Below are 72,089 nucleotides of genomic sequence, written 5' to 3'. Positions count from 1 at the left end.
AAAACAATTTTTTGGCCTAGATGTGCTCAGCTCTATGGCGCCATGATTCCCAAAAGTTTGTGGGCCACTGAGCTAGCTCATGATTTCAAGAGTCCGACGCTGTGCTAGAGTCTACTGCGCATGTGCAATATCCCTGGATAAATGGTAACGGTGCATTTCTTTCTGTGACTTCTTTTGAAATATACCACCATAATTCCGAAGAAAGCACCGGAAAATTGGCACCGGCAGAGCAAGGTGATTTACTTCAGTGCGTGCAGGGTGCGCACTGTTGGCCCCCAATGACTGAGGGGCACATAGGCAGAGCACACCCTGCACCCCACTGTGTAAGTGAAAAGATTAGACCCTGCAATGATTATGACACTTCATGTATTGTGAAATAAGTGGAAAAAAAAACATAGTGCAAAGCTAAGTCAAACTTAAAATAACTATAGCTTGAAAATGTCCTGGAACTTTCTGTTCCTCAATATGGACTACGGCATTGTGCTAAATTTGATCCATGTGTGTTCAAAAAGCAAGTGATACGGCTACTGAATGAAAGACTTATTTGTGTCTGTAACCAGGTCTGTCTCAGTCTGGAATTATGTACTTGGGTCTTACCGTCCCCAGCTTTCCCTCTCCAATCTATGTACTAGTCTAGGCATACGTATTTTGTTTATAATTTTTTGGCTAAGCAAACTGAACTTCACCTAACTCATCATGTGTCCTTATAGTTACTATCACATTAGTGAAGTATGAATAATAATTATCTGCACTCCAGTTATATTAAAAACTCTGTCTTATCAACGCTTTCTGTACTAGGTCGCTGTCTCCACCGTCACTGCTGTGCAGGATTGAACGTGTTACGTCAGTTCATTCATGACAGCAGTGCAAGAAAAAATGGCTGCCCCACTTGTGATTTGCACGAAAGAAGAGCAGCGTGCAGTGATTAGTTTTTTTGTGGTCTCAGGGTGTGTCTGGTGCCGATATTTATTGTAGACTTTGTGCACAGTATGGAGAAAGTGTTTTGCTGTGAAGAAGTGTGTATGAATGGATAGAGAAGTTCAAAGAAGGTCGCACAAGTGTTAGCCATGAAGATGGAGCCGGACACCCATTCCATGTCAACGACTGATGAGAACATTGTGCGTATAGTCCTGATCTTGCTCCATCGGACTATCACCTGTTTGGTCCCCTGAAAGAAGCCCTAAGAGGACGAAGATTCATGAAGAGGTGAAGACAGCGGTGCATTCGTGGCTCGCAGCTTAGCCTAAAACATTTTTTAATGAGGGAACATGAAAGCTTGTTGACAGATGGACAAAGTGTATTGAAAAGCAGGGAGATTATGTCGAAAAATAATGTATTTGTCTTTTCTGAAAGTTGATGAAAATACATTCTACAGCCAGAGGATCTGATTCAGACCCGCTCGCTAGGATGCGTTCACTCGTAGCTGGCCGATTGTTGCTTTCTGCGCATGCATATGCATCGCAATGCGTGTGCGCAAACTAGTCCAAGCGATCGGGAAGCGTTCGCTCGCTGTGCATAGACAGCCAAGCAGAGTGAGTGGCAGGAGAAGCCGTTTGTGTGTGGTGACAGGGGCTGGCCACTAGAAACGGGGGAGTGGAGGTGCGAACGCGTCTTAACGCCGTTTCAGAGGCGTGCATAATTAACAGGCAGCGTCATTGTACATGTCACCTTTTTGTATTTCACACTGAAGTGATCGCAGTGCTTGTGACAGGGTATAGTCAACCTCAAGCGCTGCGATTGCATCCAATGGTTCTCGATGTACCAATGGTTTCATGCACTTCCTGGAGATGACATGCGCAAGTGGGCGTCTTAAGATAGGCTGGTAGGCATCTGCATACACAAAGCGATCGCACTCCAAGACATAGTGGTCGTGTTTATGCCTTGCCGTGCGATCGCCTGCCTTGCTGGGTGTGTGTCGGATTTATATATGCTGTATGTGAGCGAACGCATCTAGCGGGCGGGTCTGAATGAGCTCCAGAGTGCAGATAATTTTTGACTCACCCTCGTATAAGTACATTTTGAAAAGTAGTAAATAAGGATGGCGCCCTCTAGTGTCATATAGTCTCAAAACCACCAGTGCTCTATTAAACAAACATGTGAATAATAGGTAGCCAGAGGGGAAACATATACACACATCCGGGGAACAGATAATATATAGTTTATTAATAAAAAGAAAACTAGTATAGCACAGGCTCAACAAACTAATCAAAAATATTTTCTGAGGTTAACTTTGCCCTTGTAGCATTGCTCATAAATGTAAAAGATATATGGAAAAAAACCACAAGCACTGACAGAGAGCAGCTGGTATAGAGGCTGTCAACCTCTGGAAATAATATCAAATATATAAATAAAGTTACCAGCGCTAAACACTCATAAAAATATAGGATAAAGTGGATGGTTAGATAAAAAATCATGTATTTATTAACACATAAAAATAATAATAGTAATAATAATAATAATAATAATAAAATCACCGTTAGTGAATCAATGTATGCAATTGCACACTAGGTAGGTGTCCTAAGACATGTAGCTCATGGTATATTAAGTCCTAGAAAAGTCTTGAACTCTGTAATGATGTGGAGTATAAATTCCCTTTATGGCAACATATAGATTTACCGGATCCAGGTGTAATGGATGTCACACAATCCCTGGGCAGCGTCATTTGCACAAATGGGTTAATGTGTACTCCACCTTCTCACAGATGATACAGTCCCTTAGCAGCGTTATAGTTGCATATAAATGGGTTCTTGTAAGGTCTCCGGATGTCCGTTGTTTCTGCCAATTCCAGAGGGAAAAAAGATCAAGGTCCACAAAGTAAATGTCCACAGAACTTCCAGAGCTTGGTCAGCATGAAACAGGTAGCGCTCAACGCGTTTCGCTGGATGTATTATTGTCCAGCTTCCTCAGGAGCATATGATTGAATGAGCCAACATGGCTTGTATATATACCTGATCTAATTTGATCTATTGTTAACACCTGTATTCAATTACATGCATCATACAAGAAAAAAAACATCCACTTTATAATATAAAAACCATTTATTTGTTCAAGGCAATCCCATTATATCTCTTATAAAATATATCAGGCAGAAGTATTAAAAAGAAAAACCAACCTTTAATGATGCATAATGATAGATCTGTCAGAAGTCCCGTCCACGTGATTAACTCCGATCACGTGACCCGGAACTCCGTACAGGTCTCTACTATAGAACACTAATGATCATGTGTTCACTATGTCATATGTCCAATGGACCAATGGAAAAGGTTTTTAGAATAACATATCAGAGAGGTCTTCTACATCACGTGGTAATTAAATATGAATCTGAACTACTCATAGGTCCTGGAACGTCATCACCACGACACATCCGTCTGTCAGATGTCCCGTCCACGTGATTCTTTCCGATAATATGACCCGGAACTCCGCACAGCTCTTTACTACCCAACACTGATATTCATGTATTTACTATGTCACATATCCAGAGGACCAATAACATTTTTTTTTAGAATAACATATCCAAAAGCTCTTCCACATAATGTGATCATTAAAGTATGAGTCAAAACTACTCATAGGTCCGGCATCATTGTCATGGAACCCAGATATAAACAATAATAGATCGCAATTACCATTCCTCAATTATGAAGAATACAATAAGGGAACCAATATATATATGTATAGAGGGAACACAGTCTATATATTAATATATTATTATACCCTTTGTCAACATTCTATTAATCCAAATATGTACAGGGGAAAGGGACATATAATACATTTCTATATTCTAACTAAAATGCACCTCACGAGTGACACATGAGGAAAAGAATTGAGGTAAGTATTGAAATAATACACAAATCATAAAATCTATTAATACTATTCCGTTGTGGAGGGCACAAACAGTGATAATAATAAATCATTGTATATCTATCTGATCCTCTGTATACAATGGGAATCAATTTATTAACCCTCTCCCATCCACCATCTGAGTTATCCCTCCGGATAGCTGGAATTTTCCATTTAAGACATATTCCAATATACCACAAGCCAAATTGGAAATAAATACCAATTTTGGTTAAGGTATTAAAAGAGATTTTCATTGTAAAACTGAATTCAATTCAATGGCCTCATTTAGGCCATCCGGATGCAGAGAGTTAAATTTTAACATCCAAAAGACTTCCCTACAGCAAAGTCTATTGAACGGGGTGGGAATAGGTTCAATAGACTTTGCTGTAGGGAAGTCTATTGGATGTTAAAATTTAACTCTCTACATCCGGATGGCCTAAATGAGGCCATTGAATTGAATTTGGCTTGTGGTATATTGGAATATGTCTTAAATGGAAAATTCCAGCTATTCGGAGGGATAATTCAGATGGTGGATGGGAGAGGGTTAATAAATTGATTCCCATTGTATACAGAGGATCAGATAGATATACAATGATTTATTATTATCACTGTTTGTGCCCTCCACAACGGAATAGTATTAATAGATTTTATGATTTGTGTATTATTTCAATACTTACCTCAATTCTTTTCCTCATGTGTCCCTCGTGAGGTGCATTTTAGTTAGAATATAGAAATGTATTATACTGTATGTCCCTTTCCCATGTAGATATTTGGATTAATAGAATGTCGACAAAGGGTATAATAATATATTAATATATAGACTGTGTTCCCTCTATACATATATATCTTGATTCCCTTATTGTATTCTTCATAATTGAGGAATGGTTATTGCGATCTATTATTGTTTATATCCGGGTTCCATGACAATGATGCCGGACCAATGAGTAGTTTTGACTCATACTTTAATGATCATATGATGTGGAAGAGCTTTTGGATATGTTATTCTAATAATTTTTTTCATTGGTCCTCTGGATATGTGACATAGTAAATACATGAATATCAGTGTTGGGTAGTAAAGAGCTGTGCGGAGTTCCGGGTCACATTATCGGAAAGAATCACGTGGACGGGACATCTGACAGACGGATGTATCGTGGTGATGACGTTCCAGGACCTATGAGTAGTTCAGATTCATATTTAATTACCACGTGATGTAGAAGACCTCTCTGATATGTTATTCTAAAAACCTTTTCCATTGGTCCATTGGACATATGACATAGTGAACACATGATCATTAGTGTTCTATAGTAGAGACCTGTACGGAGTTCCGGGTCACGTGATCGGAGTTAATCACGTGGACGGGACTTCTGACAGATCTATCATTATGCATCATTAAAGGTTGGTTTTTCTTTTTAATACTTCTGCCTGATATATTTTATAAGAGATATAATGGGATTGCCTTGAACAAATAAATGGTTTTTATATTATAAAGTGGATGTTTTTTTTCTTGTATGATGCATGTAATTAAATACAGGTGTTAACAATAGATCAAATTAGATCAGGTATATATACAAGCCATGTTGGCTCATTCAATCATATGCTCCTGAGGAAGCTGGACAATAATACATCCAGCGAAACGCGTTGAGCGCTACCTGTTTCATGCTGACCAAGCTCTGGAAGTTCTGTGGACATTTACTTTGTGGACCTTGATCTTTTTTCCCTCTGGAATTGGCAGAAACAACGGACATCTGGAGACCTTACAAGAACCCATTTATATGCAACTATAACGCTGCTAAGGGACTGTATCATCTGTGAGAAGGTGGAGTACACATTAACCCATTTGTGCAAATTACGCTGCCCAGGGATTGTGTGACATCCATTACTCCTGGATCCGGTAAATCTATATTTTGCCATAAAGGGAATTTATAGTCCACATCATTACACAGTTCAAGACTTTTCTAGGACTTTATATACCATGAGCTACATATCTTAGGACACCTACCTAGTGTGCAATTGCATACATTGATTCACTAACGGTGATTTTATTATTTTATTATTACTATTATTATTTTTATGTGTTAATAAATATGTGATTTTTTTATCTAACCATCCACTTTATCCTATATTTTTATGAGTGTTTAGCGCTGGTAACTTTAATATTTGCTCATAAATGTAGTGGCTGTCAGAACTCAGTGTTTGTTTAACCTGCCCCGAGCTGAGCACCTAATGTGTACCCACGGCCGGTGCTAGGGTGTTTGGCCTCCTGCAAACTATAAAAAAAAATTTGCACCCCCAGTTTACATTTTACCATTTTATACACTTGTTTGCATGCAATTTATATAATAGCTTAAAGCTCCCTCACCTCACTCACTGTTCGGCGTGTCCTCTTCCTGGCGTTGTGGTGCGCATCTGAATCAGCTCCTCCATTGCTCCTCTTCTTAGGCATGACACAGCACACCGCACACAGAGAAAGCTGGTGTGCATGCGGTGTGACATAATTGTGTACTTTGCGTGTGTAAGCTGCTGGTCTACATACTATTGCTGGCAGTGGCTCTGCTTATAACAACTTAACAAGGCAGGGAAACGAACTACCTCTTCCCGCTCAGCGGCGGGCAATGAAATCAGTTCCTGACCTGGCGGCCGCGGACATAAATGACATATAAATTCAGGCGGATTGGCAATCTGGCTAATAAATTGTATGGAGTCCAGACCACCCATTAGCCAAATCACCGTTCTGCCTGCATTTAAATTTAATTTTTGTCTATGGCCGCCCGGTCCTGTGTGTACTCATTGAAATAGGAACAATTATACAATTATAATGATCACATAAGTAATCCTTGTAGAACAAACCTTACAAAAGCCAGAAATTTCTATCCCATACTGTTTGACAAAATAATCAGGTTGTATTTGTATTTTGGACCATTTATAAAGGATATTGCATATGGGGCATGTGAAATGATGCCAAATAAAGTTTTGCAAATGGTATAAAAGGATCCTACTGTATTTACTAACATAGTGCTATTATCACACATGCACTGTAAACTATAGTAACCAATCATTTTGTGCATGCTACTCTAATGTCCAGGAGACTCCCAAATTTTAGGGAGCCCTCTCATACTCCCATAGAGAAGACCAGCCTCTCAGATCAGTCCACTACCCCAGGGACGTGGGCCGTATGAATGCACTGTAATGCGATTAGCTATAAATTGTGACTTTGTGGCTTTGCCTTCCACTACTACAATGCTGCCATGTTGTATAAGATACACTATGATCACCCGCCGTTTCTTCTATTGCAGTTATCTGTGATGTATATCCAGAGCAGCTGACTAGGAAACATAGAGCAATGGAAGCAAAGGATAGAACTGGGGATGAATATGAGGGAGGAGGGCCCTGCCCACCAGATCTTACATGCTATATGTAATGCTCTTTTAATGGCATGGATTTAGGTGAAAAATTGGCAAGTAGCTTTGATATAGCGCACATTAAACAATGAAAGCAACTGTTTGATTGCTGTGGCTGTGCAAATTTGCATCTACTTGCAATATTTAAATAATGAGAGCGGGAAGATGCACTAAGTCTTGGAGAGTGATAAAGTGGAGATAGGTAAAGTACCAACCCATCAGCTCCTGTCATGTTACATCGATGATTGCCGATCTGTCTGGAAATCAGTGACATTCTTCATGTTAAAAATCCCCGATTTGGTGCTCCAATCATATTTGGGTCGGGATCGGCAACATTTTTGTTTTCACCAATCCCATGACCCTGGTGTCTGGTATCGTTGAATTAGCTCAATACATCGTACAGTAGATGTATGGGAGCCTTTAGTAATAATTCCATCATTTTTAGTGGCTCTTGCATATATTGCTTAGTTACTGTTTGGGCACAGATATAATTGTGTCCAATACAAGATAATGACTGCCTGAGGAAGCAGTTGAGCCATGAAACATGTTGCAAACTTTCAAATAAGTGAGACTCATGCTGTTTTTATTATTTTATGTTTTATTTTTTTCTTTGATTCATATTTTTAAGTGTTTATATTTATTATCTGACTTTTTAGTGCTTACAGCCTAGTTTTATGTATTTTATTTTGTTTTATTACATTAGCCATTGTCGATTATAGCAACTCACGAGTTCCAAGACTTATTTATATCTTATATACTGTGTAATTTAAAATAAAGGAAATTTCTTTCACAGCTAAACTGTTATAGTGGACAATTCTCCTCTTCTTGTGTGCACGGCTCATGCACAGTGAGTAAAGAAAGAGGATGTTTAATGGGACAGACAAAGCCCTGGTCATACAGGGTATTATTTATCCACATTTAAGGTGCTTATGCAAAGTCACATTTACTGTATGTACATACACTAAAGTTAGCACTAGAGATTATTTTGTATTGTATATCCATCTATGGAAGCCATGTGGGTAGCCTTTTATCTCCTTGGCTGCGGCCTTTAAATGCTGTGGTGCCAGCCATGACTGCTTTGACCCCCTCGTCACCACCCCCAAATTCTCACTGCCTGTCAATCACTCTGCGATGACTCTCCGTGATTGCAGTGGTGCCTTCGCACATGCTCACTGCGATGCATGCACCGTACGCAACAATCGGCCATCTTTGTAAACTTTAGCAATAGCGATACATAATGAATCCGGCCCTGTGTTTGAAAAATGTCAGTTAGAAGCTGTTTGGTAGGTACTTTATCTCTCTCCAAGGCTTAGTGCATCTACCCCTGGGCCTGATCTAGACAATAGGGATATCACTGGATATTGTTAAGTCCGTAATGAAAAAAGACATCACTGCTTGAGACTGGAATATAATTGGCCACAGCAGTTTATTATACACAATACAAATAACATACACAGCAAAGAACAGTGAACGTTAGGGAACGTGGTGGCAATGTTTTGAACGCTAAATTGACCATTTGTAATTAACAAGGATAGTAAACAAAAAAGGGAGAAAACACTCCCTGATCTAAGTCGTCACATCAGCACCAAAAGGGATAATAGCTTTAACCTTCCATTGAACCACCAGAACTGGCATAAAACACTGACAACTGCTGTGACTTTCACCCCTCAATACATAAAGGGTACATGGGCAATGCTGCCCTTGTGACTCCTGATGCATAAAACCAAAACTACTAAAACTGTATAAAACTAAAACTACTTCTCCAGTCATCTGCCCCTACATCCTATCTCCTGGGGCTCTTTAAAAAACGAGGCTGCATCGTATTGATTTCCCAGTGGAGACTAGTCGTGTATGTGACTATTCTTCAGTATGGAGGACTTAGGGGCTCATTTAAGAATGAGTCACTCCCCTTTAACACTTGCACTTCTGGCTTAAGTGAAGCCTTTCAGGCTTTGTTGAGGCCCTGCCGTGTTGAATCAGACATCCATCGTCCATGGCTGAGGTAGCCCATTGCCAGCAGCGTTAACCAGAGGACACCGTGGAGGAGGGAGACAGCTCTGGACCTCACCAGATAGGTAAATTATGGTAAATATTGGTTTCATATTCATTTAGTATCACTGCTGCCGGCGTATAATATTGTTGGATGAATGTAGCCTTTAGGCTTAAGAAGTCACCATTCTGAAGTGTGCCACTGTCTGAGGAAATCCAGTAACATTTGTTTACCTATAGACAGTGTTGGACTGGGGCGTGAAGGGCCCACCAGGGGAATGCAGTGATTGGGGCCCATACTTTGGGGTGTGACCAGCCTGCAAATTGGGTCTGGGCCCTTTAAAATATATAGATATGGTAAATATTGCTAGTGAATGCATAATAATGTACCTAACTAATAACAGCAATACATTGTAGAAAATACACCAAAGTCCTGTGCAATATAATACAAGTGCACAGTCTGGAACGTGATCCCTAGAGGAGGGGGTGGGCCCTCAGGCAGTGGGGCCCACCGGGGGTTTCCCCTGTACCCCTGTGGGCCAGTCCGACCCTGCCTATAGAGGACGGTAATCTGGACTTCCGATCTAAACTGCAGTTTAGACATTTGAACTAGGGACTTTAAGATGCACTGAAGCAGCTGATACACAATCATTTTGCACCTGCTCCTTAACCTGGGCCGGGAATTGTCTGACCTTAGTAGGTAGAATGCTGATTTTTTTTCAACATAATTTAACCCGTAAAGCACTGAAAACCACAGCTAGAAATCTAGTAGTAAACGCGTGAATAGATAATTGTATACTGGGTAATATGGATCATATTGGAAGCATGCAGAAAATAGGCCATTAGTCTGGAAAACCTAAATAGCAATAACTTTTTATTGTAGGACACGTAGTTATTATACATGGTGCTGCGTAGATACCGTACTACTAGCCACTTTGAGATTCTCATGTGAAACACTGATTTTACGTAAATACATATTTCTGCTTCCGTCATGTATCACATATATAGCGATGTTATGCACACAAATTGTCACTCAATTAAGATTGTAAGGTTATACATAGCTCCTTCTGTGTTAGGCTCAGTTCAATGTAATAAAAAGCTCCATATACACTAATCTGTAAAAAATACAACCCCAATGTCCCTATTATGAATAATTGAAACTAACATTAGCATTATTCTAGGGAAAAATAATACAAATATGTATTTTATCAAACATATTGGCACTAAGTGATAGGGGACTTTGATGTGACATTTGCACTCTTGCACAGAGAACCTGTGCGGCTGTCCTGTCTTGTTGCACAGCTAGCTGTATTTCCAAGTTGTGGAGGCATGTTCTGAAAGTGGAGAGTAGGGGAGCACAGTGACTTGAGTGAACCATGTACCAGTGCAAGATGGAGGGATATCATTCGATGCGCTTTGTCTATGACCTCCAATGTGACATAATATGATCAGAATATATATATAGTTATTACAATTGTAAAATGAGTTCCAATGGCAGTAAGCTTCTAGACCACAGGTTCTCAAACTCGGTCCTCAGGACCCCAAACAGTGCATGTTTTCCATCTTTCCCCACAGAATCACAAGTGAAATAATTAGCTCCGCCTGTGGAATTTTTTAAATGTGTCAGCGAGTAATGAATAAACCTGTGCACCTGCTAAGTGACCTGGAAAATGTGAGCTGTGTGGGGTCCTGAGGACCGAGTTTGAGAACCACTGTTCCAGACAGATGCATCTAAGCACATTGGTGCAGTCTAGGGGGACATTGGTGTGCTCCATCCACCATCATAATTTGCTACATAAACATGATTATAAGGATATTATTTTTATAAAAAATTTAATGATCAACTCGTGATGTAAGGCAATGAAAAAATGTATCAAGAAAAGTAGATTTCTATACAGAATATATGTTACATTGTACATTTATTTAATGTTGAAAAATTTGGCCATTTCCAGTGACAAATATTTAAACAAAGGACTGTCCCTGGAAATTGGGGACAGTTGGCAACTATGGCCCTCATTCAGAGCCGTACGCTCTGAGCAGAGCGCACGCTCTGAATGAGGGCCGGGCTCCATTTTCATGGAGCGTCCTCCTGGACGCTCGTATAGCTGTGGGTCACCACCCACAGGCTATACGAGCGTGCATTGTGATGGTCGCGATGGTCTCGACCATCGCGACCATCGAATTTGCGAGCCGGAGCCTGCGGTTGAGGTTTTCAACCGCAAGCTCCGGAGTGATTTTGGCTCTATCAGAGCCAAAATCACTCCCACTGACATCACTAGTGATGTCAGTGGGCCGGCTTCTGACGGGAGGCGTTCCCGTGGGAACGCCCCCGTCAGGGAGGCACGCCCCCGGCACGCCCACCAAAGGGGGCGTGCTGTCAATCAACATTGACAGCACGCCCCCTTTGATCGGACACAACGAGCGAAGGACTTTCCTTCGCTCGTCGCGTCTGGCGCATGCGCACGACGGAGCTCCCTCCGTCGTGCACATGCTCAGTCCATAACATCGACCCACTTGCGAGCGGACAGCCGCTCGCGAGTGGGTCTGAATCAGGCCCTATGACTGCAGTTAGATAAAAAGAAAGCAGCTCACATTCCAGCAATGACCGATAAGCTACATGCAGTTACTATTTCTATGTAATATGGTATAAATACTGAACTCATCTAGGCACATACACATTTTGGAAAGTCCTTTTGGTTATATTTTAGGTGCAATTGAGAAACCATGATAACCCTTATATGGAATGGTTTTGGATCACCTTGGGAAAGCTCAATGAAACGCATCCATGATGCCAGCTTGTGGGCAAACTCTTGAGCTGAGGTGGATTGAGTTATCACCCTCAACAAGTAGAGGATCAGCTGTCGTAGAATGACTCTGATGATTGCACGATAAAAGGCTGCAAGGCTTAGGTGTCTATCAAAGGGGTGAAACCACCACCAGCAAGGATTAATTTGGATCTTGGTGTGATACAGTAGATACTACACTTTGCATGGGGGATCCCATTTCACAAAGATCATTGTAGTCAGTACGAGTATCCATGCCACCCTTGGTCTGTTATCATTATTGCAGGATGGTTTTAACAGCAAAACAAGTCATAGGAAAAAAACTTTGTTTTTAAAGCATATTTTTATTTATATTTTAAACTGTTTTTAACAATTTATTTCATTTTTTATTCTCTACGTAGAACTGAAAACCTAAGTCTGGGTTCTCGGTTGTATTGTGCATGGGCAACTGGATCAGACATTGGCATTCCCCAGAAGCTGGCCCAACAAAATGGTGTTAACTCTTACTACTAGGATATTTTATTGAATAGATTGCAGCAAAAGGGGGTTATTATACTGTCTTAGGATAACTATCGAGTTAATAATTCCATTTGTTCTTTCTTGATGAATTGGAATTCTTTAAAAGAAACCTTTGTTTTTATTTTCTGAATGAGTTTCCGATTGGATGAAATTTTATTGGAATGTTTTTATGATTAGTGAAGAATTCTTATTATATTTTTTTTCATTCTGGATATTTTTTTTTCCGGAGGATACAGCAATATTTATGTAGACTGCTCTAGTTAGATGCATTATGTACAGTATTATGTTTTTATTAGCACTAGGATGCTTTACCTCTGTCGATTTACATTGTCTCCATAAGCTTCTATTATATATATATTTACAGTATTTCTTGTATATGGTATATGTTGATAACTGTCTCAATAAAATTATCAATTTCTATACTTCTAATGATATACTGTATATGTCCATGTGTAATCAAGTATGAAGTGTAAGACCCATTTCCTGCAATATATGATTATTTTCTGTCCAGTTTAAGTTTAAACAATTTCCACCAAGAATTTTACCAATTACCAGGATTACTTTTATGTTCCTTTTATTCTGGGGATGACGGACAGCGAAGCAAACTGTGTATATTATCACTGGTTAATTAATTGCATTCATACAAACATTTAGGGGGTATATTTACTAAAGTGTGGGTTTTTAGAATTCGGAGATGTTGCCCATAGCAACCATTTAGACTCTAGCTATCATCTCTAGAAGGTGCTAGATAAATAGTAAGTAGAATCTAATTGGTTGCTATGGGCAACATTTCCAATTCTAAAAACCCACACCTTAATAAATATACCCCTTAGTTTAATTGCAGGGATGTGATATTTACATTTTGCAACTAAACTTTTGTTTTTAAATGAATTAGATCCACAGATTTGATGAAACAACTAGAGATACATGATTAATTGTATAGTAATTGGCCTTATATTCACTAACATCCATGCATTATCACCAGAGGTACTGAGAGGGAAGTAGGGAGGGTGTTGGCAGATTTTGGTGGAGACAGATGTGGTTTGGGCTCCATTTTGGACACCAGCTCGGTCACATTAAATGATGGGCAAATTAACTGTGTGTAGCAAATAGAGCTTCTTAAATTTCCACACAGTCATACCCCTCCCAGATCAGCATTATCTTTTACCTAGGCTGCATGTGGGGGGAGCATGACCACACACCTCTGCATGCAGCCTGGGAAGAAGATGTAGAACCCAGCAGGATGTAGTCAGGTTACCGGCGGCCGGCATCCCGATACTGAAAGCTCGACATGGGACTAAACATAGGCGTCGAAACCCTGATGCCTATTATTAGCCCCACAATTAAATCCCGATGCCCGGCATACTGAACGAAGGTAAGCCAGGTGTCTTAGGTTATAGCCACGGGAGGGAGAATTAGGTTTAGGAACCCCAGGGGTGACTTAGGGTTAGGCTAGGGAAAGGGGGGGTTAGGGTTAGACACCACTAGTGAGAGGTTAGTGTTAGGCACCCCCACGGGAGGATTAGGTTTAGGGTGCAGGAAGGGAGGGTTAGGGTTAGGCACCACTAAGGAAGGGTTATAGTGCTTATCAGCCCCAGTCGGGATTTTGATCCGTCGGTCTTCCACTGACGGTATTTGATCCGGCGGCTGTTCAGCCACCGGGATTACATACCGATTCCTACCCAGCAATAGTTTTAATGTATTTATGTTGGTAACTCATGTTACAATAAACATAAATATTTATTACCAAAATGTGAAATAAAGTACAGTTGGGGGTACCCATCCACCTGAGCCGCATTTTCGCCTTCTGCCGTCGCCGACCCATGTGGCGAATAAAAACCAGTGATCCATGGACATCGATGATTGACGATCTGTCGGTGGATCTGGGAATTCAGCATGTTAAAAATCACTGACTCGCCGATTCAGACCATTTTTGGGTTGGGTTTGACGAATCAAGTTTTTTCAACATGTTGAATATCCCTGATTCCCTGGCACCGACGTCGGCAGAACGGGGCATTGCGGAAATCTGTTGCAGATTTATGGGCTCCTTTACTTTTAAGTTGTGTAAAGGATAACTCCATGAAACATTAAAAAATTAGTTAAAAAGTTAGGGAAAAATAACAAAAAACAAAAATTGTAGGTGACTATTGCTGGATCTTCCATGGCCCTAATGGTTGTATAGGGTTACACACTGCTTTCCTAACAAAGCCCACTACTTCCATTTACATAAATGGCAAATTTATGTGGGACGGGTATCAACACCTGCTTGACATGCTGTACCCTGGCCAAATGGTAATCCTAGAGAGATTTGCAGCACGGGACTGGTACAGCCATTCGAGAGGCTGGAGGACAGAGCCTGCATGGTTCTGATAATATGCTTTTTATTTTTGAATTTTAACTCCTTCATCTCCACCCAAGATCAAGCTTTCAATTTCTCCTCTGTTCTTATCAAATGCCTGTTTTCCAGGCCCAGTCAATGTTACTTTGTTGCAGATATTTATTTGCAGTTCATCAATGTTCCTTTGTAGCAAATATTTTGTTACAGTACATCAATATTAAATTATGATTCCTTTGTAGCTGTTCAATGTTAATCTAAATTGAAATTGTAAGCATTAACAAACAGGTGATAACTATCTCCCCCCCTCCCCCATTTCACAAAACAACTCAATGAATTTATCCTACTAACAAAACTACTATGAGTGCAGCTTAAACTTCAAAAGACTATCAGTAATAGAATGTTGCTACAGTCTATCAAGGAAACTCGGTTTTGTAATCAATACATTCTAAAGTCCTTGCTATAAAGTCTTTGCAATGTTTAATTTGGAAGCTTGTATCAATAGTTCCCAAATTAGCATGCAATATAAAAGCGAGCCATGGTGATTGAAAAAACAAAACAAAACAGAAAACATTGAAATAAATTTGTAGATAAATAAAAAAAGTTTCATTTTTACATGTGTGTGTGTGTGTATATTACTTACAGTATACAGCAATTCTGGTTGCATCCAAACAGGAGGGATAGAACCATTGCATCCTAACATGTTACAGAGCTCTGCCATGTGATGTGTACACTAATATAGGACACAGCATACGCTCAAAAGGGAACCCATATCCGCGGTTGTACAGGGAATCAGAAGAGACAATAACGTTTTAGGCAGCGAACCGGAATTACTGCACTAATTCAACCTATATAGACACACATATACATGTGAGTGTAAGATATAGAAGTGTGTGTGTATATATATATATATATATATATATATACTGTATATATATATATATACTGTAAATATATATATATATATTATATATATATACACACACACAAACACACAGAATTAATTTCCATTATCAGTACAGATCCCTCTGATCACTGCACCACAAAGTATACGAAGAGGGTGATGAAGAGGATGAGACTCGGACTACCCAGCTGCAGCAACCCATACCCTGAATTCCCAGTTCCCCGTCTGTACTCGGTAACACACAGCTGCCGGATGACAGTGCTCTTGACCCTGACTTCTAATTGATCTACGTCGCTGACATTCTTTCCGTCATTTGGTTTCATCACATACTCCGTCATGGACATGTTGTAGCAGTCGGTGACAAACCTATCCTCCGTAACATGGGCATTGTCCTGGTACATGGGTCTGTAAACTCGGCTGGGCATATCTCTTTGGTAGTTGTTGTAATAACGATAGTCATTATCGTTGTCAAATTGGTATCTCATATTACTAACAGCATTCCCCAGCATGAAACCCCCAACTGCTCCCACAGCAGCTGCACCAGCCACCATCTTCATGTTGGTCTTGCTCTTCGGGGGCTTCCACTGCTTGTTGTAGTTGCTCCCTGGATTATAATTGTTTCCCATGTTACTGCCAGGATTCCAATTGCTCCCAGTGTTGCCCGGGTAGTTGGGATTCCAGTTGCCCCCAGTGTTGCCTGGGTAGCTGGGGTTTCGGTTGCCACCATTGTTCCATCCACCCCCTTTGCTTTTTCCTCCTTTTTTAGAAGCTACTGTCAACACGAGGAAGAACGAGAGCAGCACTAGGCAGGTCCAGAAGTTTTTTGGCATCTTCACAAATCTGCAAATGGAAAATTAAAATAGCAATTATTTAAAAATGTATTTTCAAGTAAGTCACACTCTTTCATAATGCTAAAGGGGTTGACAATCACCCCTCTTTTACCTACCCCTAAATAGCAAACAGTATAACCAGACAATTTGGACTCAACCAGGACAGATGAGACACTAATCTATATAATAAGTGCGAAAGTGGGTTTGTGTGTCCGATTGTCTGTCCTTTATGCATGGCCAGAGTTTTGGGCCTAGCTCCACCAAATTTGGCATGGTGGTGTAGCACCAGGATTAGGTTTCTGCCTAAGTTTAAACTTTCTCAGGGCCACACATGGTCACACAATCACTAAAAATGGGGGCACTCTTAAATTACACAGGTTCCAAGGCTGGCTCCAGTGGAAATTGGCAGTCTGCCAAAAACCTGTTAAATAGCTACAAAATTATCCTTTTAACCTTTGAGCAAACTTGATGACTCATGCAAGTTCACATTAAATCCAGAGCCTCTGTGTTTGCATGCAAGGGCATAACTACAATTTTGTGGGCCACATAGCAACATTTTAAAAGGGCCCCCCCAGAGGTAATAATACCCCACATACTTTTGCCACCCATTCATGTTATGCCATAAAGACCCCATTCAGATTATTCCACACAGAGCACATTCAGGTTATGCCACACAGTAGTACCCCTTATACACATTATGCCATGCAGTAGTAGTGCCCCTTATACACATTATGCCATGCTGTAGTAGTGCCCCTTATACACATTATGCCAAGCAGTTGTCGTGCCCCTTATATATTATTCCACACAGTAATGCCCCTTACACATTTTGCCTTACAGATACCACACAAATGCCCTTTACAGATTATGCCACATAGTAGTAGTGCCCCATATAACACATTATTACACACAATTGTAGTGCTCCTTACACATTATGCTCCCCCAGCAACTCACCTCCCCATGTCCCTTGCAGCCTCTCACCTCAACTTGTGTGCCATCAGCAGCCAGCAGGTGTGGATTTAGGTTTGGCCCTCTAGCTAATTACAGCTGGCGCAATGGCAGGCAGTGGCAGACATGGACAGACAGCGTAGGCACAATTTGAATCTGACGCTGGTTGCGAGCCAATCGGAGCTCACGAACCAGCAGCCAATCAGGAGCTGCCACTGCAGATTGGCTACCAGTCCAAGAGCTCTGATTACCTCACAACTGGCGGTGTTGTCTCTGCATAAAAAAATCAGCTGGTGGGTCGGCACCAAATCAACATCGCTGACACCTGGGCCCCCCTCGATGGCCCTGACTGGACCGGCCCACCTTGTGTGCGTGACTGGGTTCAGGGGGAGCGGAAGGCCACAGAGGCAGCTCGGGCACCATAGCAGCCACACCCTTTGCACCCACAGTAGTTACACAACTGTTTGCAAGCATGTTAGCAAACAGTGGGGTCTTTTCAGGATCATTGGACTGGGGTTATAGGCGAGGACAATGTAAACAAATAAAGGCTGTAGGTATACTTCAGGGACCGGTTAGTGATAAATAAGGATAAAGTAGCACACAGGCATCTTTGAACATTATGGGTTTCCAGTCAGAAAAATACGGCACTCCTGGGCCTGTATAATGAGACTTGGTGGCAATGTTATTAATAGATCCGTGATAGGAAGCCTGGTATTTTACTTAGAAAAGGTGGAACCCTTATGCTGGGTATACACTTCCTGATATATCATTCTTTTGATCGACAGAGGATATAACACGAGTGAGTGTGTACACCCAATATGTCTGTGAACGACGTTGTTTACAGATATGTCAGGTCGGCCCTGCTGCAGTACAGCTGAAATATATATCAGTGCATCTGTATGTGTGTAAGGGTGACCCACCGCAGCCCATACACTTGCTGCAGGGACCGCCGACACTGACATCACAACTGGGTAGGCAAATTTAATTGCCCGCTCAGTTGTGATGTCAGGCCAACAATACGTATCAAGCGGCTGATTTGTAAGTAAGTGTGTATAGCTTACCAATCAGCCACTTGAACACAGGATTGGTCTTTTGACTGATCGGTCACTACGCTGTGTACCCAGCATTAGTTTTCAAAGCACTTGGATGTACAAGGGGAACAGAGGACCTCATTCAGACCTGCTCGCTAGATGCGTTCGCTCGCACGATGCATATGCAAATTTGGGAGGGCAATTGATAGCACTGCAAGGTATTAGCACACCCACTATATCTTGGCGTGCGATTGCATTGTGTATGCAGACGCCCACAAACCTGTCTTAAAACACCAACTTGCGCATGTACATCGGTACATCAGGTAACATCGGATGCGATTGCAGTGCTTGTGGTTGATCATACCCTGCCGCAAGCACTGCGGGCACTTCAGTGTAAAATCCAGCCCGGTGATGTGTACTATGATGCTGCCTCTTAATTGTGCACGCTTCTGAAACAGCGTTGAGACGCTCAGGCACGCCTGCGTTCGCACCTCCACTCCTCCGTTTTTAATGGCCAGCTCCTGTCACCACCCACAAACAGCTTCTCCCATCACTCACTCTGCTGGGCAGTCTATGCGCAGTGAGCGAATGCTCCCAATCTCTCGCATTGGTTCATGCACGCGCACTGCAATGCGTATGCATGCGCACAATGCGAACCATCGGCAGCTATGAGCAAATGCATCATAGCGAGCAGGTACGAATCAGGTCCAGAGATCAAAGTAGTGTGGAACCAGAGAAGTGCTTCAACATTTAGAAAACTCCAATTTCATGGCTAATTGACGATTTGTGTCATTCATAAAAGGTATATCAAGGTCCCTTCTCTGCAGAAAGTCTCTAATTATATTTAAAAGTAAACTGATTGTTGGAAATAATGTTTCTTTACAAGTTCAAAATGCATTGATAAACTTGATGTGCCATATTTAAAGGCTACTGTATATTAATTTACAATATTATTATTAATCACAATTCTAAGGGTGTGTATATAAGGAACTGCGTTATATCAATCACTATAGGTACTCAATACATATATATATATATATATATATATATACACAGTAAAGGTATAAACAATTTATTTAGACAAATAGTATAATACTGACATTAATGCTTGGGTCCCAGCATCATATAAAATCTTAAAACATGTGAGCTTAGGTTAATAGAATAGTCATGACCAGCACAATTGTAAATTGACAACACCTTCCTAAAGGGGGGAAGGAATAAAATAAATAAAATAAATAAAAGATACTGAAAGTCCCAATAACATGAATGGATCATCCAAAAGTAAATCCTCTAATATGGAATTGTTGATACAAAGTTCCAAATTTGTTGCAAATAGGTGGAATGATATATAATAAATGTTTTCCTGAAAAAATGCAACAATGTCTCTGCTTATGTGCAGTGGAAATGTTTACATAGATTCCATAAATATTGCCAGAGTAAGCTTTGTAGTATAGTAAAACGCTGCTTACCGATGCAGCATGTGTAGTGGATCTGTGAGTTCGTTCTAGTGGTATAGTAACTTGCTCCCACGTCTGTGCTGAGGGCCTGATTCAGAGCCGGACGCTATTTGCGAACGGTCGTTCAGACAAAGGGGCCGGCTATTTAAATTGAGCGCTCGCTCTTTGCGGTCTGTTGATGCCTCTATGTCTGAGCGAGCGAATGAAACATGCGCTCGCTACTTTGTAAAGACGGCCCCTGGCCGTTCGCATAATACGTCATCTCCGCTATTTATTAGATTAATCGAGTACATCGAAAGGCGTCTGAACTGCTCGCAGTGCTTATGGTAGGTTTTACTTCCCGCAATCACTGCGAGCAGTTCAGGCTAAAAGACAACCAAGTGACGTGATTGATGACACTCCCTTACTAATTATGCACTCCTATTAAACGCCCGTTTTGACCGTTTGGCACGCCTGCGTTCGGATCTCCACTCCCCGTTTTCAAGCACCTTCCCCTGTTACCACCCACAAACACCTCATTCTGTCACTCAAATTAGCAGGCCCTCGCTGTTTTGCGAGCGCACGATTTCCAACCGCAATGACTGGTTGGCGCATGCGCATTATGACCCATATGCATGCGCAGATGTGCTAACATCGCTCGGAGCGAACGAGCGGCCGCTTACGAGCGGCTCTGAATCAGGCCCTGAGTGTCAACAGTGCCATTCACCCCGTCTGATGAGACCGACGTCTCTACCCGGCGGGGAGCGGTGTCCGTCAGACACGTGTAGCTGCCTGACTCCCGTGTCTCCTCTGAGTGTTGTACGGCAGCGGGTGGGTGGTGATTAGCTGAGCTTTGTAACCGCTAGATGTGATCGCTGTAAGGCAAAATAGTGAGACCACAGTGGGATGCACAATCACGGTGCAAGCTTCCTTCCTGGATCTCTGTGTTGAATGGCAATATGGAGAGAGGAGGATTTGTAAGCAGTCCTCTTTCGTCCTTGGAAGACTGCTTACAAATCCTCCTTTCTCCAAACTAGCAGCTGGATTGAGAAGCACAAGCACATGCATAGTTTTCATGTTTTTATGAACCAACTACTAGAGGGTCAACCATAAATCACGGATATAGGCATATGTATTCCAATTCTGAGATTTACCCCTGAGGAAGTCTCATAAAGAGACGAAACGCGTCGGGTTTTAAATGAAAGGTGGACACTACATCTAAACAATTTTTCAGATTGGAAGGTGATTAATTATCCTTCTTTAAAGATCGATGGGTGTCCAATATTATTAACATGTAAGAAATTTATTGTATTGTTGGGTTTTTAATAAAGAAAGAATATGATCATTTTAGAAATTTAATTATATCTTAATTTGTTTATTAATACTGGCCTTGGGCCAATTGTCTGGGTGTTTTTGGTATGAGGGTATCGTTTTATAGAACCTCAAGGAGGATTTGAAGCAAGTTCATTTTCTGGACTAACTGACTTGAATCGAAAATCAAATAGGAACAGACAGTGAAATTGTCTCCTTAAAGAAAATAGAAGATACACATTTTAAAAGTTGTGTTCCAATAAGAAGCGCCCCATTAGTAATTTGTATGTATATATGTATATATATATATATATATATATACTGTATATGTACGTATTGAGTACCTATTGTGATTGATATAGCGCAGTTCCTTATATTCCTTATATACACATGTTTTGATAATTTTTGTTGAAGAACTACAGAGTTCTTTTTGGAACAGCTCCTGAATCGATCCCAATATATCTATTTTAGCTCTATCTTTTATAATTAGTGTTGACTGTTTTTTTCCATTTTATCTATTACAATTCTAAGGGACATATTTATAATAAAATATTTGCAGGATGTTTTTACGGGGTACTTGCAAATATTAAGGATCTACCAGATGTAGTATGGAGGGATTGCAGCAGATATCTACGAAAATTGCGGATTGTGATAAATCTGCCCTTGAACCTCTTCCATAACTCCACTTTATACTCCAGTTGTCTTTATGTCATTTTTGTAAAACTGAAATTAGGATTACCAGGTTAGTTATATAAAGCAAGATCTAGAAAACATACAACTACCATAACTTTGTTACTAGGCAGTCTAACAGAATGGTTATTATAATAGCAATGCATATCTGGGGCATTACACTGGTGCACTGCAGCTACTGTAGGTTACATGCATGCTGCAGAGCATCCTGCAGTTTGATATGTGTGCAAAATAATTGCAGAGCAGCCATGCAGTTTGTGCATTATATAATGTTCTGCAGTCAAGGTTTTGGATTAAAAAAAACATTCATACTTTTGGAAATATTAATGCTGATAGAACTGAGGAGCTGATTCAGACCCGCTCGCTAGGATGCGAACGCTCGTAGCTGGACGATATTTGCAATCTGCGCATGCGTATGCATCGCAATGCGCGTACCACTGCGAAAGATCAGAATGCGTTTGCTCGCAGCTCATAGACAGCCCAGCAGAGTGAGTGACAGGAGAAGCCGTTTGTGAGTGGTGACAGGGGCTGGCCATTAATAAAGGGGGAGTGGATGTGTGAACGCAGGCGTGCCTGAGCATCCCAACGCCGTTTCAGAGGCATGCATAATTTAGAGGGAGCGTCATTGTACACATCACCTGGCTGGTTTGTACACTGAAGTGATCGTAGGGCATGCGGCAGGGTATGGTCAACCTCAAGCGCTGCGATCGCATCCGATGTTACCCGATGTACCGATGGTTGCATACACTTCCTGGAGATGATGTGTGCAAGTGGGCATTTTAAGACAGGCCGGTGGGCATCTGCATACACAGTGCAATCGCACTCTAAGATGTAGTGGGCATGCTATTGCCTTGCTGTGCGATCGCCCTGCCTACGCAATTTGCATACACATCGTGCGAGCGAACGCATCTAGCGAGTGGGTCTGAATCAGCTCCTAAATTCAAAGAGAAAACTCTTTGGTAATTTAAATGAAACAATACAAAGGAATACAATGATCTTGGATGAGAGCAGCCTGTTAAACCGAGGACAAATGGTAAAGGCAGTGACAACATAACTAGTCATAGGACGTGTAGAACATTTGGGTGAGGAGAACATTTTTGGGATGTTTCACAATTTCTTTCCAGTCAACATCTTGTGATTCACAAGAAAACAAGGCAGACTGCCAGACCACATAGTCACTCCGAGCCTTCTCTAAATTAATAATACTAACACAAAGTACTACAGCTTGGGACATGCCATGTTTTGGGAGAAGGACGAGGCCAGGGTCTGCGTTGGTGGATGCAGATTCCTGGCTTCTTAAGTGATCAGTCCTGGTCAGGCTGCAGGAAGATTCAGCTCCTGTAGCCTAACCAAAGGTCACGATGGAGATCCCAGCCTAAGATGCTGGTCGCAGTGCTGGGATAACAAATGCAGCAATGAGGTGTTTGACACCACCTTCTGCATTTGCATCTGAGATGGACGGAATTGCACAGACGCTTGTGTGCGACTCTGCAAATCCGCCCATCTCTGAATCAGGCCCGAAGACATTTCCTTTTAGGAAATATATACAGTATGTACAGTATGTACACAGTATATATATATATATATATATATATATATATTATTATAAAAATAGACTTGGTGAAAAGCAACAGTAGTGCTAGATAGTGAATAAATTAATATACATATACAATAGAATTTATAAAGTGTCTGTGCAATAGTGCAAATTAGATGTTAGTGGACCTCCATATACAAATGGCTTGTATACCTTATTTTAAATAAAAAGGTAAATAATTTATATACACAAAAGAAAATATATTTAGCCTTCAGTAAAAAGTGTCAGCGCAATAATATGGTTGAGTGCTAATAAACCTCCATGTTTAAAAGCTTAAAAATAGAAAAGGCGAATATTTTATATACACAAAAATATACAAGATTTTATTAGAACTAAGGACATAATTAAAACTTAAAATATAGGAGACATAAAAATACTGAATCAATAAAACTAGTGTTTTTAAAAATTATCCTAATAATAAATATAGTAGGTATTTCCAAGTGCAATATATGCAAAATTAGGATAAAGTGCCAAATGCTTATCTTATTGAAAATTCTCAGGCAAGTTCATATAGGACAGGTGAGGAGCTTAAATATATTTTGTTTTAATTATGTCCTTAGTTCTAATAAAATCTTGTATATTTTTGTGTATATAAAATATTCACCTTTTCTATTTTTAAGCTTTTAAACATGGAGGTTTATTAGCACTCAACCATATTATTGCACTAACACTTTTTACTGAAGGCTAAATATATTTTCCTTTGTGTATATAAATTATTTACCTTTTTATTTAAAATAAGGTATACAAGCCATTTATATAGGGAGGTCCGCTAACATCTAATTTGCACTCTTGTACAGACACTTTATAAAATCTATTGTATATGTATATTAATTTATTCACTATTTAGCACTACTGTCGCTTTTCACCAAGTCTATTTTTCTAATATCTTTTCACTCAATAGCAGATTACCACTATTTCTATACCACTTGTTTTAAGCTGACACCCAGAACCGATTGGGAAAGTGCAACTAGTTATCAGTAAGATTGTATATTTGTATAGATAGAATCTAGGTGGCGCTGATTTATCTTTCACTTGTCTATATATATATATATATATATATATAATGTATATATATATATATATATATATACACACATACATACACAGTCGCATTGTCCTGTGTATATATACACAGGCACATTTTCAATGATACTCCTTTGCATTTGACGTGCAAGCTAATTTGATAATGTAATCTGCATATCATTATTTTTTCAATGTAGACAAAAGTTCTAAAATGTACTATGACTGAAAGGATGTTCTGTAAAGGTATATAGCCCCTGACATGGGATCACGATTCTAGGGTGAATTCATCCTTTCCTTTCATGTTAACGCAGGATTCTCCCACGTTCCATCCTATAGACATGAAGCACCAAGCTCTCATCTTTCTTATGCTGCATACACACGGTCAGATTTCTTATCAGGTATGAACAATAACGATTGTAAAAATCGTTCAATCTTTCATATCTTTGATATGTGGGGCATGCACTGACCAACGATGTGCGTTCCCGCATGTCAGATAACGATATCTGACATCAACTGTGTTTGCAGTAAGATTTGGATGATTTCATTCATTTTAATACTGTCAGAAATTGTTCAATCGCTCATCGTTCACAAAATCGTTCAAATCATTGATGTCATCGTTCAATCGTTCAACGTTAAACGAAATCGATGATCTGACAGATCTGACCGTGTGTATGCACCATTATTCTCCATCATGCAAGACCACTGTAGCCTCCATGTGAGTACACACACACACCCACCCACCCTGCTTTAGCATCACACTCTCCCCTTAGGTTCAGCGCAATGTAAATCTATATTACAGTAGAATGCTGCGAAGTAAGAAGGGGGAGCAGAACAAACAGGCTGGGTTTATTTATAAACCTGTTTGAGGGGCGACATAAAACCGTAATTTCAATAAGAAGCTATTTGTGTATTTTTGGCGTTGCTTTCTCTCTGTGCATACTAAAATACAATTTATTATAAACAAGAGGTGCTACGTATCAAAATATTTGCAGGATATCCCTCAAAAACACCCACTTTCTTGGGGTACCAGTAAATATGATATATCCCGTGCATGTACAGTACCTATGAGGATATCTGCTACCATCCCCTGTTTTTGCTTACAAAATCAACTCCCATATGTTTTTGTGGGGACTACAGTACTTCAATGCCGAATTTACCAAGCATTCCAGAGCTTGGCCTTGTAGCTAAATCCATCTTCAAATAGGGTTATCCATTGTAGCCCATGGGCTACTTACTGCAGATTTCTTAAGGAGAGGGCACCGCCCATGCCACCAAAACCTTTGTTATGTAAATGTATATTTCACTGTTCAATATATTCCCTTTTGGAAGAAAAACCACTGAAAAGTACTTCAATGTATATCATTTTTCTATTATATTGATATATATTAAGATGTAACGTAAAAGTCTTGTCATATTTTCATCACCTATTGTGTTTAATGTTTTGGTGTGGCCTTTTGTAATTGGGACTCTGTAATTTGTGTAGTAATATGACATGGTATATTATTAGCAATGCTTACTACTATTTCTAGGGGTTAATGTCATACTCATACAGTATCATAGCCGACTCCTCCTGAAGATACTTCATAGTATTTATATCTCAGCCTTTCCTAATAGCTCTTCATCATTTTCTGTTAGAGCATTCAACTATTTTCCAACCTCTATTACACACTATGGAAACTCAACACATCATTGCAAGAATGCAGTTTGTTTGTTTTTTTACCTAGGACTCAGGTTATTCATCTTTATGTTATATTTCTACAGCGGAGGAGGCAGGTTGCACAATCTGCTAGGAAGGTGAAAGTTATGGGAATCATCTAGAGTTGGAAACTTGTGCATCCAAAACGTAGATGGAAAATGCATTCTGAGTAACATGTATTTTAAGATTTGTGTGACTCAGCATAGTATGATAAATTATTATTATTACTACCAGTTATTTATATAGCGTACACATATTCTGCAGCGCTTTGCAGAGAATATTTGGCCATTCACATCAGTCCCTGCCCCAGTGGAGCTTACAATCTTTATTCCCTACCACATGCTCACACACACATACACACTAGGGTTAACTTTGTTGGGAGCCAATTAAATTACCAGTATATTTCTGGAATGTGGGAGGAAACCGGAGTACCCGGAAGAAATTCACGCAAGCACAGGGAGAATATACAAACTCCACACAGTTAGGGCTGTAATGGGAATCGAACCCACGACCTCAGTGCTGTGAGGCTATATGCTTTAACTGTATTTTTATGCAGATACAAGATTTGCTTAACTGTATAGTAATGTGGTAGAAATGCCAGGCACAGTCATCTGCATGATGATGGTGTTATAATGTAGGATTAAAATGAAGAATAGAAACAAATAAAGAAAATAAATAATGGCCATAGTCTGGGCTGGTTGTTGAACCAGTTTGAACAGTGTGGAGCCCCCCCGACCCACCCCACCACAAAAGCTGCAACCAGCACCAGGCTATGACAGGGAAACCGTGAGCATGAGGTCCCTTGTCATGGTGGGAAACAGCCACCAGCTTTTATTACCATCTCACTCCTCTATAGAGTAGTATATTTTCAATCGGAATAAACCAATATGAAGATACCATGTAAGAGTCACAATAGAAATTTCATTCTGAAGTGTGTATCTCAGAAAACATTGAATAGGCAGCCACTTAACGCGTTTCACTGTAATCTTCTACAGTTTCCGCAGAATTGAATATGAATTAAAAGAACTGAAGCTCGCAGTTTTCTCTTAACCAATGAAAACCACCTTGAAAGTTGATGGTATGCAAAAAAACACTTCCTGAGACTGCGCTGATTAATTTGATATGTGACACTTGTGGCCCCAGCACTGTAACACTTCAGATACATATTCAGACTCGGGCGGCTTAAAATGGGTCTGGGCGTCTGCATCTTGTGTTGCAGTCTCCGTGCGTATGCATTGATTAGCATATTCTCGCAGCGGACGGGTGCATGCGTCTGCTTGCGTGCCTTCTTTGCTGAATCAGGCCCTCAGTCGCACACAGAAATACAAGTGTCACATATTAAATTAATCAGTGCAGTCATGTGAAGTGGTTTTATTGCATTACGTTGCGACTAAGACACACATTCAAGTGAAAAAAAAGCAACAAAGATGCTCAGCACAGGACGAGAAGGGCTGTTTGGCTTGACTGTGGCAATAGTGTATAAGTACAGTACATTTTAGAGTGCACGGCGCCGCTTCCTGGTGCTCCGCATAATATTTTCCTTTGCTTTTTTTTTTCTGGAGGGGGCGTAACCATGCCTCCCAGATATGGCCATGTCACCTTCAGTACCCGAGCCCTGTGGCTGTCTCTATGGCCCTGATTTTAGAAATGAAATAGATGAATCTAATAACATTGATTTCCTATTAATTTTGCTTACTTTGGGCCTGATTCAGAGCCGAACGCTCTGACCAGAGCGCTCGCTCTGAATCAGGGCCCTCCTCCATGAAAATGGAGCGGCCTCCTGGCCGCTCGCATAGCTGTGGGTGACCACCCACAGCATATGCGAGCGTCCATGATGATGGTCACGATGGTCTTGACCATCGTGACCATCGGGCTTGCGACGGAGACCCTGCGGTAGGGTCTCGCGGCCGCAAGCCCTGGAGTGATTTTGGCTCTATCAGAGCCAAAATCACTCCCACTGACATCACTAGTGATGTCAGTGGGGCCGGCTTCAGACGGTAGGTGTTCCCATGGGAACGCCTCCGTCTGGCAGGCACGCCCATCGACGGCACGCCCCCTTTGGTGCGAGACCCAGAGCGATGGAGAGCCCGTCGCTCGCCGGGTCTCGCACATGCGCATGACGGAGCTCCCTCCGTCGTGCGCATGCGCAGTGGGGGAACATCGACCCGCTTGCGAGCGTCCTTCGCTCGCGAGCAGGTCTGAATGACCCCCTTTGTCAGCTGCACAGATTGGTGCAATATCAACTGGAAATGGGAGTGGAGGGGAGGTTGTGATAGCCAAAGAGATACTTGGGGAGCATTCAGAATGATAGCAGGAGAGGACAGTGGGGCTAATTCAGCTTCGGACAAAATTGCAAAGCTGTATGCAGACAGTTTGGCAATTCCGTCCTTGCTAATATGCAAATACAGCAGGAGGTGTATGACACTGTCCCTGGCTTTGCGACTCCCGGAAAACGGGGCCGACACGCCCCTTTTCTGGGAACGTCGTCCATCCTCGCCCCCGCACTGCCCCTTAAATGCCCCTGCACTGTCCCTTTAATACCTCTGCCGATAATCGGGAATCTGCTTTCAGCATTGCACATACGTGCAATACTGAATCAGGCCCAATGTCCTGTAGGCCTAAAGAATTAAATATTAATAGAGACGATGGCAGTTGACTAGGTTGAAAGCACCTGAGAGGTCAGTGAGCAGGGGCGTCTTAAGAGACTCCCCGTGGAGGGCCCCCTCCTCTCTTCCCGGAGGCAGGCAGCTGACTGACGTGTATGGCCAGCCACCAGAGCATTAGTAGACTCCGGGTATTAGAGTGTGCCTGGAGTCTACTGCACATGAGCAGAACACCAGAAAAATGGCCGCGGTGGCCATTTTCCGGTGTTCTGTGCATGCGCAGTAGACTCTGGGCACTAGAGCAGCTCTGACACCTGACGCGGGACCACGGACAGGTGAGTTTAAAATAATATGGATGCAGGGTGTACAGTGCGGGGCCCCCCTGGACCCGGGGGCCCGTGTGCCCCGCACACACTGCACCAGTTATAGATATGCCACTGTCAGTGAGGCTGAGAGTGGAGAAGCTCTTGGTCTTAGCAAAAAGCAAGTTTTAGGTCAGTTTAGTCAGAGCAATTTGTAGGAAGTCAAAAAGAGAATAAACAGAGAGAATGTGGGTTATGTAATTGTACCCAAGTCGCTGAATTCGTTTAAAGGCAAAAGGGGAAGAGAGAGGTGGGGCAGTAGCTGGAGAGAGAGAAATGGTCAATAGACGGTTTCTTGAGGACTGGGGTGATGAGAGGGGAAGGTGCCAGTGTATGGAGAGAGGTTGAAGTTGTTGGTTGAGATGGAAGCAGCCATTGGGTGAAGGAGTGAAGTAGTTAAGAGGAGATAGGTAAAGGGGGACGAGGAGAGGAGTGTGAGGACCTCATCTTCAGTGACAGGAGAGAAGAGACTGAAGGCCTGATTCACTATGGATTGCTATTCTGCTTATACGCAAGCAACACAGTTGCTAATATCAGTGGTGATATGTAAATGTTGGCATTCGCATTGCGATCACAGCCTAACATAAGGACGCCCACTTCCCCTTACTCACATCTGTATACTTGGGCAATATAGCGAAACAAATCGGTAACATCAAGTAACATCGCACCCATTCGCACAGTTGAGGAAGGTCAGACCTCACTCAGGAATTGCTTACTTCAGCGCACGTGATGAGACCTCAGGCTGCGTCTGACATCGTAGTGGATAATTTATGCACACCAATGCATTGCCGTTGAAATGCGCTTCGCACGCCTGCGTTCACCAGACCACCTCCCCTTCACCACACATAAACAGCACTTCCTGTCAGCCACTCTGCCATGGGTCTGTGTGTCCTCTGCGATCGCTTTCCCAATCGCAGCCTCTGGCTTGCGCACTGCGATGCATAATCATGCGCAGTGCAAATTAATCAGCTGATTGCGTTCGTATAAGCAACCGCGTTCCTTGCTGAATCAGGCCCTGGGTGGGGTGATGATGTCGCTGGGTGGCACATTTTAGTGATAGATGATAACTAATGCTGCAGTGAGTGGAGTTGTAGAAGAGACAGGCACTTCTGGGCATGGCAGAGAGAGGATAGATAAAGGAGAGGTTCAAGTGAGGCAGAGAATAGATTAGGGTCCATGCAATTTAGAAGTCGCTGGGAAATTATGTGGAGTCAATGTGTTCTAGCAAAGGAAAGTGCTGCACAGATCCACCACTTGCCTACTTGTGGCTGCTTGGCAATGCAGAACGAAAGTGGCGTCTCTACAGGAGGAGTCAGGGCAGAGCGAAAGTGCATATGCATGATGTGGAGCGTAATCCTTACATTGAGGCATATTGTACCACTCTTGTCACTTCCTCCTTTTGCTTTTTAGCGCAGGTGTGTAATATATGTTCAAAAAGTGGTCACTGAGCTCTATGTACATTGGCACATTTAGGGGCCTATTCATTAAACGTAAAAATTCAATGGAGATAATTAGCTTTAGAACTCTCATGGAGTTCTAGCTAATTATAGGTGGAATTCATCATTCCACCTCTCCATAAGTATCTATTCCGAAAAGCTGTCATTTTTGCGATGACAGCTTTTCGGGAAATAGATACTTTTCCCTGCCTACACTACCTTATCGCATCTGGAAACAGTGCGGCATGCGCTGTTACTTCTGTAAAACCAGCGCATGCGCAGCACTGCCTACAGATGCGTTAAGTTTCGTACCCCCCCGGTCATCCCCCCTCCGCTCACCTTCCCCCCCCCCCGACTTACCTGTCCGCGCAGCAGCCTCCGGCTCCGTCCTGCTGGTCTGTCATGTGGTTTCCCAGCAGACCACATGACAGATTAGAAAAAAAAAATATTTTTTTTTCTTTTTCTAAACTTTCTTGTGCTCTGCTGGGGAGCACACATGACAGACCAGCCTCCAGAGCCTGAGGACGGAGCAGAGCGCCGGAGGGACTCGTCGGGGGACCTGCACACGCTGATACAGGTAAGAGGATTCTGCTATTCGCCACCTCACAGTGGCGAATAGTAACTGCATCAAATTCCGAAAATTGATAATTTTCGGAATTTGATGAATACCACAATTTCCACATCCCCATACTAATGTATGGGGAATGTGGAAATTAATGCAGGGGAACTTAGCAAGGAGATATCTGTGATATCTCCTGTGTTAAGTCTGTTCATGAATACCAAAATAACGTTATTTAAGGAAAATGTCCTTAAAAATGTTATTTTAGTGTTGATGAATAGGCCCCTTAGCCCTTTATATTATGAATGCTAATACCCCTGAAGGTGGGAGAGATGGTTCCAAATGTTCTGTTTAACAGACTGCAATATGACCTGTAGGTTAGGGGGACGAGCGGGCCAATGTCAGTCACCGAGTAATGGTATTTTCTGAGGGTTGTTTGTCAGACATCTCTGCTTTAGATCCACATTTTGTGATACTGAGCGATATTGAGAGTTATTGAACCAATTGCCCAGTATTGGCTGCAATATCACAGTACAGTATGTAGTCAACATTTTTCTCTGTCTCCTATAGTAGTAATAATCATCTAATGGGAAGACACTGAATGAAGGGACACTGGGCCTGATTCAGACCCGCTCGCAAGCAGGTCGATGGCCGGGCAGTGCACACGCGTTTTGTGGGGGGTGGGAGTGGCTGGACAAATGGAGGTGTTCCCGAAGGAACGCCTGCCATTTATGGGCGGCCCTACTGACACTGGGGCTTGCGGCAAACGAAGCCCTACCACAAGGGTCTCGTCGCAAACCCGATGGTCACGACCATCACAACCATCACCTGGCGGTCACCCACAGCTTAGCGAGCGGCCAGGAGGCCGGTTTTACAAAAAAAAGCAGCCGCCCTGATTCAGAGTGAGCACTCGCTTTTTGCGAGCGGCTCTGAATCAGGCCCACTGTGCAGGAACATTTGTAATACTGCCATATACAACACTAATTCAAAGTATCAATGGCAGCACAGACGGTGTAATGGTTAGCATTACTGCCTCACAACACTGCACTATGGCCGTAACTGTGTGGAGTTTGTATATTCTCCCTGTGCTTGCGTGGATTCGGGTGCTCCGGTTTCCTCCCACACTCCAAAAATATACTTGTAGGTTAATTGGCTCCAAACAAAAATTTACCCTAGTGTGTATGTATGTGAGCATGTGGTAGAGAATATAGATTGTAAGCTCCACTGGGGGCATTGACTGATGTGAATGGGCAAATATTCTCTGTAAAGTGCTGTTGAATATGTGTGCGCTATATAAATGAGTAGTAATAAATAATAATAAATGTATGGGTTGGTCTCCAAAAATACCTGTAATAATCATACTGCATTGATAAATCTATTTTGTTCAAGTCTCTAATTTATTGTTCATTATTAATTATTAATACCAATAAGAAGCTCAATGTATAGCCCAAACTACTGGTTTAAAAAAAAATGATGTGAAGTTAAAAAAACAAAATAAACAAACAAAAACTAAACAATGAGGCACATGTACATCATACACTGGGCAGCTATGGAGCAATGGTGAGTACAATGAGGAATGCAGATGTTCTGTAACTCATAGAAACCAATGAGATTATAGTAACTGTCTAAATGATGCTAGAATATTAACAGCTATAAACTATTTGATCCACCCTTGTGCCTAGGGCACTGATACACGTACATCACTTCTTGGATACAAATCTGTGTTTTCTATAATTCATGCCTTGGCAAGTGCTAATTAATATAACCGTGTCACTTACAGAATGTGAGATCAGTGCTCTTTCATGCATTCTCCAGGTTAAAGAGACATTGGAATTTTTCAGTAACTGTCATCAGTCCACTTAGTCGTGGACTTACCTCTGGGTTTTCGCTCCCGGGTCTAGTGCCCGGAACTATTTAATTGCTGCCCGAGGTAAACCCACAACTAGTTCCGAGAGTGTGCTTAACATTGATTTCTGCTCGCTCCCTCCTGAGGCACGAACATAAATGTGCATTAACTAGTGCTTCTCAGGGTAGTTGCGATGATACCATGGGTAACTGCATAACTCCAGGCACTTAACCATGGAACAATGGCCTACTGTGTGTTAGCCATGGGCAGGTAATAATTGAATAGCTAGGGGCATTTAACCCAGGAGCTAAAACCCTGCAGTAAGTCCTGTGGCTAATCTAATCGCCCCCAATGGGAGGTGCTGTGAGATAACTTATAATGGAGAAGCAAATGCGCCACATAGGTGAAGCAACAATATTGGTTTGCTCCGTACTGGGGCGCAGCCCCTACATGGACACGAGGAGGGGGTGGGTGATGCCTGCTGAGTCTTCTGCTCATCCACCCTCCTGGGTTGCTGCTCATAAAAATTTGCTACAGGGCCCTGTGAGGCCATATTCCGGCCCTTGGTCTGCTTGCACGATGGAAGATCTCAGTACAGCACACATAGCATTCTGCTACTTGCCTATGGGAGGGATTAAGCACCTTCTGGTTATTATTATACAGTTCTTAAATTGAATTTATGAGTCAAAAACACCATATATGCTAAACAGCAATCTCTATATGAAAAAAAGAAAAATAATAGAACAGACATGGACATGCTAAGGATACACTGTAACAGAGAAAAAAAAATAGCAATATAACCAACTAGGAATAAAGAACCAGTTACTATAGGAACAACACATTCTGGATGTTTACACTGTACCGAAATCATTTCTAAAAGATAACTGTTTTTCACCAGTTTGTAGAAAGCTTACTACCTCATCATTATCTGTACTCTCTCACATTCCCAGCTACCATGGCTAAAACAACCCACTGCAATATATATACACATACATCTATCCCTAGGGGGTATCTGTACTAATGGGTGGTTTGTCTAAGTCAACTATCACCAACAGCTTTGACCGCTGATGATTGGTGTTTACGGGTGAGTTTGTGAAGCCCCAGGTGATTCTGGCGCAAGTGCTGATCCTAATGATGATGGTTTTGAAAGCCGGGGTATAATCAGAGGGTTTGGTCCAGCTTCAGCTACAAATACACTAACCCCTGTATGAATAACTCTCGGATGAGCCTGGCATGGTTTAAACCAGGAGGCTGGTGGGCTGGCTTGAGTGGTGATCACATGCACCGGTTTAACCTATTAGGTGTCAGGGTGTGGTTTTTCGGTAGTTTATTTATACTTTAGATTGCAGGCTTGGGGCCTCTTTTCTTGAAGACAATTTGCCTCCCTTCCTTACCCACTGGATGTTTTTTTTTTTAATCATCTACTGTTTGGTTTTGTTGGGAAAGTACAACTTATCATCAGCCCGAGTGCAGTTGGTGTGTGAGATTGACTCACTGTCATAGAAATTGTGGGGAAAGTCTCTATCACCCGTACGGGGGCAGTATATCCCCCTTCAGATGAGATAGTGATAGTGGAAAGTTTGAGTTTAGTAGCACCTTAGTGATTTTGTTTGGCACCCACTGGGCAGATACCGCCCGCAATGCAGCTGTTCTAGTTGGTTGTGTTTGCATTGGTGGTCTGCGCTATTTAGGGGACGTGCTTTCTTCTCGCCATACAATTTCATTATCTTTAAATAAATAGCTGACTTTTTTCATTTCAATTACTGCCATTATTTCTTAGATAAGTTTTGTTTATGTATTATGATGACACACGCAAGACACACCTCAGCTGTTACTAGGGTTATATCCCTATGGATTCTCGCTTTGGCAAAATCATTAGCATAAAGTAGTAAATCAAGCGTCCTCAGCTATCCGCAAATACTGCCTCCTTGCGTGTGACTCAGACTCAGCACCTTCATCTTTAATAGAAGTAGTAAGTCATATGTTTGTTTATATGAATAATGGGTGGGATAATAATTGTAACAGAATAAGTAACTCCGACAGCAGAAAGTCAATGGGAAAAAAGAACCTTTATGAAACTCTGCACTGTACAATCAAGAGGGTCATATTTATCAAGTGAGAAAAGTCTAATGCAGGTGATGAAGAATGCCGTAAATACACCAATCACAAGCGGTAACAAACGCTGCCTGTAAGACCTGCTGGCCTTAACTGGTGATAGCTTTCACATGCCTTTGTATGGGGAAGCTTATGTAAGTGGAATTGCAATGGTAAACCTACTGCCACAATATCCTATATGCTTGTTTCCCCCCCCTTCAATGATTTTGTGATGTGGAATATAAAACCATAAAGAATTACGATATTACAAAATTGCAGATGGCAGAGATATTTGTGTTACATACAGTAAATACAGTAACATGACAAACAGGGCGTTCCTAATGTAAAGGGACCTATATAAACAGTGCTTACTCTGTAAGCGGAACACCCTGAATCCTCTCTGCAGGGTCACCATAGTAACCAAAGACCTTAACATCTGCTGCCTTCTCTTCAGTCTGCCTCATTTACACAAGCACTGAGAGAGACAATGATGTCACAGCCACAACCCCAGCTCAATACAACTAAGTGCCTCAAAGCAATCACCATAGAGAAGAGCAGCCCTATTTATTGGTAGTCTTTACAGTTTCAACTACTATAACCTGGTTTTAAACTTAGCTCTATTGCTTTAAACACAGAAGAACATACAACGGTGTTCCTGCTACTGTATCTCCCCAACAGAAGTCATTTAATCAAATCAACAGAACCAGTTACTATGGAAACATGAAAATCTACAAGGGTTACTAAAGTTCACCTATGGCCATTTAACATTTTTCTTTCTCCAAAGTTAAAGAATAATAATAAAATGAGAGAAGGTATTGTATAACATGTAACACAATCATGCAGAGATATTCCTAAAAATGGGATCAATTTAAGTTTTTAATATAGTGTACTCCTGCCCAGATGCGTCTGGCTCTGTATTAGTAGCATATGCTACTGGTTTATACCAAGTCATCATCAGCATGTATTTGTACCTGTTCCTGTGTGACAGACATCCCTGAGATCCAAGCCCTCCCAGTGTCCCCCTACTGGGCACATATGCAGAAGGACACCAGAGTTCATAAACCTGAAAGTCTCTTTATCGCAAAGGACAGCTCTTATTGGGAGAGTTGTCCTTTGTGATTAAAATTCTATGTACACACCTGTGTAATTAACACCGGTATGTACCTGATAAGTGTCGGAATGTACTGCATTGCGGATTCGATGCTTAGTACATCCCGCCCTAATAATCTTTTTCCTTATTATTAAACATATTTCAGCTTTTGGAATCATTATTACATTTAATAGCGTATCACCTTCGTAAGATATGAAATGTTATTGGCTGGTTGAACACAGTTTTAATAATTTGCACTTATCTTTAAAGCTATATTAATGAAAGGTATGCTTTAATCTTTACGTGTGCCCCCACAGGGTCCTTTTCTTTCCTTCTTCTTTGTTGTTACGATAGAATCTAACTCACTAGATTGTAAATAGTTGTAATAAGCAGTATTAGAGTGGTGATGTAGCAGTTACATACGCCGGGTACAAGGGCTGTAACAGTGCTTAACAGCCCCCTGTGCCGGCCCTGCCTCCTTTGCGCACGATGTCCCGCATAGGGGGCTGGGCTGACTGACACCTGCAAATGCAGCTCTGCCTGGAGTGTCTTCAAGACGCTCCGGGCAGCTGTACATACAGCATAGATATTTCCGGGAGGGGGAAGCCAGATCGGCAAAATCAGGGGCGTGATCGGCATTACATCAATGAGTGTAATAGGGGGCATGGCAACGTGGTTGAGTAATTTTGGCCCCGCCTCCGCTACACAATGTCGAGATTGCCGGCATTGTGAAGCAGTGGGCAGGGCTAAAATCACGCAATTTGGCACGAATTGTGTCACCGTACCCCCCACCCCGCTGCAGGGGATTTTCATACAATTGCGGGGGGGACAGGAGGGTTCAGCGTCTGCCGGGAAGCTTGCCTGCCTTTCCGGGGGGTCAGGAGGCTCCCGGCCAAATCGGGAGGGTGGGCAAGTGTGACACACAGTAGGGTGCCTGCCTGTAGAATCCAAAGAACGCTAAGGTTGGCACTGCCACAGTGACACTATCTGCAGGGTGCCAATCCAGGCACCCTGCTACCCAGAAGCAGAAGCATCCTGCTACCCAGAAGCAGACCGTCTTCGGTCGCACATCCCTAGTTACTGCCCTGCTGGGAACAAACTAGGTGATAAATCGTGCATACAGCAGATGAATGATATATCGTTAATGCATCTGCTTGTGTGTACACACGACTAGACGACTGAACCATATGCTGGCCATAGGAACCAGTGAAAATGACATCACAGCTGATTCTTCTGGACAGACATATCGTGTGGCCGATTGGTAAGTGTGTATGCTCACCAAAATCGGTCAGCCAGGTAGTCAGTCCACCGGCCCGTCGTTCAGGTGTGTATACCACATTACAGATAAATTAAGTTTACAAGGTTGCAGGAGAAGCATTAGTCAGAAGACACCTCAACGATTAGTAAGTGATAGAGTGCAGCAGGTAAAGGAGGAGGAGAATGCCATGAGGCCAGATACCAGATACAATTACCAGGAGATATCAACCAGGATTTAAATGACAAAGTTGCCCATAACTAAAAAGACCAAGCACCAGAATTATCTAACCATTAAACTAATTCACTCGAGTACTGTCCAGAATAAGCTGCAAGATCTGCAGTACAGTACTTAGGGACATTATCCTCTTATCCAGTACTCCACCAAAAGTGGGTGCAGGGGGAAGTCGGCCCCGTAAGTGCTGCAGGCCACATAACAATATCACCCCCCAGCTAATGAGCCTAAATAAAGTTCCCCATATTTACATATCTGCATGCTAGTGTATACAAGGGAAGGACAACAAGAAGAGGTAGAGTATTATGGAGTGGTTTAAGGGGGGCATCCACTACACGATTTTAGCAGGCGATTGAATGATAATGACGTCGTTATCGTTCAATCATTTAAAAATAGTTTATAAGTCGTGCAGTGTTTGGTCGTTAACGATCAACGATGCGCGCTCCCGCTGGTCGTTTGATCGTCTCGTCTGTCGACTGAACATGCAGGTCAATTTCACTTGATCTATTAAAGATAGTTTGCAAATCATTTGTAAATCTTTTGCAGATTGTTCAGACTGAAAGATAAAATTTCAAGGGAAAAAATCAAGGGAAAATCGTTTAGAGATTGGACAGGGAGTAGATCGTCTAGTGGATGTGCCCCTTTATACAATGGTGTCAATCCTTCTGGCTTCCAGTTTTTCATGCAATACTGTATGAAAATGATTGCATACATTGAACACTACAAATGTCATATTCCATGATCATGTAACCATGTCCCAATATGCTATATGCATCTTCATGATCTAAGTGATCTAACCACAGGTCTGCACATGCCCAGAACTCCCAGCTCCCATTTGTTGATACACCCACTGTTTTCTATTCCAGCTTATTTTCCACAATGAAACCTTGTACATCCCATACACGTAAAGTGCTACAGGGAGTTGGAAAAAGCTTTTAGCATGATTGCATAATATCTGCCAGGTAATAGAAGCCCCATTTAACACAGATTGGATTACATTGGATTACACTGCTTGTTTAGTAAGTGGAGCCAAAATATTGCAATTTAGTTTTGATGCATTTCTACTGCGCCAGGAAGATTTGCAGATTTACACAAAAATCTAAGTTGGCAACGGTCTTCTTTGTTACATAGCTACATACAGACACTTATCTTTTTACAGCATTCAATCTGGTGACAAGTTATCAGGCTGGCGATGCTAGAGGTTTGGATGCTATAATTCCCCGTGTGACTGAAGGCTGAGCAGCGTTAGTCATCAATGGATGATTAAAGGGAAATAGTGAATATGTGTGTTGACCTACTGTTTTCTATGGGCAAGACTTACGTACTATCTCACTACATTATTTATTGTGCTATAGTTAGGTAAGGCAGGCTTGTTTCATTGCAACATCACAATACAAATCATTAAAAATGAATTGATTTAAAAAATTCAAATAAAAAAACAAATGGTGTATTCCACATTGCTATTACAGCTCATATTTAAATTTCAAATAGGTTATTGATATAATGTAATGGGTATTCAGAGGCCGTGATAAAAAACATTCCGCCAGTTTAAGAATGTAAATTATATTCCTCTAGACAATTAGGGGCATATGTATCAAAGCTTGATGTGAGATAAAATTGTGAAATCTATATCACCAACCAATCCGCTCCAAACTAATATTTCTTAAACACAGCCTGCAAAATGTAAGTTAGAAGCTGATTGGTTGGTGATATATATCTCACAATTTTATCTTGCATCAAGCTTAGATACACATGCCCTTAATGTCAGTGTTGCTACCTAAAACGACATCAATCATCACAAGAATGCTGGATAAATGCAGCATTCTATTACAATTAAATAAAAATCATGCACAATGTAAAATTATATACAGCTCACTATATATTATGGCATAATAATATTGAGAGACATCAAGAAGCCAGCATAGAAGACAGGCTGAGGAAACAGTCCATTGGCATCTTACAATGACTGTATGAAGCCCATTATTACTGTTACTTTGAGTTAATCATTCATTATACTATTGAGTCTATAAATACATCACATTTTCTAGCATAGGAAGGATCCTTACCGTTTGGTAAAAAAAAACAGGCCTGTAAATAATCCAATGAATGAATCAACAGAGAGCGAGATCCCTTTTCTGATGCACCTTGTAAAATATTATACGTACTGTATGGCTAGTGCTGTGAAAATAAAGCATGGCAAGAAAATCTCTTTTATTATCATGGTATATACATATTATACATTGCCTTCATACATGCACTAAACATATTACAGTAAAATTAGTCAGTGAAATGGATACGGTTTTATATTAAAAGCATACCATTCAATTATTAATTGAGATAGTCTGCTCAGAATTTCATATGCAATACAGTGTTATGGCTGAGCTGAAAGCTCATGCTTGCAATAATCACACAGCCTACTGTATGTTAGAATTCATTAGCTTTATGGCAGATCCCTTTTACTAAGGTTATCACAGCTCTCTCTTAGGCAAATCTGTACAGTGAGACATTTTTTAGATTATATGAATATACTGCGTACCTTGAATGAATGTCGTGGAGAAGAAGGGCTGTGTGACTGTGTCAGTGAGGCTGGTAATAGGAGGTACACAGACAGGCAGAGAGGGAGGGAGGGTGGAGGGACTGAGCACAGCAGAGCCTTCATCCATATGGGGGGAGGAGTGTGTGTGTTGTTCTAAAATGGGTCTTAGATCCGCCTAAGTGGGAGAGGATTCAAGGGAGGGCTGACAACATTTATCCTGAAGGAAAAGCAGTCAGTAGCCCAGACCTTCCTAGCACTTGTACTGTATCACAAAATAAAAATGGGCATTGCCAAAACTGTGGGCGTGCATTCTGAAATGTGGGCCTGATTCTACCCAGCAAATGAAATATATGGAAAATGTTATTTCAAAGAGCTGTGATTAAACACAATGCAGAGCCCTTTCATTGCAACTCAATCATTGTGAGTCTATCCAAGTGACCACTTTATTACATGTAGAGTAGAGATAAGCTTGGCTGAAGCCACTGTCAATTAATTCTACTCTGTTGTGTGGTTGCTGTATAAAAAGGGAAATGGGTCGGCAGGTCAATAATGATAGGGGGGAATTTCACATGGAAGACTGAAGGCCAAATTCCAAAGGAGGAATTTATTCAATACCACAGCCAAATACGGAATAAGGCGAATGTTCCACAGAAGAGTTCTGAACATTTTAGAGAGGTCATTCTAGCCATGGCTATAAACTAGAAAAAGCAATTTAGTAACCTCTATACATTACTTAGAACAGATGCAGTATTTGATAACGCATTGCGTGCACAGGACTAAACACGGATACTCACCCAAAAGCTGAGTTGCTGTGCTAACAGGCCACCTCCAGTCATACATTGTCATACACAATGCCCGCTAAGTATAGCCTATGCGCGAATACCCCGTTTATCACCCAGTCACGTCCCTTTACCTGCAAGTGGTCGATGCACCTGAGTTATGTACTGCTCTGCATCGCTAGTACTGTAGTTGCGAACGCTCAGCTCCTAAGCATGTGCAGTGGGAAAACACGCAAGATACATCCACAAATGTGACTTGTTTTCAACTCTGTATTAGCCCCAGAGAATTCTATTGTAAACTCTATAGAAATTATGAGTACAATCTTGTGATAATGCAGAGAGCATCCTAGACACTGATACAATACAGAGAACATTCTAGTGCCAGTTATACAATAGAGAGAGCAACTTAGTAATTGATATCCAAAACAGAGAGCATCTTAGAAACCAATGTAAAATGCAGAAAACAGTCGAGCTGGCAAATAAACAATACAGAGACCATCCTAGTGACTAATGTTCAGTAAAAAGTGCTCTAATGTCCAATATCTAAAACATATTGACATTTTAAAAGATGTGGGGGCCATGTGCAGCAGGCCCCCATCATGCAGCAGTTCCCCCACCCACTCCCATACCATATGCTGGTGGTGGACAGTGTTCATGTGGTAGAACCCCGTTAGTGCTTGTGGCCAGTACTTATGTAATACCCCGCTGTGCAAGGTATTATGCCTAACACTGTGCAGACAATTGCCAACAGCCTCTGCAGCTGCTCAGGAGGGCAGGAGCAGGTCACATGACCAGTGTCAGGCAGGGGTCAGTTGGAAAGGAGCAGTAGTTGGCAATTGCAGTCCTGAGGTAACAGGGAGGAGGACCAGACCTAATAATCTGCAGACGGACCACCAAAGCTACCAGGGACTTCCGTTCCGCTGATGATAAGGGAAGTCCTGACTAGCTGACAGAGGCAGTGCTTTCTGCTGACATCCTCCCTATAACCGGTGAAGCCGGGGAGGCAGAGAGTGGGAGTGAAGCCCGAGCGGAGTTCATACAGGACCAAACTGTTCTACAGTGCGACAAGCCGGAGGTGGGGCAGTGAGCAGTGACTCCACCGCTTACGTAAAATAAGCACGTTCCAAGTTGCATTCATGAGATCAGTGAAAGGACAGCAGCCAGAGTGACACACTGCTAAGCCACGACACGGAGTTACCTCTTCACACCCAAGTGCAAAGTTCTGCATAGTTTGCCTGCTCTCACTCAGCTAATAACCTAGACTGTGATACCCTCAGTGTCTCCAGATAAAGACTCTGGGCCTGATTCAGAGCCGGACGCTATTTGCGCTCGCTCGTTTAGAAAAAGGGGCTGGCTATTTAAATTGAGCGCTCGCTCTTTGCGGTCTGTTGACGCCTCTATGTCTGAGCGAGCGAACAAAATATGCGCTCGCTATTTTGTAAAGATGCCCCCTGGCCACTCACATCCTACGTCATTTCTCCGCTATTTATTAGATTAATCGAGTACTTCGAAAGGCATCTGAACTGCTCGCAGTGCTTGTGGTAGGATTTTCCTACCGCAATCATGCGAACAGTTCAGGCTAAGAAACAACCAAGAGACGTGGTCGATGACGCTGCTTTGTTAATTATGCACACCCTTAAAACGCCCATTTTGACCGTTTGGCACGGCACCTTCCCCTGTTACCACCCACAAACGCCTCATTCTGTCACTCAAATTAGCAGGCATTTGCTATTTTGTGAGTACACAATTTCCGACCGCAATGACTGGTTCGCACATGCGTATTACAACCCATACCCATGCGCAGTTGTGCGAACATCGCTCGGAGCGAACGAGCGCCCGCTTACGAGCGGCTCTGAATCAGGCCCTCAGTCTTTATCTATACGAGGTATATCTATAAAATAACGAGACTGTGATTCTACCTAGTAAACGAAGCAGTCAGAACCGGTTCTAACTGCATACGTAGTAACCTTGAACTTGACTGAACCTGCATGACAAGCAGCAACACTCTATGACGTTCAGTTGACTGTGAGTCGCCATTTAATTTGGTTGTGTTTTCTGTAGAGTGCCGGAAAAATGCTAAGTTTAATGGTCCCAAGGGTTCTCACACCAGAGCAAAAAGAACGTCGCAAGGAATGTTGTGTTGACATTCTGCAGCAACTTGACGCAGATCCAAACCTGTTTCATAAAGTAATCACTTGTGATGAGACCTGGATCTTCCAGCACGATCCTGAAACCAAAAGACAGTCAATGCACTGGAAAACACCGTCATCACCAAGAATGAAAAAAGCTTCTCAAAGCAAGTCAAAATTCAAAGCAATGCTCATTGTTTTTTCGATATCAAGGGTGTCATTTTGCAAGAATGGGCTCCAGAAGGCACCACAGTTAACCAGCATTATTATAAGGAAGTTTTGGAAAAGCTGAGAGAAAGAGTCAGAAAGAAACGGCCGCAACTGTGGAAAAATGGTTTCATTCTTCACCAGGACAATGCGCTTGCTCACAAAGCACTTTCTGTGAAGCAGTTGTTGACCGATAATCACATTACTACACTTGAACATCCTCCATATTCGCCCGATTTAGCACCTTGTGACTTTTATCTTTTCCCAAAAGTTAAATCAGTGCTTAAAGGGCCACATTTTGAATCAGTTAATGCTGTAAAGAAGAATATGGCAGATATGTTGAAACAACTAACAGAAATTGATTTGCTCCATGCCTTCGACCAATGGAAAACAAGACTACAGCGATGTATTAGTGCAAATGGGGAGTATATTGAAGGGGACAAACATTAAATTTGTAATACCAATAAATAAAGATGAGTTTTTTAATCAGTCTCATTATTTAATAGACATACCTCGTATATCACCTGAATACACCAGTATCTAATCTGTTACGCACAATAGATAGTGACTATTTACAACCGTCTTAGGTGCACGCTAACAGCCAAGGTAAAGTGAAAAAGAAGTTGCTTTTATGTAACTTTCCAAATTAGGAATCTAAGGAGCTGCTAGATCTGACATTATTCAGTTATTAAAAAGGAAGAGAGTAATAAACATTGTTGCAGGGGTTCCCAACCACGGTCCTCAAGGCACACTAACAATCCAGGTTTTAAGGATAGCCATACTTTTGCACAGGTGACTTAATTATTATCTCAGTTATTTTGATGTAACCACCTGTGCTTTAGCATGGATATCACTAAAACCAGAACTGTTAGTGTGCCTTGAGGACGGAATCGGTATGAAATTCCAGCAGCGCCTGCCCGACAGATGCAGAGTTCCCGGCAGCGGAAGCCCGACAGCGCTGGAAAACAATCGTCCTAACCCTCCCTCCCCCTAGCCTAACCCTCCCGGGGGGTGCCTAACCCTAAGTCCCCCCGGGGGGTGCCTAACCTTAACCCTCACTCCCCCTAGCCTAACCCTAACCCTCCCGGGGGGGTGCCTAACCCTAAGTCCCCCTGGGTGCCCTAAACCTAACCCTCCCCCCCGCGGCTGTCCGCTCGCGGTGCCCAGCATCTGCTCGAACGGGATGCCGGGTGCCTGTCTCCCAGCGTCGGGGAAATGTCAGGCGTCTACATCTAGACGCCTGGCATTTCACCCTCGCCGGGATATGGCAGTCGGGAAGCCGGCTGCCGGTATTAAGGCAGCCGGCTTCCTTCCCGATTGTATACCTTGAAGGCCGTGGTTGGGAATCACTGCCTTAGAGGATACAGTGATATCGCTTTAGGAGTTTACAGCCGCTAATTTCAATAGCCTTTGCCAATGAGTTTATTAAGGACAGATAAAACACAAGAGGCATTAACTTTGTTACTTGGTCCACACAAGTGTCAATTCAGATTGCAGTACTGCTAGGACCCTAGAAATAGTGAACTCAACATTTAACCCGGGCAACGTTTGCAAACAAGTTTACAGACTATGAGCCTCATTTACAAATGAAATATAACCCCTTTAGCACTCGCTAAAGGGGTTATACCATCTTGCTGTATTTAGTATTTTGTACAGCATCGCTCTCGCCATCTAAAAGATGGCGAGAGCGATGCGGGCCCCATTGCCGGCAATGGAGACCCAGCGGTACCTTTCCGGCTTCAACGAAGCCTTCCAGGCACTGCCGGGTCTCCCTGTCATGCACACGCGCAGACGGACCGTCGCGCATGCGCATGACCCTGGAGCCCCGTCGCTGGCAGCGTTAGGCTGCCAGCAGCCCAGCAGAGGACCTCGTCGAGGACGAGGATTCCGCTGGACTTCACGGGACCTCGCCGGAGGGGTAAGTATTACTAAATACCAGTGGAATTTTCGTTTGTATCACAGTGATACTAAACGAAAATTCCCGCTGGTATTTCCCTACGTTTGTAAATGGGGCCCTAAGACAAACATTGCCTGCAGGGGTAATAGTCAGTTATCTTATTGTGCACAAAATGACAGCGATATACTGATGTTTTGGTTTTCTTTAATTGATGTTTAATGATATTGTATCTTTGTCTGCATGAATGTAAGTAACCTGTTTCTTCACAGTTGGAAGATGATTTTCACCTTTATTCGTAGTTCCAGACTAATAAAAGTTAACTAGGATGGCTCATATTGCTTCTGGAATGGAGAATTGTATTGTTTTTAGTAACAAATTGTTGATTTATAAAATTGCTATTTGTGAATAAAATTGCACTTTGATTCAAAGTAAATTGGATAATCAAATTGCTGATATCTTCATCGGAACTAGCCCAAAGTTCTAAGGGGACAGAGAGGCAGATTTGGCACGTATGTAAGCACCACATAACACCACACCTGGGACTATCTACCAGTCAGGGTTTTACACTGCCATCTTTCTGTCAATATTCTGAACGATGGAGCATGCCCAGTAGAGAGTAATAATTCACACATTTGCTGTCTGCTATGCTGGCACCATCTTTCCGAATACATCATGGAAAGATGGTGCTGCCAGGAGCATTTAGAGGGGGTTCTTCCGCATGGACTGGCTCCCTGAACCCCCGTGCCCGTGAGAACCACACACCCTGCACCCATTATAGATACGCCACTGCATATTTACATATTGTACTGGTGCCCACTATACTTGCACAGGATGAACAACATGCGGTTCTATTCATTCAGTGCGTATCATATTAGAAACATTGCAGTTACCTGTATATGTCTTAGTTTCTTGTATGGCTTATCCTACACATTGTAACCTTTATTACACACAGCCTGTAAAGTGATAGCAGCTGATTGGTTGATACTTTACTTCTCACAATTTTATCTCTCTCCAAGCTTTATTAAATCACCCCCTAAACCTCTGTGCTATGTTTTTGTGCTTGTAAAACGACTTTGAGTCTTGCCGGAGAAAAGCGCTGTATAAATAAAATGGGGACTGGAACAATCTCGACATCTCACAAGTGCACATGTTCCTCACAGGAAATTGGGAGGTATGTCCCAGCTTACCATGCCTCTGCAATTCAAGTGAGTTTTGTGAGGATTGAGTTGGGCTAGCATTTTCTGGAGCACTAGACATGGCCATGCCCACCCCAATATTACCAGGCCTTGTCTTCCTATTGGAAGATGGATAATTGCTTAGAGGCATCTATAGTGATCTTATTCAAGTACGACCATATTCTGAAGGCCACTATATAAAGCAGAGCCCCTTAAATCGATGCAGAATTGTTATTTACTAATTAACATGTAAACCTGCAATCTGTATTTGTTTAAATTTAAACCTCGAAGTAAATTAATTTTTTATATCTGCAAAGTTAAAACTTCTTTTATATTTTGGTGTTTTGTGTTTGCACTAGGACTTCTTATATTTGGTTCTATTTTGCAGACTAAGGGCCTGTTTCAGAATTATACGCAATTATATTCGCAGTTGCGATTTCTCATGCAGCCTATGGGCCTGATTCTGCAGATTCGGGTATATTCCTCTCTAAATATGGCCTCTAAGGCTGTGGTCCATGCCCACGGACCAGCCACTTTTTGCATTCACTTTAGGCCACTTCATAGACTCCGCTCAGGAACGCCCATGGGTCGCAGTAGTCCTCTCTGGACGTTTTGATTACAGATGCTTTGCAAATGCTGCTTCAATCTTCAACTCATTAGTGCACATAAGATTATCCTCAGCGTTTTGCGCATGTGCAGTTGCAAACCATCGCTCACCTGCGAAAACATCGGCATTGCATTACAACTCTGCATCAGGCCCTAAATACATTACTAACTTCTTGGTATTTGCCTTGTATGGCTCTTGCTTAGTTAGCTGCACATTGTTATAACTAGTAACCTACTTTCAGTTACAATTTACAAGGATAATGTTATAGGAATTAATAGTATTATCAAGGATCTAATCCCTATTTTTGTTTCCTAGTGCCTCCACCCAACCTTTCCCAATATAACACAATAGCTGAAGTGGAGCTGGGAAAACTTCAACAGGTAAATGACCTCTCTTCCCATCTATGTACAGTCGCTTTAAACAGAATATTACCTCAGAAATCGCCTATATTCTCAGATTTCTCACTTCTTTGCAGAGTAATAGACAATAATAATTGACACAAAAGTATGAAAAAAGTTTATTGAACTGGATTACTGCACCACAAATCTGATGACATTCACTTCTTCGAACATCAATGTTATCACAATATGGGGGAGATGTATTAACGGCGACATCGCCGTTGCGGTACATCCCCCCCGACTTCGAGTATATACCGCGGTTCATTACCGCAGTATGTACCAAGGATTTCGCAAAGGACAGCCCTCTCGATGAGAGCTGTCCTTTGCGATGTGGCCGGGCAGAGGGACTTCCGGGTTGAACACCCAGAAGTCCTTCTGCGCATGCGCAGAAGGACGCGGGCAGCGGGGGCTCATGGGAGGGATCCGATCGGATCCCTCCCGGCCCGAGCGTCGCGCTAAGAAGCCCATGGGCTTCTATTGGGTAACGCCTCCTGAAGGTGGCGTTACCTAGCGACGCGAAGCAGCAGAATGCAGCGCATTCTGCTGCTTAATACATACGGGGAATGCGGTAAAACCCCCGAAAACGGCATTTTCGGGGGTTTTACCGCATTTTGCCGTTAATACATCTCCTCCTATGTATTTATCTATCACAAACCAATAAATATAAGGCTGCAGCCCCCCAGTAAAATCTGCCACCTCAGTGTAGTCAGTGCAGTTCGTGACTGCACCGGCTACACTGTGACTGGCAGTGGCTTCCTATTGGAAGCGCTATCTGCTAGTCAGATCCACAACAGGTAGTCTCGGGGAAGAGACACCTCCCCCAGGGACTGCATCCACCAGTCAGATACACAACAGGCAGTCTCGGGGAGGAGAGACCTCCCCCTGGGACTGCCAGGCCGGGCTGCTATTAGTAGAGAGCAGCTTTCAGCCAGCCATACATGGCTCCTTCAGGCTGCAGACGATGCAGCCCTTTTGAAAGCCTGTGATATGCGCATCCCCGCCGCTAGTGTGAATGCGCCCATCCCAGCGCCTGTCAGATCAATTTTGCAGATGCTGGGACCCGGCCAGTAGGGGTGGATGAGTTTTTCTCTTCAGTTCCCTCTTTTTCTCTAAGAGGGTAGGAGCCGCTGCTTATAATATACTAAACTCAATAACACACTAAAAACTAATAGTTTGCAAGTTTTTTTACCCATATTCTCAGTAGTGCACATATTTGTTTTTGTAGATGATTTTGTAGGTGTGAACTCAGGTTCAGGTTGGGTACAAGATCCTGGCGGTTGGGATTCGGGTGGTCAGAATACCAACAGCGGCATCCCGACACTCAGAATCCCGACATAACTAGGTAAGTATCCTAACCCTCCCCCTAACCCAACTTTCCCCCAGCCTAAACCTAACTCTCCCCCCCGCAGAATACCCCAACCCTCCCCCTTGTGCCTAACCCCTAACTCTAATACTTACTAGGGGTGTGCACCGGCCACTTTTCGTGTTTTGTGTTTTGGTTTTGGATCTGGATCTTTCTTCGTGTTTTGGATCTGGATTGGTTTTGCCAAAACCACCCTTGCGTGTTTTGGGTTCTGGGTTTTGTGTTTTGGATCTGTATTTTTTTGAAAAAAAGCATAAAAACAGCTAAAATCACAGAATTTGTAGGTTTTTCTGCTCCTATGCTATTATTAACCTCAATAACCTTAATTTCCACTCATTTCCAGTCTATTCTGAATACCTCACACCTCACAATAGTGTTTTTATGTCCAAAAGGTTGCACCGAGGTAGCTGGATGACTATGCTAAGCGACACAAGTGGGCGGCACAAACACGTGACCCATCTAGGCGTGAAACTGCAGTGGCAGACAGGATGGCATTGAAAAACTAGGCCCCAAACTGTACATAATGCAAAGAAAAAAAAGAGGTGCAAGATGGAATTGTCCTTGGGCCCTCCCACCCACCCTTATGTTGTATAAACAGGACATGCACACTTTAACAAACCAATCATTTCAGCGCCAGGGTCTGCCACACAACTGTGGCTGAAATGATTGGTTCGTTTGGGCCCCCACAAAACAAGCTGGCAATTTATCTGTCCCTGCACAAACTGGCTCTACGGAGGCAAGATGTCATCCTCATCCTCCTCATCCACCGATTCCTCACCCTCTTCAGTGTGTACATCCTCATCCTCACAGAGTATTAATTCGTCCCTGCTGGAACCACAGGTCCCTCTGTACGTTCTGGAGGCTGGTCTCCCTGGAAGAGTTGATAATTCATTTTATGAACATCATCTTCTCCACATTTTGTGGAAGCAACCTCCTACGCCTTTCGCTGACAAGGTTCCCGGCTGCACTAAACACTCTTTCGGAGTACACACTGGAGGGGGGGCAACTCAGGTAAAATAGAGCCAGTTTGTACAGGGACCTCCAAATTGCTTCTTTTTCCTGCCAGTACAGGTACGGACTGTCTGACATGCCTACTTGGATGCTGTCACCGATGTAATCCTTTAACAGACAGACGCACGCTTGTCGCTGCTGCTTTGAGGATTCAAGTGCGGCTACAGCCCACACAATTCACAAAGACAGAAAAAAAAAAGAATATTTTTATTGTTTGTGGAGCACACTTTGAGGGTTACACCACCCTTTAACAGACAGACGCACGCTTGTCGCTGCTGCTTTGAGGATGCAAGTGCGGCTACAGCCCACACAATTCACAAAGACAGAAAAAAGAAGAAGAATATTTTAATTGTTTGTGTAGAACACTTTGAGGTGTCACCACCCTTTAACAGACAGACGCACGCTTGTCGCTGCTGCTTTAAGGATGCAGGTGCGGCTACAGCCCACACATTTCACAAAGACCAAAAAAAAAAGAACAATATTTTAATTGTTTGTGTAGAACACTTTGAGGTGTCACCACCCTTTAACAGACAGACGCACGCTTGTCGCTGCTGCTTTAAGGATGCAGGTGCGGCTACAGCCCACACAATTCACATAGAAAAAAAAAGAACAATATTTTAATTGTTTGTGTAGCACACTTTGAGGGTGTCACCACCCTTTAACAGACAGACGCACGCTTGTCGCTGCTGCTTTGAGGATGCAAGTGTGGCTACATCGCACACAAGTCACAAACACATTAAAAAAATAGTTTTTTATTTTTTGGAACACTTTGAGAGTTACACCACCCTTTAACAGACAGACGCACGCTTGTCGCTGCTGCTTTAAGGATGCAGGTGCGGCTACAGCCCACACATTTCACAAAGACCGAAAAAAAAAGAACAATATTTTAATTGTTTGTGTAGAACACTTTGAGGGTGTCACCACCCTTTAACAGACAGACGCACGCTTGTCGCTGCTGCTTTAAGGATGCAGGTGCGGCTACAGCCCACACAATTCACATAGACAGAAAAAAGAAGAATATTTTTATTGTTTGTGTAGCACACTTTGAGGGTGTCACCACCCTTTAACAGACAGACGCACGCTTGTCGCTGCTGCTTTAAGGATGCAGGTGCGGCTACATCGCACACAAGTCACAAACACATTAAAAAAATAGTTTTTTATTTTTTGGAGCACTTTGAGAGTTACACCACCCTTTAACAGACAGACGCACGCTTGTCGCTGCTGCTTTAAGGATGCAGGTGCGGCTACAGCCCACACATTTCACAAAGACCAAAAAAAAAAGAACAATATTTTAATTGTTTGTGTAGAACACTTTGAGGGTGTCACCACCCTTTAACAGACAGACGCACGCTTGTCGCTGCTGCTTTAAGGATGCAGGTGCGGCTACAGCCCACACATTTCACAAAGACCGAAAAAAAAAGAACAATATTTTAATTGTTTGTGTAGAACACTTTGAGGGTGTCACCACCCTTTAACAGACAGACGCACGCTTGTCGCTGCTGCTTTAAGGATGCAGGTGCGGCTACAGCCCACACATTTCACAAAGACCAAAAAAAAAAGAACAATATTTTAATTGTTTGTGTAGCACACTTTGAGGGTGTCACCACCCTTTAACAGACAGACGCACGCTTGTCGCTGCTGCTTTAAGGATGCAGGTGCGGCTACAGCCCACACATTTCACAAAGACCAAAAAAAAAAGAACAATATTTTAATTGTTTGTGTAGCACACTTTGAGGGTGTCACCACCCTTTAACAGACAGACGCACGCTTGTCGCTGCTGCTTTAAGGATGCAGGTGCGGCTACAGCCCACACAATTCACAAAGACAGAAAAAAAAAGAACAATATTTTAATTGTTTGTGTAGCACACTTTGAGGGTGTCACCACCCTTTAACAGACAGACGCACGCTTGTCGCTGCTGCTTTAAGGATGCAGGTGCGGCTACAGCCCACACATTTCACAAAGACCAAAAAAAAAAGAACAATATTTTAATTGTTTGTGTAGCACACTTTGAGGGTGTCACCACCCTTTAACAGACAGACGCACGCTTGTCGCTGCTGCTTTAAGGATGCAGGTGCGGCTACAGCCCACACAATTCACAAAGACAGAAAAAAAAAGAACAATATTTTAATTGTTTGTGTAGCACACTTTGAGGGTGTCACCACCCTTTAACAGACAGACGCACGCTTGTCGCTGCTGCTTTGAGGATGCAGGTGGAATCTAGACGGGATTTGGAACCGAGGACACACTACCTCCATCAATTGTCTAAATCCCACTGCACTAATGTCGGATACCGGACGCACGTCTAACACCAACATAGCAGTCAAGGCCTCAGTTATACGTTTTGCTTCAGGATGACTGCTGTCGTACTTCATCCTCATCGCTAGGGACTGTTGGAGGGTCAATTGTTTAGTAAAAGTAGTGATGTTCCTACTTCCTCTCTGGGATGATGAACAACTCCCAGCAGCAGCAACAGCACTAGGAGGAAGTGGTTCTTGATCTTTCCCTATTTTATTTTTATCGGAGAAAGTTTGGTCCTCCATTTATGTTATATTGATATATATACGTGCGGCTAAAGCGCACACAAACACAGAAAATATTATTTTATTTTTGCTGGAGAGTAGTGCACTTTGTGGGTTACACCACCCTTTAAGAAATGAGCCAGCCGGCTCTTTACTTATGGGACACAGGCGCACGCTTGGCGCTGCTCCTTTGTTGATGCACGTGCAGCCACAGTGCACACAATTCACAAACACAGAAAATAATTTTTTTTTTGGTTTGGACTGGAGTGTACTTTCGGGGGTTACAGCACCCTTAACGGTCAAGCCAGCCGGCCCTTTACTTATGACACAGGCGCACGCTTGGCACTACTTTGTTGATGCACGTGCGGCTACTGCGCACACAATTCACAAACACAGAAAATAATTTTTTTTTTGGTTTGGACTGGAGTGTACTTTCGGGGGTTACAGCACCCTTAACGGTCAAGCCAGCCGGCCCTTTACTTATGACACAGGCGCACGCTTGGCACTACTTTGTTGATGCACGTGCGGCTACTGCGCACACAATTCACAAACACAGAAAATAATTTTTTTTTTGGTTTGGACTGGAGTGTACTTTCGGGGGTTACAGCACCCTTAACGGTCAAGCCAGCCGGCCCTTTACTTATGACACAGGCGCACGCTTGGCACTACTTTGTTGATGCACGTGCGGCTACTGCGCACACAATTCACAAACACAGAAAATAATTTTTTTTTTGGTTTGGACTGGAGTGTACTTTCGGGGGTTACAGCACCCTTAACGGTCAAGCCAGCCGGCCCTTTACTTATGACACAGGCGCACGCTTGGCACTACTTTGTTGATGCACGTGCGGCTACTGCGCACACAATTCACAAACACAGAAAATAATTTTTTTTTTGGTTTGGACTGGAGTGTACTTTCGGGGGTTACAGCACCCTTAACGGTCAAGCCAGCCGGCCCTTTACTTATGACACAGGCGCACGCTTGGCACTACTTTGTTGATGCACGTGCGGCTACTGCGCACACAATTCACAAACACAGAAAATAATTTTTTTTTTGGTTTGGACTGGAGTGTACTTTGGGGGTTACAGCACCCTTAACGGTCAAGCCAGCCGGCCCTTTACTTATGACACAGGCGCACGCTTGGCACTACTTTGTTGATGCACGTGCGGCTACTGCGCACACAATTCACAAACACAGAAAATAATTTTTTTTTTGGTTTGGACTGGAGTGTACTTTCGGGGGTTACAGCACCCTTAACGGTCAAGCCAGCCGGCCCTTTACTTATGACACAGGCGCATGCTTGGCACTACTTTGTTGATGCACGTGCGGCTACTGCGCACACAATTCACAAACACAGAAAATAATTTTTTTTTTGGTTTGGACTGGAGTGTACTTTCGGGGGTTACAGCACCCTTAACGGTCAAGCCAGCCGGCCCTTTACTTATGACACAGGCGCACGCTTGGCACTACTTTGTTGATGCACGTGCGGCTACTGCGCACACAATTCACAAACACAGAAAATAATTTTTTTTTTGGTTTGGACTGGAGTGTACTTTCGGGGGTTACAGCACCCTTAACGGTCAAGCCAGCCGGCCCTTTACTTATGACACAGGCGCACGCTTGGCACTACTTTGTTGATGCACGTGCGGCTACTGCGCACACAATTCACAAACACAGAAAATATATTATTTTTTTAGCACTTGGGGGGAGCACCCCTGATGGACAGAGCACCCCCTGGACAACACTGCAGCACTCCTTTAGGACTGGGACACTGCACAGGACTTTGGAGTGGACACAGCCCCTATGGAGAACTGACTGCACAACACAGTCCAGCCAGCCCCTATGGACTTTGAAGTAGTGGACACAGCCCCTATTAACAACAGCAGCACAGCACAACACAGCCAGCCCCTATGGACTTTGAAGTAGTGGACAACAGCAGCACTACACTACACTACACAGCCCTAACTCCCACCCTCCCTCTTCACTGTCCACAGCCGAGTGAGAAAATGGCGCCGACGTGGGTACCTTATATAGGATCCAAAACCCGCGAGACTCGGAAGGCGGGATGATGACGTTTTGCCTCGATTTCAGATCCGAGTCAGGCGGGAAAAGTCGAGCCTGATTCGGATCGGACTCGGATCGGGGGGGCTCGGGGGGGTTCGGATTTCAGAAATCCGAACCCGCTCACCCCTAATACTTACAGTTGGGATGTCAGCAGTCAGGATTCTGGAACCGGGATTTCAACTGCTGTTGGGATTCCGGTGCAGGTATTCTGACCCCCGGCATCCCGACCGCTGGGATGCCAACTATATCCCCTTGGATTCATGTAGCTGTATCCCTTATGTTAATAAAGTACCATCTGTTTAAATAATATTCAATAGTACTTTGGTTCTCCCTGGCTGAGTTGAAAAACATACAGTTGCAAGTCTCTGTTCCTTGTTATTATTCTGGCTATTAGGGGTCTATTTAATAAGCCTTGGATGGAGATAAAGTGAGCGGAGATAAAGTCCCAGGCAATCAGCTCCTAACTGCCATGTCACAGGCTGTTTGAAAAATGAGTTAGGAGCTGATTGGTTGGGACTTTATCTCTGCTCACTCTATCTCCATCCAAGGCTTAGTAAATAAATCCCTAAATGTAATAAAATTCTTGTACCAGTGTAGTAAACAGTAGGAGAATATTTGCTAATTACTGTAGGTGGAGTCTCTGTGTCTTTTTTAGCTAATGTGTGTCTCACTGGATTTTATCACTGAGGGCAATAACCCATCTATAATGTATGTTAAAGTCCATTCTATGCTGCCAAAACTCTAATATGCTTCAACATTAATACTGTAGCTGTATTACTTCCTTCACAATCCTTATAATTGTTTAATACGTTTGTGTAAGCTATAATCCACACACGTATATAGCTGAGGTTCATTTCTTTGATGTCTGTGTGTCAATAGTCTAGAGACAAAGCTTAACAGTGTTTGAACAAAGGGCCTGATTCAGAGCCGTTCGCTATTTGCGGTCGTTCGTTCAAAAACAAGGGGTGGCTATTCAAATGATCCGTTCGCAAATTGCAGTCTGTTCCCACCTCTAAGTCTGAACGAGCGAGCAAAACATACGCTCGTTTATTTGTTAAAAACGCCCCCTGGCCGCTCGCACCATACGTCATGTCCGCTATTTATTAGATTAATCGAGTACATCGACCAGCGTATGAACTGCTCGCTATTCTTGTGGTTGGTTTTTGCTACCACAATTTTGCGAACAGTTCTGGCTTAAAAAAAACCCAGTGACGTGGTCAATGACGCTGCTGTTTTAAATATGCACACCCATAAAACGCCCGTTTTGACCTTTAAGCACGCCTGCGTTCTGATTTCCACTCCCCGTTTTCGAGCACCTTCCCCTGTTACCACCCACATACGCCTCATCCTGTCACTCAAATTATCAGGCATTCGCTATTTTGCGAGCACATGAATTTCAGCCGCACTGACTGGTTCGCGCATGCGTATAACGATCCGTACGCATGCGCAGATGTGCGAACATCGCTCGGAACGAGCGTACTGCCGCTAGCGAGTGGCTCTGAATGAGGGCCAAAGACCTGTTTTCTTGTATAGTGACCAGGTATTGCTTTTGTCTACAGGACTCACCAGTACCTCCATAACAGTCTTTCTCAGGAGTTTGTTAGACTCCTCATGTGGCCCGGCTGTCCTGTCAGGCACAATGTCTCCCCCGCCTGAGGAACTGCCAGGGGGATGTTGTCTATAGCTGCGATCTGCTTCCTTTAAAGGCTGACTCAGTGACCAGCCAATGGGGCGATGGACCTCCCGATCCGCCCCGCAAGTAGTCTCCTCGCCAGTGACATTCTTATTGACAAAACTGCCACAATACAAATGTTGAGGCTGCAAGACCGGTCCCCCGACAAGTGGTGACAGGGCTATGGTGTTACTCACACTTGCCACTTGATCTACCAGCTGTCTCTCCGCTTTGAAACTACTCTTGCAGAGGCAGGTTCCCTATTATATACTCCCCACTCTGCCTTTCGCAGCAGTCTCAGGCAGTGTAGCCGCTAAAAGAGGGATATCATGTTGTCCAAATCCCTTTAGGGGTCTGAAATTACTGTCCCTTGTACAGAAATTCACTATATAAATCCTCTAAATTAATATCACAAATTATACATGAATATTTAATATGCGCAAACTTTAACTCAAATTTTTTATAAAAAATATTGGGTAAAGTATAATTTAGAAATAGCGTGTCTGGGGGTTAGTAAAATTAGGAGGGGGCCATGTTTGTTTCATTTGTACTAGGCTCCATAGTTTCTGGTGGCAGCCCTGGTGAGGACCAGGGGAATGCTGTTAGTAATAACCCCAGAAATTGCATGATATACACCCCCATTGGATTCTCCATCTTCCATTATTATGATGATCAGGAGTCCAGGACACATATTTACCTACATTTTGGAACATCTATGGGACAAATGCGTGTGCCCTATTATGCCATTACAGCTGTACAATAATATTATTTGCATCATCATGCAGTGTGGGTGGGGCCATATTGGTGCCATTTGCATAATCAGTCCCAGGTACTGTTGTGTGAAGATGCAAATATTCAAATATCTACTGTACCAACTTCACAAAGAAACTAAGCCTGATTCAGACCCGTTCGCTAGCAGGCGATTGCTAGGAGTGAGCGATGTTTTGCAATGTGCACATGCGTATGCTTCGCAGTGCACATGCGCAAACTAGCCTGAGTGATCGGGAAGCACTCGCTTGCCCAGCATAGACAGCCCAGCTGAATGAGTGACAGGTCAAGCCATTTGTGGTTGGTAACAGGGGCAGGCCCCTGGAAATAGAGGAGTGGAGGTGCGAACGCAGGCATGCCTGAGAATCTTAATGCTGTTTCAGGGGCGTGCATAATTAACAGACAGCATCATAGTACACATCACTTGGTTGAATTATACACTGAAGTGCTTGTGGTCGGGTATGGTCGACCACAAGCACTGCGTTCGTATCCGATGGTGCTTGATGTACCAATGGTTTCATGCACTTCCTGGAGATGACTTGCACAAGAGGGCATCTTAAGACAGGCTGGTGGGTGTCTACATACACAAATTGATCGCATGCCAAGACATAGTTGGTGTGCTTATGCCTTGCCGAGCGATCGCCTGCCTTGACATCACTTACCCAAATTTCCATACACTGGGAGCGAGCGATCACATCTAGCAAATGGGTCTGAATCAGGCCCTAAGTGTCATCTTGGAGGGTAGCCTTATCCGTTGATATCTTGGAAGACTTCCTGATACTCAGGATTCTCATTAACATTACGGGAGCACACCACAGAACAGAACAAATTGACTGTTATTGCAACCCTATTCATAGACTATATCTTCAGTAAAAACTGAGTTTAGAAACTTTAATTTGCAGGAATTTATGACCCGCAAACTGTATTTGTTCAAAGGAACAGGATTGCCACCTAGCAACAGCAATTGGGCTAAATTATGAGGGGAAACCATACTATCAAGGGCAAGGCTGGACATATCAAGATTATTCTGAGAACTTGGTGTGTTCTGATTTGTTTAGTATTTTCAGGAGTAGTGTTGGTGGACATAGGTGAAACTAGAGATCTGATAATGGATGGTCCGAGTTTTAGCACCATATCAGATATTGGAAAAAACCACCAGTGGTGTCCTTCCCCATGGTGTAGCCCAGTGTAGGGAGCAGTCAAAAAAGGGGGCATGGCCTCATGAACCGGGGGCATGGTCACTTGCAGCCCAAACTCCAGTGGTCTGGTGTGTGGAAGAAGTACGGGTGAGCACTGTGCAGTGCCGGCTCCCTCACACTGTCAGGAGCCGAGTGCTGCATTTAATGCTACAGTGCAGCACCCGGCTCCTGTCACCTTGGTGTCACCCCTAGACGGGTTTTTGGGACCCCAGTCAGTTTGAAAGTCTTTTCTTACCTATATGGTGTTTTCTCTGCAACAGGGAACCTCTGAGGAATTTGAGTCTCACTGGGCAGCGTCTTCAGCCGGTATTCACTATTCATGTAGGAGATAACATTGTCTGGAAGATGCCTGTTTACAGAGAAATATGTCATCATCATAACCAGATAATATATACTGTAGTAACAAGCTTTTGTGCAGGAAAAATGTGAATTTCTATGATCAAACTTCTGTGTCTCTCCAGGCTCCCCTGTGTTACTCCAGACCCCCCAATGTCTCCGTCCCCAGGCCCCTCTGTGGTTCTCCAGGCTCTCTGTGTCTATTTATCTCCAGGCCTCCAAGTCTCTCTATCTCCAGGTCCCCTTATCTCTCTCCATCCCCAGGACCCCCTGCGTCTCTCCATCCTCAGGCCCACTTGTGGCTCTCAGCCTTATTCCACCAGCCCCAGTGTGCACCTCTCAGCCCCAGTGTGCATCACTCTACCCCAATATGCATCTCTCAGCCCCATTCCCCCAGCCCCAGTGTGCATCTCTCAGCCCCATTCCCCCTGCCCCAGTGTGCGTCTCTCTGCCCCATTCCCCCAACCCCAGTGTGAGCCTCTCAGTCCCAGTGTGCATCACTCTGCCCCAGTGAGTCTCTCAGCCCCATTCCCCTGACCCCAGTGTGCATCTCTCAGCTCTATTGCCCTGACCCCAGTGTGCATCTCTCAGCCCCATTCCCCCGGCCCCAGTGTGCATCTCTCTGCCCCAGTGTGTATCTAAGCCCCATTCCTCCTGCCCCAGTGTGCGTCTCTCAGCCCTAGTGTGCGTCTCCCTGACCCAGTGTGTCTCTCAGCCCCATTCCCCCAACCCCAGTGTGCATCTCTCAGCCCCATTGCCCCGACCCCAGTGTGTGTCTCTCTGCCCCAGTGTGTCTATAAGGCCCATTTTCCCAATCCAAGTGTGCATCTCTCAGTCCCAGTGTGCATCTCTCTGCCCCAGTGTGTCTCTGAGCCCCATTTCCCTGACCTCAGTGTGCTTCTCTCAGCCCCAGTGTGCATCTCTCTGCCCCAGTGCATCTCTCAGCTCCATCCCCCCAGCCAGTGTGCATCAGTGTCATTCCCCAGCCTGTGTCACCCCAGCCCAGTGTTAACTCCAACCCCCCAGCCCTTTGCAGTCAGCTCCAACCTCCCTCCCAGCCCCCTATGCAGTCAACTCCAATCCCCCACAGCCTTGTGCAGTCAGCTCCAACCATACCCCCCAGCCCACTGTGCAGTAAACTCCAATCCCCCCTCCCCCCTCAGACCTGTGCAGTCAGCTCCAAGCCCCCCCCAGCCCTGTGCAGTTAGCTTCAACCTTCCTCCCCACCCCCTGTGCAGTCAGCTCCAATCCCCATCAGCAGTGTGCACAGCTCTAATCCCCCCTCCCCCTCAGCACTGTGCACAGCTCCAATCCCCCCTCCCCTCTCAGCACTGTGCACAGCTTCAATCCCCCTCCCCCCTCAGAACTGTGCACAGCTCCAATCCCCCCTCAGCACTGTGCACAGCTCCAATCCCCCTCCCTCCTCACACCTTGCAGTTCCAATCCTCCCTCCCCCCTCAGCACTGTGCACAGCTCCAATCCTCCCCCCACAGCACTGTGTACAGCTCCAACCCTCCCACCACCCTCCCTGCAATCGCCGCCAGCACTTGCCTGCTGCTCATTTGCTTTGCTGCTTGTTGGAAGAGCTGCTGCTGGGCTCCAATCCCCCCTCCCTCCTCAGCACTTTGCACAGTTCCAATCCTCCCTCCCCCTTCAGCACTGTGCACAGCTCCAATCCTCCCCTCCCCCCACAGCACTGTGCACAGCTCCAACCCCCCCACCCCCCTCCCTGCATTAGCCGCTAGCACTTACATGCTGCTCCTTTGCTTTGCTGCTTGTTGGAAGAGCTGCTGCTGGGCATGCAGGAAAGTTGGGTTAGGGGGAGGTTTAGGATACTAACCTAATTATGTCAGGATTCTGACTGTCAGGATGCCGATGCTGCTGGGCATCTGGTGGCCATTTTTTTAAGCGAACTGGACTAATGGGTGGTCCTGTGCACCCCGGATCACCCCCCAGTTTCGCCTATGTTGGTGGAGAGAAAGCATATGAGAGACCTAGATTGGATCACAGAAAAGTCATCGCATCCAACATCCATGGTCCTTTTGACCTTGCTCTGGATACAAACATTTGGGTTTGTGTGGTGGAAAGGCTAGTAAATAGGTCTATGTCTGGCCTTCCAAAGGTTTGGTCAATTTTCTGGAATATTTCCATTTTTAAGAACTATTTTGTCCAATGTTAATGTTTGTCTGGAGAGGGCGTCTGCTAGCTCGTTTGTGTGGCCTGGTAAGTAGGAAGCCTTGAGGATTATATCCCTCTGTATTGCCAAGTTTCTTTTGTTTCTTTGCATAATGAAATTTAGCAAGTCCCTCCCATGGATTTCTTGTAGGATGTCGCTGTAAGATTGGCCAGGCATAGTATAATTACTTCACTGTGAAATTGTGCTGGTATCAACTTCTGAAAAACTAGTTTTGATGCTCTTAGTTCTAAAATATTCATGTTAAGTAGTAAAACCTCCTTTTACCAAACTCCCCTTACTGCTGTATTCACCCCAACCCACTTGGGAAATATCTAATGTTATGGTTATCTGAGGAATGGGTTCTATTAGATGCCTGAGAGCTAATAATGGCATCTTACACCAGTCAGATATCTCCTGGGCTACATTCTGAAAAATAATAATTATATCTGTCCTTTGGTAGGATGTACTAACACTGAAATGCTGTCAACCCACATTCCCCATATGTATCAAGCTCTGTCGCCCATTAAAGCTTTTTAAGACTGGGTTGATGTCAGGGGTAAATAATGTGGGAACATCAGGTAGCCCAGTATGTCTTCTGAGGACCCATCAGAGACATTCTAAATGCCAATTTTGCAAAACTACATACCTCAGAGCTATCATGTAAAGCCCAATGGGAAGAATAAGGTTTGGGAGGAATAGTTCTTCCAGCAGGGCTACTTTTGCCATTTGTAGCTTGCCAAGCTCATCCCATTTTGATGATCTAACCACCTCTTACGATTCTCAATACACCCTGGGACTTAATGTGTGAGGATGGTTGTGTGCATGATGCACCTGCTATATTTATATCAAAGGAAGACCCTTCTGGCTGAGTATGGGTATCAAAATTATGCTTATAATGGGCTGAAGAACCAAGCCTAGTACAGACTGGACTATTTAGTTTACACTGAGTAGTTTTGTTTGCCTGCTACGGGCAATAGTAGGGAATAGAGGTGTTTTTCCTGAACAGGCACCTCTGTGAGGGCATTTTTTTTTTTATTATTTTATTTTGTATAATAAACATTGCCTACATCAAGCACAGAGTGTAGGAAATCTTTGTCAGTTTTTTCCTCAGAGTCTGACAGAAAATCGTCTTCTAATCTTTTTGAAGAAAATTTTATTATTATGAATCCTTCTGAGGAAGATGATGGAGAGGAAACAGCAATTTTCTTCTTTTGAGGGTTGTCCATCTGAATGGTTATAGGGGAGAATCGCAGTGTGTCAGTCACAGACACTGGAAATGTGTCTTCCACCTGAGTGCTGAGAGAAACTCTGATTCTCCCAGCTGCTGCACAAGATCTCCCCAGCAGCACTGTTAAATTTAGCTGGGCCCACAGTGCGCAAAGACTTTCCATGTAATGGGGGGCATAAACAGAAGTCTGAGAACTAACTTTGCACCTCTAACAAATGGTTTGCTGATTCGCACAAAGTGAACTACAAAACTACTCATCTCTATCTACAGCTGTATAGTGTCCTCAGCTTGCACAGTAATAGAGAACGCTGGGCACATGGCACTGCACACACACAGACTGAGGATGAGAAAGTGATGAAGGAGGAGGAGTCTGACCACCTGTGCCTTAAAAGTGCAACAGACCACAAGGAAACATTTATAATACAATAATAAAAAAATCATCACCATCATGTTTCTCTATATAGTACTTTTCTCCAAGAGGATTAAAACACTTTGCAATTGCTGGAAAGACACCATAATTTACTAGAGATAACCATCTTGGGCACACCAGAATAGTTATTGGGTGTATAAAGTACAAGATACAACACAACCATGGACTTATCTGTTTCATAGATTGTATGGCCTAGCCAGAAGAATACCAGGAGAGACAGCCATCTTGGGAGCACTACAAATGTTACAATTGGCTGGATAAGCAATACCTGGAGTTATGATGCATCAACTCAACATTGGCGATAATACCAAATATAGGTTACTCATTATCTATGAAAGACAATACAATCATCCAACAGGATAGATCCATTCTCATACTGATCAGAAGATTTGTTAGCCATACTACCTAGTGGCAAAATAAAAAGAGGGGGTATAAATTACCAAGGTCTGGGCCTGCAAAGGGATTTTGCCAAACTCTCAACATGGTGTTGCCATGCCCCCTTTACTGGCATCTGCAAATGAGGCTAAAAATTCACAAGGTGATGTGGCCACTACCCAACATGATGTGCCCATGGCCTCTTTGTACCAAGGTAATACATTTCTCAAGAAGACCTTTCTCCCAGTATTACCCCAAAAACATCATAGAGCTGAATGAATTCATTATTATTGATTTCCCAGCTCTATTTCTAGACTACTGTGTACATTTCATAAAATGCTAATGTATAAATACAATGCAGAATGAATAGTATTCCTCAGAATGGGGAAGCAAATGTGGAATACAGATGTGATGTAATACGTATTAATGTAAGGTCCTCAAGGATAGTTAGGTGGTGGGACTGTTTCCCATTAAGGAACTCCTGGTCCCAGCTGTAGCTTGCTTCATTATACTCACCACAAATGTGAATCCTGCTTCTAGTCCTAATTAGCTTCTCCACAAAGACAGAGACCTGAGTGATATTTCAAGATACTGGGCCTGATTCTGAGGTGCGTGAAATTGCAACCGCGCACTTTTCCAATAGCGTATGCACAAGTAAGTAAGTCTTAATTTGATATGCATATGGTTATATGCAGTAGATTTCTGATTATATTGTATGTTTACCATACCCGTGATATAATTTCCGGTACCATGTGGCTTTCCTTTGAAACACTCAGGTGGCACTTGGTTCCATCGCCACTTTGTAAGACTAAAATACACACACAAGGGAGTGCTATAGTAATAAGTTACAAATTAATTTAATATAACATAATTGTTAGAATATATTTTACACCTTACATGTGATAAAACCACTTAATATGGCCAAAAATAATTTAAATATATAAATAACTAGTATAGAATAGAGCAAAATAACCTCAAGAAGAACAGATATAAAGTCCACTATGCCTTTAGAAATCCAATTAAAATGCAGGGATCCACTTTGTGAAATAACATGTACAGTTATCCAGGTATACAATATAAGGATCAGTAAGCCCAAATACTGGCTTTTCAAGCTCAACCTCCTCACCGTGAATCAACCTCACCACCTTGCAGATCTTGATCCCCAGTACTTTGTCCCGGAGTAGCAGCGGTGGGAGGGCAATACCTCAGTGAATTACACACCCCGTGAGATGTACATGCATCCCCCTGATGTTAAAGATGGAGCTGGGTCAGTGGGAGCAACACCTCATCGGCCGGTGTTTAGGGAGGGAGATGGAGTAGCATAATAGATCCAAATTGCGTGTATCCATGGGGTCCCGATTGTTCTCATATAAATCACTGGAATCTGTGGCAATAATGGGCAAGCTTGCGGATAAGTCCTTGACCGGTTTCTCCGTTATAAACATTTAACGTTTTTTTCAGAAGAGAGAGAGAGATTGATTTCAAGCAGCCCAAATAGTCTAGAGGGCTAATGCCAGAGCACTGTCAACCACAGTAACCCAGGTTCGAAATCAACACAGAGTGATATTTTGAGTTTAATAACCTAGTGACTAATATATTTTCAGTATTCTATTTATAGAGATCTTAATAAATTTCAGATAATTTCTATTTAGAGAAAAGAAGCAAAAAAAAATACAATATATATAGGGAAAAAAATTATTTTTTTATATAAATACTTTTATGACTTGACAATAAATGATATGTCCACATTCAACATATTAGATGACTAGAAAGAAATATGTATAGAGATAGATAGAACTATTGGTCACTCTTTTTAGTCCCAGTCATTTTGATATTTAATACAGAAAATTGAAATACAAAAGCCCATAGAGTAGCTCTAACAGTTGATCAGCCATAATGGTCTAGTGGGCTAACATCAGAGCACAATGCTCACAAGGACCCAGGTTCTAAACCAGCACAAAGCAAAAGTAATAACTTTCTTTATTAATTATCTTTTTTTATTTATTATATATCTCTTTTCACATGCACATATTACACTCATTGGTTTTGATCATCATCAAGGTCTAAGGAACCCATAACTCCATTTTATAGCCAATGCTACTAGACAATTAATTAACAATTAGGTTAACATGGAAATTAGGCTGGATAAATTGATGAGGTATTTAAATGTTGCACAAAGATAAAATAGATATCCCAAAGTTAAATAGTTAGATATTATTCATTTCAATGCAGTCATTAAGACCATTTGGAAATAGAGTTCCCAGAGAAAATATCCAAAGGGCTTCCCTTTTGCAGAGTAGATTAAAACGATCTCCTCCTCTAGGAGTCTTTTTGATATTTTCAATACCCTGGAGTGTAAGAACACTCACATCTCCCCATGTTTCAATTTAACATGTTGGGAGAGACTGCGTGTTTTAACTAGGGGTGAGCGGGTTCGGATTTCTGAAATCCGAACCCCCCCGAGCCCCCCCGATTCGAGTCCGATCCGAGTCAGGCTCGACTTTTCCCGCCTGACTCAGATTCTGAAATCGAGGCAAAACGTCATCTTCCCGCCTTCCGAGTCTCGCGGGTTTTGGATCCTATATAAGGTACCCGCGTCGGCGCCATTTTCTCACTCAGCTGTGGACAGTGAAGAGGGAGGGTGGGAGTTAGGGCTGGCTGGGCTGTGTAGTGTAGTGTAGTGCAGAGTAGTGTTGTGCTGTGCTGTTCTGCGCTGCTGTTGTCCACTACTTCAAAGTCCATAGGGGCTGGCTGTGTTGTGCTGTGCTGCTGTTGTTAATAGGGGCTGTGTCCACTACTTCAAAGTCCATAGGGGCTGGCTGGACTGTGTTGTGCAGTCAGTTGTCCATAGGGGCTGTGTCCACTCCAAAGTCCTGTGCAGTGTCCAAGTCCTAAAGGGGTGCTGTAGTGTTGTCCAGGGGGTGCTCTGTCCATCAGGGGAGCTCCCCACAAGTGCTAAAAAAATTATATTTTTTTTGTGTTTGTGAATTGTCTGCGCAGTAGCCGCACGTGCATCAACAAAGTAGTGCCAAGCGTGCGCCTGTGTCATAAGTAAAGGGCTGGCTGGCTTGACCGTTAAAGGGTGCTGTAACCCCCAAAGTACACTCCAGTCCAAACCAAAAAAATATATATTTTCAGTGTTTGTGAATTGTGTACGCAGTAGCCGCACGTGCATCAACAAAGTAGTGCCAAGCGTGCGCCTGTGTCATAAGTAAAGGGCCGGCTGGCTTGACCGTTAAAGGGTGCTGTAACCCCCAAAGTACACTCCAGTCCAAACCAAAAAAAAAATAATTTTCTGAGTTTGTGAATTGTGTGCGCAGTAGCCGCACGTGTATCAACAAAGTAGTGCCAAGCGTGCGCCTGTGTCATAAGTAAAGGGCCGGCTGGCTTGACCGTTAAAGGGTGCTGTAACCCCCAAAGTACACTCCAGTCCAAACCAAAAAAAAAAATATTTTCTGTGTTTGTGAATTGTGTGCGCAGTAGCCGCACGTGCATCAACAAAGTAGTGCCAAGCGTGCGCCTGTGTCATAAGTAAAGGGCCGGCTGGCTTGACCGTTAAAGGGTACTGTAACCCCCAAAGTATACTCCAGTCCAAACCAAAAAAAAAAATATTTTCTGTGTTTGTGAATTGTGTGCGCAGTAGCCGCACGTGCATCAACAAAGTAGTGCCAAGCGTGCGCCTGTGTCATAAGTAAAGTGCTGGCTGGCTTGACCGTTAAAGGGTGCTGTAACCCCCAAAGTACACTCCAGTCCAAACCAAAAAAAAAATTTTTTTCTGTGTTTGTGAATTGTGTGCGCAGTAGCCGCACGTGCATCAACAAAGTAGTGCCAAGCGTGCGCCTGTGTCATAAGTAAAGGGCCGGCTGGCTTGACCGTTAAAGGGTGCTGTAACTCCCAAAGTACACTCCAGTCCAAACCAAAAAAAAAATAATTTTCTGTGTTTGTGAATTGTGTGCGCAGTAGCCGCATGTGCATCAACAAAGTAGTGCCAAGCGTGCGCCTGTGTCATAAGTAAAGGGCCGGCTGGCTTGACCGTTAAAGGGTGCTGTAACCCCCAAAGTACACTTCAGTCCAAACCAAAAAAAAAATTATTTTCTGTGTTTGTGAATTGTGTGCGCAGTAGCCGCACGTTCAACAACAAATTAGTGCCAAGCGTGCGCCTGTGTCATAAGTAAAGGGCCGGCTGGCTTGACTGTTAAAGGGTGCTGTAACCCCCAAAGTACACTCCAGTCCAAACCAAAAAAAAAATTATTTTCTGTGTTTGTGAATTGTGTGCGCAGTAGCCGCATGTGTATCAACAAAGTAGTGCCAAGCGTGCGCCTGTGTCATAAGTAAAGGGCCGGCTGGCTTGACCGTTAAAGGGTGCTGTAACCCCCAAAGTACACTCCAGTCCAAACCAAAAAAAAAATTATTTTCTGTGTTTGTGAATTGTGTGCGCAGTAGCCGCACGTGCATCAACAAAGTAGTGCCAAGCGTGCGCCTGTGTCATAAATAAAGGGCCGGCTGGCTTGACCGTTAAAGGGTGCTGTAACCCCCGAAAGTACACTCCAGTCCAAACCAAAAAAAAAATTATTTTCTGTGTTTGTGAATTGTGTGCGCAGTAGCCGCACGTGTATCAACAAAGTAGTGCAAAGCGTGCGCCTGTGTCATAAGTAAAGGGCCGGCTGGCTTGACCGTTAAAGGGTGCTGTAACCCCCAAAGTACACTTCAGTCCAAACCAAAAAAAAAATTATTTTCTGTGTTTGTGAATTGTGTGCGCAGTAGCCGCACGTGCATCAACAAAGTAGTGCCAAGCGTGCGCCTGTGTCATAAGTAAAGGGCCGGCTGGCTTGACTGTTAAAGGGTGCTGTAACCCCCAAAGTACACTCCAGTCCAAACCAAAAAAAAATTATTTTCTGTGTTTGTGAATTGTGTGCGCAGTAGCCGCACGTGTATCAACAAAGTAGTGCCAAGTGTGCGCCTGTGTCATAAGTAAAGGGCCGGCTGGCTTGACCGTTAAAGGGTGCTGTAACCCCCAAAGTACACTCCAGTCCAAACCAAAAAAAAAATTATTTTCTGTGTTTGTGAATTGTGTGCGCAGTAGCCGCACGTGCATCAACAAAGTAGTGCCAAGCGTGCGCCTGTGTCATAAGTAAAGGGCCGGCTGGCTTGACTGTTAAAGGGTGCTGTAAACCCCAAAGTACACTGCAGTACAAACCAAAAAAATATATATTTTCTGTGTTTGTGAATTGTGTGCGCAGTAGCCGCACGTGCATCAACAAAGTAGTGCCAAGCGTGCGCCTGTGTCATAAGTAAAGGGCCGGCTGGCTTGACCGTTAAAGGGTGCTGTAACCCCCAAAGTACACTCCAGTCCAAACCAAAAAAAAATAATTTTCTGTGTTTGTGAATTGTGTGCGCAGTAGCCGCACGTGCATCAACAAAGTAGTGCCAAGCGTGCGCCTGTGTCATAAGTAAAGGGCCGGCTGGCTTGACCATTAAAGGGTGCTGTAACCCCCAAAGTACACTCCAGTCCAAACCAAAAAAAAAAATATTTTCTGTGTTTGTGAATTGTGTGCGCAGTAGCCGCACGTGCATCAACAAAGTAGTGCCAAGCGTGCGCCTGTGTCATAAGTAAAGGGCCGGCTGGCTTGACCGTTAAAGGGTGCTGTAACCCCCAAAGTACACTCCAGTCCAAACCAAAAAAAAAATTATTTTCTGTGTTTGTGAATTGTGTGCGCAGTAGCCGCACGTGTATCAACAAAGTAGTGCCAAGCGTGCGCCTGTGTCATAAGTAAAGGGCCGGCTGGCTTGACCGTTAAAGGGTGCTGTAACCCCCAAAGTACACTCCAGTCCAAACCAAAAAAAAAATTATTTTCTGTGTTTGTGAATTGTGTGCGCAGTAGCCGCACGTGCATCAACAAAGTAGTGCCAAGCGTGCGCCTGTGTCATAAGTAAAGGGCCGGCTGGCTTGACCGTTAAAGGGTGCTGTAACCCCCAAAGTACACTCCAGTCCAAACCAAAAAAAAAATTATTTTCTGTGTTTGTGAATTGTGTGCGCAGTAGCCGCATGTGCATCAACAAAGTAGTGCCAAGTGTGCGCCTGTGTCATAAGTAAAGGGCCGGCTGGCTTGACCGTTAAAGGGTGCTGTAAACCCCAAAGTACACTGCAGTCCAAACCAAAAAAATATATATTTTCTGTGTTTGTGAATTGTGTGCGCAGTAGCCGCACGTGCACCAACAAAGTAGTGCCAAGCGTGCGCCTGTGTCATAAGTAAAGGGCCGGCTGGCTTGACCGTTAAAGGGTGCTGTAACCCCCAAAGTACACTCCAGTCCAAACCAAAAAAAAAATTATTTTCTGTGTTTGTGAATTGTGTGCGCAGTAGCCGCACGTGCATCAACAAAGTAGTGCCAAGCGTGCGCCTGTGTCATAAGTAAAGGGCCGGCTGGCTTGACCGTTAAAGGGTGCTGTAACCCCCAAAGTACACTCCAGTCCAAACCAAAAAAAAAAATATTTTCTGTGTTTGTGAATTGTGTGCGCAGTAGCCGCACGTGCATCAACAAAGTAGTGCCAAGCGTGCGCCTGTGTCATAAGTAAAGGGCCGGCTGGCTTGACTGTTAAAGGGTGCTGTAACCCGCAAAGTACACTCCAGTCCAAACCAAAAAAAAAATTATTTTTTGTGTTTGTGAATTGTGTGCGCAGTAGCCACACGTGTATCAACAAAGTAGTGCCAAGCGTGCGCCTGTGTCATAAGTAAAGGTCCGGCTGGCTTGACCGTTAAAGGGTGCTGTAACCCCCAAAGTACACTCCAGTCCAAACTAAAAAAAAAATTATTTTCTGTGTTTGTGAATTGTGTGCGCAGTAGCCGCACGTGCATCAACAAAGTAGTGCCAAGCGTGCGCCTGTGTCATAAGTAAAGGGCCGGCTGGCATGACCGTTAAAGGGTGCTGTAACCCCCAAAGTACACTCCAGTCCAAACCAAAAAAAAAAATATTTTCTGTGTTTGTGAATTGTGTGCGCAGTAGCCGCACGTGCATCAACAAAGTAGTGCCAAGCGTGCGCCTGTGTCATAAGTAAAGGGCCGGCTGGCTTGACTGTTAAAGGGTGCTGTAACCCGCAAAGTACACTCCAGTCCAAACCAAAAAAAAAATTATTTTCTGTGTTTGTGAATTGTGTGCGCAGTAGCCACACGTGTATCAACAAAGTAGTGCCAAGCGTGCGCCTGTGTCATAAGTAAAGGTCCGGCTGGCTTGACCGTTAAAGGGTGCTGTAACCCCCAAAGTACACTCCAGTCCAAACTAAAAAAAAAATTATTTTCTGTGTTTGTGAATTGTGTGCGCAGCAGCCGCACGTGCATCAACAAAGTAGTGCCAAGCGTGCGCCTGTGTAATAAGTAAAGGGCCAGCTGGCTTGACCGTTAAAGGGTGCTGTAACCCCCAAAGTACACTCCAGTCCAAACCAAAAAAAAATTTATTTTCTGTGTTTGTGAATTGTGTGCGCTGTAGCCGCACGTGCATCAACAAAGTAGTGCCAAGCGTGCGCCTGTGTCATAAGTAAAGGGCCGGCTGGCTTGACCATTAAAGGGTGCTGTAACCCCCAAAGTACACTTCAGTCCAAACCAAAAAAAAAATTATTTTCTGTGTTTGTGAATTGTGTGCGCAGTAGCCGCACGTGCATCAACAAAGTAGTGGCAAGCGTGCACCTGTGTCATAAGTAAAGGGCCGGCTGGCTTGACCGTTAAAGGGTGCTGTAACCCCCAAAGTACACTCCAGTCCAAACCAAAAAAAAATAATTTCTGTGTTTGTGAATTGTGTGCGCAGTAGCCGCACGTGCATCAACAAAGTAGTGCCAAGCGTGCGCCTGTGTCATAAGTAAAGGGCCGGCTGGCTTGACCGTTAAAGGGTGCTGTAACCCCCAAAGTACACTCCAGTCCAAACCAAAAAAAAAATAATTTTCTGTGTTTGTGAATTGTGTGCGCAGTAGCCGCACGTGCATCAACAAAGTAGTGCCAAGCGTGCGCCTGTGTCATAAGTAAAGGGCCGGCTGGCTTGACCGTTAAAGGGTGCTGTAACCCCCAAAGTACACTCCAGTCCAAAAAAAATATTATTTTCTGTGTTTGTGAATTGTGTGCGCAGTAGCCGCACGTGTATCAACAAAGTAGTGCCAAGCGTGCGCCTGTGTCATAAGTAAAGGGCCGGCTGGCTTGACCGTTAAAGGGTACTGTAACCCCCAAAGTACACTCCAGTCCAAACCAAAAAAAAAATTATTTTCTGTGTTTGTGAATTGTGTGCGCAGTAGCCGCACGAGCCACAACAAAGTAGTGCCAAGCGTGCGCCTGTGTCATAAGTAAAGGGCCGGCTGGCTTGACCGTTAAAGGGTGCTGTAACCCCCAAAGTACACTCCAGTCCAAACCAAAAAAAAAAATATTTTCTGTGTTTGTGAATTGTGTGCGCAGTAGCCACACGTGCATCAACAAAGTAGTGCCAAGCGTGCGCCTGTGTCATAAGTAAAGGGCCGGCTGGCTTGACCGTTAAAGGGTGCTGTAAACCCCAAAGTACACTGCAGTCCAAACCAAAAAAATATATTTTTTCTGTGTTTGTGAATTGTGTGCGCAGTAGCCACACGTGCATCAACAAAGTAGTGCCAAGCGTGCGCCTGTGTCATAAGTAAAGGGCCGGCTGGCTTGACCATTAAAGGGTGCTGTAACCCCCAAAGTACACTCCAGGCCAAACCAAAAAAAAAATTATTTTCTGTGTTTGTGAATTGTGTGCGCAGTAGCCGCACGTGCATCAACAAAGTAGTGCCAAGCGTGCGCCTGTGTCATAAGTAAAGGGCCGGCTGGCTTGACCGTTAAAGGGTGCTGTAACCCCCAAAGTACACTCCAGTCCAAACCAAAAAAAAATATTTTTTTCTGTGTTTGTAAATTGTGTGCGCAGTAGCAACACGTGCATCAACAAAGTAGTGCCAAGCGTGCGCCTGTGTCATAAGTAAAGGGCTGGCTGGCTTGACCGTTAAAGGGTGCTGTAACCCCCAAAGTACACTCCAGTCCAAACTAAAAAAAAAATTATTTTCTGTGTTTGTGAATTGTGTGCGCAGTAGCCGCACGTGCATCAACAAAGTAGTGCCAAGCGTGCGCCTGTGTCATAAGTAAAGGGCTGGCTGGCTTGACCGTTAAAGGGTGCTGTAACCCCCAAAGTACACTCCAGTCCAAACCAAAAAAAAAAATATTTTCTGTGTTTGTGAATTGTGTGCGCAGTAGCCGCACGTGCATCAACAAAGTAGTGCCAAGCGTGCGCCTGTGTCATAAGTAAAGGGCCGGCTGGCTTGACCGTTAAAGGGTGCTGTAACCCCCAAAGTACACTTCAGTCCAAATCAAAAATAAAATTATTTTCTGTGTTTGTGAATTGTGTGCGCAGTAGCCGCACGTGCATCAACAAAGTAGTG

General features: G+C 43.4%; 1 protein-coding gene across 1 annotated transcript; it reads right to left on the bottom strand.

Moving 5' to 3' along the window:
* Positions 1-15,005: 15,005 nt before the first annotated feature.
* Positions 15,006-40,484, bottom strand: PRNP (prion protein (Kanno blood group)). The gene is made up of 3 exons (XM_088470803.1): positions 40,337-40,484; positions 39,867-39,978; positions 15,006-16,605 (listed from the first exon to the last, which is right to left on the bottom strand). The coding sequence occupies exon 3, from the start codon at positions 16,593-16,595 to the stop codon at positions 15,894-15,896; it is 702 nt and encodes a 233-aa protein (XP_088326929.1). The 5' UTR covers positions 16,596-16,605; positions 39,867-39,978; positions 40,337-40,484; the 3' UTR covers positions 15,006-15,893.
* Positions 40,485-72,089: the final 31,605 nt, after the last annotated feature.

This window comes from Taudactylus pleione, unplaced genomic scaffold, assembly GCF_031769625.1.
Source record: "Taudactylus pleione unplaced genomic scaffold, aTauple2 ptg000105l, whole genome shotgun sequence".
Classification (NCBI taxonomy): Eukaryota; Metazoa; Chordata; class Amphibia; order Anura; family Myobatrachidae; genus Taudactylus; species Taudactylus pleione.
The sequence above is the reverse complement of the archived record's forward strand: the minus strand, read 5'-3'. Positions and strand labels throughout refer to the sequence as shown.

Excerpts from the sequence above, each read along its gene's own strand:
- PRNP (XM_088470803.1), bottom strand. The coding sequence starts at position 16,595 with ATGCCAAAAAACTTCTGGACCTGCCTAGTGCTGCTCTCGTTCTTCCTC.